This window comes from Hyla sarda, chromosome 5, assembly GCF_029499605.1.
Source record: "Hyla sarda isolate aHylSar1 chromosome 5, aHylSar1.hap1, whole genome shotgun sequence".
NCBI classification, from domain to species: Eukaryota; Metazoa; Chordata; class Amphibia; order Anura; family Hylidae; genus Hyla; species Hyla sarda.
The window spans coordinates 98741767-98813855 of record NC_079193.1 but is presented as its reverse complement, the minus strand read 5'-3'; positions in this window follow the sequence as shown (position 1 = coordinate 98813855).

Below are 72089 nucleotides of genomic sequence, written 5' to 3'. Positions count from 1 at the left end.
AATATTACAACCTAGGTATAAGCATTCTGAAAGAAAACAGAAAGAGGAATTTTAATAATAAAGCAAGAATGGCCCTCTGGGCTAGTTTAATGCTATATTCATTACTGTGTGGGTAGAAAAAAATGTATGTTCTACTTCTACTCAGTGAATAACATTGCAAACCCCTCACTAATATGTACTTTTATTTTCATATTCATATCTGTCAATTAGAATGAAAAAAAAAAAACACCAAAACCATTCGGTGTCACTGAAAACTCTCAGATTTCACACCTGATTTAGAAAAATGCCACAACAAAAACAGTCACTCATAATAATAGCGCACATATCCAAATTTTCTTTTGAATACATATGTTGTACATATATACCGTATTTATCGGCGTATAACACGCACTTTTTAGGCTAAAATTTTTAGCGTAAAGTCTATGTGCGTGTTATACGCCGATTTACCCCCAGGAAAGGCAGGGGGAGAGAGGCCATTGCTGCCGGCTTCTCTCCCCCTGCCTTTCCTGGGGTCTAGAGCCCTGCTGCCGGCCCTTCTCTCCCCCTGGCTATCGGCGCCGCTGCCCGTTCTGTCCCCCTGACTATCGGTGCCGGCGCCCCATTGCCGGCACCGATAGCCAGGGGGAGAGAAGCGGCGCCGACAGCCAGGCGGAGAGAAGGGGCAGCGGCACCCTTTGCCGGCGCCGCTGCCCCGTTGCCTCCCCCCATCCACGGTGGCATAATTACCTGTTGCCGGGGTTGGGTCCGCGCTGCTTCAGGCCTCCGGCGTGCGTCCCCTGCGTCGTTGCTATGTGCCGCGCCGTGCAGTGCATAGCAACGACGCAGGGGATACACGCCGGAGGCCTGAAGCAGCGTGGACCCGACCCCGGCAACAGGTACTTATGCCACCGGGGATGGGGGGAGGCAACGGGGCAGCCGCGCCGGCAATGGGTGCCGCTGCCCCTTCTCTCCCCCTGGCTGTCGGCGTCGCTTCTCTCCCCCTGGCTATCGGCGCCGGCAATGGGGCGCCTGGCACCGATAGTCAGGGGGACAGAACGGGCAGCGGCGCCGATAGTCAGGGGGAGAGAAGGGCCGGCAGCAGGGCTCTAGACCCCAGGAAAGGCAGGGGGAGAGAAGCGGGCAGTGACGGCCTCTCTCCCCCTGCCTTTCCCGGGGATGTATCGGGGTATACACGCGCACACACGCACCCTCATTTTACCATGGATATTTGGGTAAAAAACTTTTTTTACCCAAATATCCTTGGTAAAATGAGGGTGCGTGTTATAGGCCGGTGCGTGGTATACCCCGATAAATACGGTATATAAATATATATATATATATATATATATATATATATGTAATCTGTCTATCTATCTATCTGTTGCTTTTTTCAACAGTTTCCTGTCTGCAGACTCTGCCTATGTACAGAAACTCATCTGTCTGTCTATAGTAGAATAACTAAAGTGAAGCAAAAAAGTATTAAAAATAATTTAGTCAGCCACCAATTGTGCTGGTTTAAGTTCTCCCACTTAAAAAGATGAGAGGCCTGTAATATTCATCATAGGTATATCTCAACTCCGAGAGACATGATGAGAATAAAAATCCATAAAATCCCATTGTCTGATTTTTAAAGAATTTATTTGAAAATTGTGGTGGAAAATAAGTACTGTATTTGGTCACCTACAAACAAGCAAGATTTCTGGCTCTCACAGACATGTAACTTCTTCTGTAAGAGTCTCCTCTGTCCTCCACTCGTTACCTGTATTAATGGAACCTGTTTGAACTTGTTATCAGTTGAAAAGACACCTGTCCACAACCTCAAACAGTCACACTCCAAACTCCACTATGGCCAAGACCAAAGAGCTGTCGAAGGACACCAGAAACAAAATTGTAGACTCGCACGAGGCTGGGAAGACTGAATCTGCAATAGGCAAGCAGCTTGGTGTGAGCTGCTTGCCAACAATTATTAGAAAATTAAAGACAGACAAGACCACTGATAATTTCCCTTGGTCTGGGGCTCTGCGCAAGATCTCACACCGTGGTGCCAAAATGATCACAAGAATGGATCCCAGAACCACACGAGGGGACCTAGCAAAGATCCCAGAACCACACGAGGGGACCTAGTGAATGACCTGCAGAGAGCTGGGACCAAAGTAACAAAGGCTACGATCAGTAATCCACTACACCGCCAGGGACTCAAATCATGCAGTGGCAGATGTAAACCAGTACATGTCTGGGCCTGTCTGAAGTTTGCTAGAGAGCTTTTGGATGATCTAGAAGAGGATTGGGAGAATGTCATATGGTCAGATGAAACCAAAGTAGAACCTTTTGGTAAAAACTCAACTCGTCGTGTTTGGAGGAGAAAGAATGCTGAGTTGCATCCAAAGGACACCATACCTACTGTGAAGCATGGGGGTGGAAACATCATCCTTTGGGGCGGCTTTTCTGCAAAGGGACCAGGACGACTGATCCGTATAAAAGAAAGAATGAATGGGGCCATGTATCGTGAGATTTTGAGTGAAAACCTCCTTCCATCAGCAGGAGCATTGAAGATGAAAAGTGGCTGGGTCTTTCAACATGACAATGATCCCAAACACACCGCCTAGGCAATGAACGAGTGGCTTCGTAAGAAGCATTTCAATGTCCTGGAGTGGCCTAGCCAGTCTCCAGATCTCAACCCCATAGGAAACCTTTGGAGGGAGTGGAAAGTCCATGTTGCCCAGTGCCTCAAAACATCACTGCTCTAGAGGAGATCTGCAAGGAGGAATGGGCCAAAATACCAGCAACAGTGTGTGAAAACCTTCTGAAGACTTACAGAAAACATTTGACCTCTATCATTGCAAACAAAGGGTATATAACAAAGTATAGAGATGAACTTTTGTTATTAACCAAATACTTATTTTCCACCATAATTTGCAAATAAATGCTATAAAAATCATACAATGTGATTTTATGGATTTTTTTTCTCATTATGTCTCTCATAGTTGAGGTATACCTATGAGGAAAATTACAGGCCTCTCTCATCTTTTTAAGTGGGAGAACTTGCACAATTGGTGGATGACTAAATACCTTTTTTCCCCACTGTACATTTCAGTAGCAAAACATTCTCCCAATCAAGCCCAGCAGGGTAGGGAGAGGCCTATCGCAAAGACAGTGCTGCAAAGCTTCCTTTCAGGGCAATTTGTAAACTATAATTTCTCCGAAACACTCTTGCGTTTCCCTGTTTCATGCAGCACATTGGTTAGGCAGAATGAAACCAATGACAGGTTCCTTTAAAGGATATTTTCACACCTGTCATTTTGATGTCATTTTTAGATGCAGGTCTTAAAGCCAAAAATATGAATGGATTAAAATAAAAAAGAGGGTTGGTATCTTGCTTAAATAACTCCCTCCCAAATGGTCTCTAAAAGGACTGCCTTTAAGACTTTAGAGGAGAAATAACGGGGAAAATTTTACAGTCTCAGGCTAGGTTTCCACTTGTTTTTTTTCTGTGTTCCATGTAGGGAGCAGTAGCACATGCACTAGAGGACATATCGCAGCTGGTCTCAATACTGAGGCCCGTTGCGATCATAATTTATAATCAGGAAAATCGGGCGGCCCGCAGCTCCCCTGCACTGTACTGTACTCCGGAACAGTGATGTGAAGAGAACTTCACATCACAGATTCATATTTCCCGCTGAGAGTTGTGATTGGCTAACTGGTGCTGTGCAGACATAACTCTCAGCGAAAAATATGAATCTGTGATGCCAAAGAGGAGTGAAAAGACGCCAAGAAGAAAAACGGCAAGTGGAAATTGTTTCCTATTGCTTTCCTATTGGTTTACAGCTAACCTCTGGCCACGGAGTAAAAAAAAAAAAAAAAAGGAAAACCTAGCCTCAGCGTTGTAATATTTCTTTTGTGGCATCCCTCACTAGTGTTTTCCTTGCAAGGATTAATGTTTTTTTTAAGCCGCCAAAATATTTACAGTTGTGAAAACTAAACTTAAAAATTATTGATGAAAATAGACAAAAGGAAGACTTAGACTTTTCCGCAGCTTTCCCTTGAAATAAGAAGTCATCTAGGAAGCCTGCAGAGAACATTAAGGTTAATTTCCTTCTAATATGTTCCATTTTAGGCTGGAACATGGCCACCAGTCTTTTTAGCAGTGGGCATGGCCGACTAATCGGAACACTGGGTCCCTAGGCCTATCAGAACTTGGTCTCAGCATCCCATGCTCTGTCAGCCTGGGATTTTTAAACAGGCACCTGCTGTGCACAAGTGCCTGTGAATGTATGTTCTTGAGCATCACTTTCATTTTTTTTGTGCTGACCTGCTGTGTATCTGACCTTTTGCTTAGTATCCTAGTTATCCTTCTGTCTTCTGATTTGAACTCTGACGTTACCTCCTTTCTACCTGTCTCTTGACTTGGTTTGGCTACCTGCTGCCTGCCAACTCTGCTGATAAATGACTTTCTGGCTATTAGACCCTTGGACTATCTCTCCTTGGACATTACAAACACAATTTTTTAGATTTCTTTTTTGTATGAGGCAAAATAGGATGAAAGTAAAGGAATTTTTTTTTAATGTTAAGCGTTCTAGTAATGATAGACTGTGACTTTGACTTTTACCCCCGACTGTTCTTTTCTAAAAACTTGTCACAACCACTGACATGATGAATTAGATGAGACACAGCTCTTCCATAAATAGTGCACATGATTTCTTATTATAAAAATAGAAAATGTATCAAAAATAAATAAAGAGTTTGGAGAAATGTGTTCTTATTTTATGATTAAAGAGAGCCTGTCACCATGAAAATGTCTATCTCATCTAATGGCATAATGTTTAAAGCAGATTGATGTAGTAGATATGTGCCAAATAGGTTGCTGTATCAACTAGTAAACTTCCAGGGTTGTCAAGGAGGCCGATCCGACAGTAAGCTTCAGCATTTCCATGGAGCTAAGTTGCAGCAAAGAAACCGCAATATATGTGCCACCGAAGTCCCAGGTTCGGTGGGGAAAAAGAGCATTTTTAGTCAGTAACAGTAAGTTACTAACCTGTGCATAGTTAGCATAGCTGCTTTGCAGCTTAAGGGTACGTTCCCACACGGCGTATTTTGCTGCGTATTTGCTGCGTATTTGGTGCTGCGTATTTTCCTACCCATTGACTTCAACAGAGAAAATAAAATACGCATCAGCAAATACGCAGCAAATACGCCGTGTGGGAACGTACCCTAAAAGGGCTCTTTTTCTAGAACGGCTGTAGTGTGGGTGGGAGGCCGTTCCCATAGTCTGGCCCAGGCTTTACTAGACCTCTTGAGGCTTTACTGTCTGCTGCTCCTAGACCTCAGGTGAGGAGAGTGTGAACCTGAGGAGTTTGCCATTTTCTTCCACATTGTGCTACAAGCTGGAGCACACAAAGCTGCCCTGGGAATCAGGACGGAGATAGATTGGCATCTCTGCACCAGGACTAACCACCACTACATGGTTGTGTAAGGATTTTAAGCTGGAGTCATGTTTTTGTTTGTTCTGAGTTTAACGGCTAATTCCCACATATGGTGGTGGATGCGGGCAGTTGGTTGCTAAGGATTATGGCTGCATACATTTTTGTTTTTTGGGCTGTTTAACCTGCACATGTCCTGGGTAAAGGCTGCTATACCCTTCCCAAGCCAATCTTCTGCTATGGAGGAACTATGCAAGGACAATGTTTTTGATCAGAGGATGGAGGATTAACAGGGGTTATAAACGTGAAAAAGGCGCTGCAAGGTGCCTTGCAAAAGATGACCCCGGATGATGATGTAAAGGTATATCTTGCTGTTTTTCAGACACTTGCTGAAAGATAGAAACTTCCTGGGGCTCTATGGACTGAGGTTCTGGCACCTTATTTGATTGGTGAACGACAAAAAGCCTACTTTGATCTGACCGCAGAGAAAGTCAAGGACTGTGACCTCTTCAAGGCTGAGATTATGGCCTGGCTGGGAGTCACCTTAGCTGTGTGGGCTCGCAGAAGAAAAGCACTTTGAAAAGCAGAAGCCACCACACTCCCAGCTGTTTGACCTGCTACATCTAATGCGCAAGTGGCTACACCCAGAGACTCTGAGTCTGTCTGCCATTGTTGAACGTATGGTCATGGACCGCTATGTGACTGGACTTCCTTGGCATATTCAACGCTGGGTTGCCCAGGGTGACCCCAAAACGCTGGACCAGCTGGAGGCACTAGTGGAGCGGTTTACTACTACCGAGACTTATCTGGATCAGCATACTGTCCTCAGCACAAGGAACCCATGGAGTGTGGGGTCACCAGTCACCTCTCCATGATTGCCTGCCCTGTCTGCAGTGCAACTTCCTTGCAGGAGCAAGGCCCACAAGAGTGCCCACTCCAGGTAAATGGGGTCAGTGTAGTAGCACTGTTGGACTCAGGAAGCCTAGTCGCTCTCTTACGAGCTGCCATTCCCCATGTCCTGGTTACCCCAGAAAAGCGGGTGGAGGTTGTGTGCTTACATGGGGACACTAAACACTACCCACTTGCCAAAGTGACTGTAAAAATTGCCTATGGTCTATGGTGACCCAGTGACCTGGAATATAAGGGGGATCTTGGTTGTCTAAGACACCCACGATCCCCCTGAAGGGATAGAAGTGAGGTGGCAGGGGTGCCACCACTCCTATCCCTGCTATTGGTGGTCTAGACGCGACCACCAATAGCAGATCGGGGACGGGGGGGTTTACTTTTGTTTTCCCTGTCCTGCCCACCCACAATAGGCAGGGCAGAACGGGGAAAGCGAAGAGGACCGGCGCCGAAGATCCACTTACCCGTCCGGAGGCAGCGGAGCGTCGGTGATCGGCGGGCGGTGACGGTGATCGGCGGGCGGCAGAAGAGGACGGCTCCCTGGATTCTGCGGAAGCTGGTAAGTTGCCTAGCAACATCTGGGGGGTTACAGTCTGAGACCATTATACAGTGGTCTCTAACCTGTAGCCCTCCAGATGTTGCAAAACTACAACTCCTAGCATGCCCAAACAGCTCTTTGCTGTCTGGGCATACTGGCATTTGTAGTTTTGCAACATCTGGAGGGTCACAGTTTGGAGATCACTGGGCAGATAACTGCAAATCCCAGCATGCCCAAACAGCAAACAGCTGTCTCGGCATGTTGGGAGTTGTAGTTGCGTACCTCCAGCTATTGCATAACTACATCTCCCAGCATGCCCTTCGGCGATCAGTACATGCTGGGAATTGAAGTTTTGCAACAGCTGGAAGCACACTGGTTGGAAAATACTGAGTTAGGTAACAGAACCGAACTGAAGGTTTTCCAACCAGTGTTCCTCCAGCTGTTGCAAAAGTACAACTCCCAGCATGCACGGTCTGTCAGTACATGCTGGGAGTTGTAGTTTTGCAACAGCTGGAGGCACACTGGTTGGAAAATACTCAGTTAGGTAACAGAACCTAACTGAAGGTTTTCCAACCAGTGTTCCTCCAGCTGTTGCAAAAGTACAACACCTCAGTCAGTACATGCTGGGAGTTGTAGTTTTGAAACAGCTGGAGGTTTGCCCCCCCCCCCCATGTGAACGTACAGGGTACATTCACACAGGCAGGTTTACAGTAAGTTTCCTGCTTCAAGTTTGGGCTGCGGTAAATTTGCGAATGTACCCTAAAAACATTACACTACACTAACACTTAATAACGGATGAAACACTACATATACACCCCCTTACACTGTCCCCGCAAATAAAAATGAAAAACGTATCGTGCGGCAGTGTTTCCAAAACGGAGCCTTCAGCTGTTGCCAAACAACAACTTCCAGCATTTCTGGGCAGCCACTGACTGTCCAGGCATGCTGGGAATTTAGCAACAGCTGGAGGCACCCTGTTTGGGAATCACTGGCGTAGAATACCCCTATGTCCACCCCTATGCAATCCCTAATTTAGTCCTCAAATGTATATGGCGCTCTCTCACTTCAGAGCCCTGTCGTATTTCAAGGGAACAGTTTAGGGCCACATATGGGGTATTTCCGTACTCGGAAGAAATTGCACTTCAAATTTTGGGGGCTTATTCTCCTTTCACCCCTTATGAAAAGGAAAAGTTGGGGGCTACACCAGCCTGTTAGTGTAAATTTTTTTTTTACACTATCATGCTGGTGGTGCCCCATACTTTTTATTTTCACAAGCGGTAAAAGGAAAAAAAGACCCCCAAAATTTGTAACGCAATTTCTCCTGAGTACAGAAATACCCCATATGTGGGCGTAAAATGCTCTGTGGGTGCACAACAAGGCTCAGGAGTGAGAGTGCACCATGTACATTTGAGGCCTAAATTGGTGATTTGCACAGGGGTGGCTGATTTTACAGCGGTTCTGACATAAACGCAAAAACATAAATACCCACATGTGACCCCATTTTGGAAACTAAACCCCTAACAGAATGTGACAAGGGGTATAGTGAGCCTTAACACCCCACAGGTGTTTGCTGAATTTTCATTAAAATTGGATGGGAAAAGGAGAAAAAAAAATTTTTTCACTAAAATGCTGGTGTTACCCTAAATTTAGGCCATGTGTGTTTACAAAGCCCCCATAGTGCCAGAACAATGGAGCCCCCACATGTGACCCCATTTTGGAAACTACACCCCTCATGTAATGAATTAAGGGGTGCAGTGAGCATGTACGCCCCACAGGTGTCTGACAGATTTTTGGAACAGTGGTACGTGAAAATGAAAAATGTAATTTTTCATTTGCACAGCCTACTGTTCCAAAGATCTGTCAAACGCCAGTGGGGAGTGGGGTGTAAATACTCACTGCACCCCTTATTAAATTCTGTGAGGGGTGTAGTTTCCAAAATGGGGTTACAGGTGGTGGGGTCCACTGTTCTGGCACCACGGGGGGCTTTGTAAACACACATGGCCCCTGACTACCATTCCAAACAAATTAGCTTTCCAAAAGCCCAATGGTGCTCCTTCTCTTCTGAGCATTGTAGTGCGCCAGCAGAGCATTTTACGTCCTAACATGGGGTATTTCCATACTCAGAAGAGATGGGGTTACACATTTTGGGCGGCATTTTCTCCCATTACTTTTTGTACAAATGGTAAATTTGGGGGAAAAAACTGCCCTTTAGTGAAAACATTTTTTTTTTTCATTTACACATCCAATTTTAAAGAAAAGTCGTCAAACACCTGTGAGGTGTTAAGGCTCACTGGACCTTGAGGGGTGTAGTTTCCAAAATGGCATGCCATGTGGGGGGTTTTCTGCTGTTCTGGCACCATAGGGGCTTCCTAAAGGTGACCTGCCCCCCCAAAAACCATTTCTGTAAAATTCACTCTCCAAAATCCCATTGTCGCTCCTTCCCTTCTTAGCCCTCTACTGCACCCGCCGAACACTTGACATACACATGTGAGGTATTTCCTTAATCGAGAGAAATTGGGTTACAAATTTTGGGGGTCTTTTTCTCCTATTTCCACTTGTAGAAATTAACAAACTGGGTCTACAAGAACATGCGAGTGTAAAAAATGACGATTTTTAATTTTCTCCTTCACTTTGCTGCTATTCCTGTGAAACACCTAAAGGGTTAACAAACTTACTGAATGTCATTTTCGATACTTTGAGGGGTGGAATTTTTATAATGGGGTCATTTGTGGGGTATTTCTAATTTGAAGGCCCTTCAAATCCACTTCAAAACTGAACTGGTCTGTGAAAAATTCTGATTTAGAAAATTTTGCGAAAAATTAGAAAATTGCTGCTGAACTTTGAAGCCCTCTGATGTCTTCCAAAAGTAAAAACATGTCAACTTTATGATGCAAACATAAAGTAGACATATTGTATTTGTGAATCAATATATAATTTATTTGGAATGTCTATTTTCCTTACAAGCAGAGAGCTTCAAAGTTAGAAAAATGCTAAATTTTTTAATTTTTCATAACATTTTTGAATTTTTCACCAAGAAATTATGGAAGTATCGATGAAAATTTACCACTACCATAAAGTAGAATATGTCACGAAAAAATAATCTCAGAATCAAATTTATTATAAGTAAAAGCATCCCAGAGTTATTAATACTTAAAGTGACAGTGGTTAGATTTGCAAAAAATGCTCCCTTCCTTAGGGTCACAATGGGCTCCGTCAACAAGGGGTTAAAAAGTCGGAAGAAAAGTTTGTGCATACACCTGATTAGCACTTTTTTTTATTTTTTTTTTACTCCTTAAGCCTTTGTGTTGAGTTCAACAAGTGGGAAGAGCTTGGTGTAACATGAATGTAATGTGCAGGGGGTGTGAATTTCAGTGAGGGCTCATTGGCAGCCTCAATTGAGGACAAACCTGTCTGGTTTCCTTATAGTAATAAATAGGAGCTCAGCTATCATTACTTAACAAGCTCCAATTGGTTGTTTATGGCATTTTTTTTTTCATTAAACCTTACAGCAATCTGCTCCTTATGCAATTCAATAACAAAATGTATCAAAATTTGCACAATTGTGTATGTTTTCAAACAGTAACCAACCCCTCAAGACTAGTATCAGTTACCTGATACATAGATGAAAATTAATATAAATAATAATAGTAAAAAGCTGGATCGTGCTTCAATTGTAGAATACAATTTTATTAAAATGTATGTGATATTAATTATTGCAACTTGACCTCATGGCACAGGACCCTTGGGCCGAGGAAAAAGAAATATGTGTTCTTGAAAAGTTGGTATCACTTTTGGTAATCCGGCAACTGATAGTCCAGAAATATGCTAAAGTCCCGTATCTAATATGGGATCCTGATATATTGTGAGAGATGGGTAGATTATAATTACTAGCCTGATAAAGTCCACTGTATCGTCACCTTAGGATAGGTAGTGAGGTCTGCAGGTCTCGGGTGGTGAAAGACGCTGGCATGCGTCACCGCGGCGGTCTGCCTGCCACAGACCAGTTTTGTTGGAAGCCGCTCCCGGACCTCGTGGTATCCTGATGGCGTGTGACGTCACAGGTGCTTGTCAATGCAATGTTTCAGGGCTCTTATAAATAGAACACGGCCCTTTCCTCAGTAGGCAAAGGGAAAGGGCCGTGTTCAATTTATAAGAGCCCTGAAACGTGTCTAGGTGTACGATATCACCGATATTCAAATACTCACCTATTTTGAAGGATTGACTTGGGGTTAAACCAGCAGTACCATCTAAGTCCACTATCCAGGCAGCATTGCCAAGCACCTGTGACGTCACACGCCATCAGGATACCACGAGGTCTGCACACGTTTACCGCTAGATTCCAACTACAGCGAGAGATCCCGGGAGCGACTTCCAACAAAACTGGTCTGTGGCAAGCAGACCGCCGCGGTGACGCATGCCAGCGTCTTTCACCACCCGAGACCTGCGGACCTCACTACCTATCCTAAGGTTACGATACAGTGGACTTTATCAGGCTGGTAATTATAATCTACCCATCTCTCACAATATATCAGGATCCCATATTAGTTACGGGACTTTAGCATATTTCTGGACTATCAGTTGCCGGATTACCAAAAGTGATACCAACTTTTTATTTTATTTTATTATTTTTTTCATCATTTTTTCTATTAATGCTAAATATCGGTGTTTGTTTTTAAATATATCTGTATGTTCAAGATCGCATATTTCTTTTCCTCGGCCCAAGGGCCCTGTGCCATGAGGTCAAGTTGCAATAATTGATATCACATACATTTTAATAACATTGTATTCTACAAGTGAAGCACGATCCAGCTTTTTACTATTATTATTTATATTAAATTTCACCTATGTATCAGGTAACTGATACTAGTCTTGAGGGGTTGGTTACTGTTTGAAAATATTGTTTTAAATTCCCAACACCCGGTATAGGTGTACAACCTCCTTACCTCGACTAGTTAATTGTGAGCTGCACAACCCTCTGTCTTTTATTTATTACAATTGTGTATGTATTTGATGTGTTTTTTTTTTTTCACTATGAGAAATCTACATCCTTTCTGTCCTATGTGACCTACTTTTAAAGTGCAATGTTAAACATTCAGTCACTAATGAAATTTAGCTTATTGTCAGCTGGTAGTCTTTTGTCTCTCAAGGTGAATTCTAATATTATATTGCAGCTTTAGCTTATCTTACATGAATGTATGTGACTTGATCAGCTAAATGTATTAATACATATTTTTTTTGCTTTATAGGTGAGTATGCACTTGGGCATTGTGGGAATAATAAGAATACATATACACTCTCTTTTGATTTGTTTTGTTATTCATATGTTTTGTAAATAATAGAGTATTTAAATATGTCTGTGGCCCGCTTGAATGTTCTCGTTATCTTCTATTGTCCTCTTGAACTATTGGTAAAGATAGCAGACACCTTTCTCAGATAATATTTCAGCTCAGCCTCCAGCTCTTACATCAAACAGATGCAGACGCCAGCCTATTCAGCAGTGCCGCCTCAATCAGCTGCTTTCAAAGCGCAGATGCAATCATTTTTCAAATAATTAATTACATGTACCATGCAGGCGAATGGAGAGAAATCTGAAGAAAATAAACAGCTGTGGATTGACTAAGGGTTTTACATACTGCTTCCTTAGCTAATCTTTCATTGTATTTGTGGTGCATCCATCTTCCCTATAATGATGACTTGGAAAGTCATGTTTGAGTTGGGCAACATTTCCCAACATGCAGGAACAACAATAAAATAGATTATAGGGGTACTCCACCCCTAGACATCTTATTCCCTATCCAAAGGATAGGGGCTAAGATGTCTGAATGCGGGGGTCCCACCCCTGGGGCTCCCCGCGATCTCCCTGCGGCGCCTGGCGTTCGTTTAGAGCATCGGGTGCAGCGCTGGAGGCTTGTGACGACACGGCCACACCTCGTCAATGCAAGTCTATGGGAGGGGGCGTGATGGCCGTCAAACCCCCTTCCATAAACTCGGATTGAGGGGGCATGGCCGTGACGTCATGAGTGGGGCGGGTGGGGGATACATGGTTTTGGCCGCTGGTGTGTGCATGTGGGAAATGCAGGCTTAAAATGTGTATACGCCTGGTTTTTCATGCAAATTTATACATTACCAAACTGATTTATTTTGCTAAAGAAACTTTAATTACCATTAACTTCAGTTTGAGATGTGGCACCCCCTGAAAAAAGAAGTGACATTTCATTTATTTCCACACAGTCCGAGATTTTACAGGCTTTTATATTTTCAATATAATGCCTGACATGACATTTAAAATTGTCCTTCATTTGTTTTAAAGGGGTTCTCTGCCACACACATCTTATCCCCTATCCAAAGGATAGGGGATAAGATGTTAGGTCATGGGGGGTCCCGCCGCTAGGGACCCCGCGATTTCTGGGCTGGCAGCTTCAGCATCCGGAACACGGAAGCTTGCAGCTTCCGTGTTCGGGATGTCATGCCATGCCCCCTCCATTCATGTCTATGGGAGGGAGCATGACGGCTAGTACAGAGCCATCACGTGGCTGCATTTGATTGCAACATCTAAAGGGTTAATGCCGGGAATTGGCCTGATTGGCAATGTCCAGCATTAACTGTGGGTCCTGGCTGCTCATAGCAACGGAGAACCACCGGGTATGAAGTGTGCTCAGTTCGTGAGGATGTTTCAAACTACAGCAACAGAACCAGAATTGGCTTTTCCCGGCCTTAGTTTAGTGTTTTTGCACTGTAGTTCCATTTATTAGGAAAACAATCTAGATGATTAAATTTCCATAAACATGTTCATGTTTCCATGATCAGATGGATCATGGGTATGTCTACCAGGTTTGCCAAGAATGGGGATTCCTTTCCGATCAATGTTTTAATAAAGAGGTCCAGTGATCCAGCATTCTCTGTTACTATTAAGAAATGGATTTGTTAAAATCTTATCTAGGTTTCACATTTTTTCCTGTGTGCATAAATAGTTTTTTCTTTGAATATTGGATGAAATATATATACTCTGCCCCTCAAATTCTTCAGAGGAAGCAGGAGTGAGTAAAATGTACCTTACTCATTTAGTAAAGAATTGATAAAAAAAAATAAAATAAAAAAGGAATCTGTCAGCTGCAATTCACATTCCAAACTTTAGATAGATGTTAGTTCATATATCTGTCTGTGCTTCCATAACAAATCATTCCCTCCCATCCCTGTCCTGGGCTCCATTTCAAAGTCTAATTCCTACATACAAATGGTGCGCAGGTGCAAGATTTGGAATCAAGGTTTCCAGCTGACTGTCAGGTAGGGACAGGGATAGGAAGGGGAGGGTGTTCCAGTCCTCATCACTTCAGGGGCTTGGGAATGTCTCTTTGACACTTTGTATAAGGAAATAAAAGCTATCTTTTTTTATATTATGGAAGCATAGACAGATATATAGAAGATACCACATGTCACCTTACCCTGAGAGCTCAGCAGATTCTAATGTGAATTGCAAATAACAGATTCTCTTTGGATCAAATACCCCTTACGAGCATTTTACATTGTTCGAGAACTTGTCTTCTACCTTTGTTTTCCCAGATAACCATTGTTTTTTAACTTCAGACACATCAGTGTGATATATCAGCAGTTCTGATCGGTGGGGATCTGGGGTGCTGGGACCCCCTTGACCACTAAAATGAAGTGGCCGAAGAGATCAGCAGAACACTTGTTTGTGATAATCCATGCTTGGCTCTCCTTGGAGGGCAGCAGGGTTCCAAACCCTTATTTTTTGTTTCAGGACAAAGAAGCTAAATAACTGCACCAATAAATATTATGTTACATATGTCTATATCTCAAATATTATAATAAACACATATACTGTGAATTTTTAAAATGACAATTTTAATGAGAATATTCTACAACCGCTCTTCTAGCTACAAAAATAATAACAGAAGCCTCTATTTTATGTATCACTTGTCCCAATTCAGAAATGTATTATTTTTTTTGCATTATTGGAGGGTAAACTGGGGTACAGTGTCTAAATGAAACTGATATTGTACCCTTGACAACTATTCTTCATGACAACATCATAAACAACTAAAATTCAACATAATCACAAAAATAGCACCAACAACAAGCATACATATAAAATCTATCTTTTTTGAAAGCCATAGATTAAAAACACATCTAAAAAAAAAATCTATGAAAAATATATACAGGGTACATGATACACTCATGGAAAAAATGCTGGGGTTATAAAATATATGCAATGGAAAGGATTGTGTGATAAGTTAATCAAATGAGATAGCTAGAAAAATGTATAGCAAACAACAACAATAGTCCTACAAGAAAAAATAAGGCCAGCATACAAAAGTCATTAGAAAAACTGACCACAAATAATAAGAACAATAGACAAAGTAATAAAAGATTCATCACATGCCAGCCATGTATAGGACCACACACTCACGGCGTAAGTACCCCAACGTACTTTTCTTTGCCAAGTTGCTTCATCAGGGTGCATAAAAAAATCCAACTTCTTTCCACTGACAACTTCCATTGTAGCAGAGCTGTGAGACTCATATACACATTCCATATTTGCCCATTTGACAAATGCACCAGGCAAGGACCACTTTTATATAATATGTATTATCAGCTTTTCTGTGACAAAGAGATTATTTTGCTGAACCATTGTTCAGAGCGGGGAGATCAGAGTTAGTCTATAGCTAATGCAGGTAGTGAAGGTCATAACTCTGGTTGTTCCCTTTGTTAAACACAGGGAAGCTGATGAATGACCAGAAACAAAGTCATGGTTAGCCATGAATTGAAACCAGTAAAATGGATCAGTATGTTAGAAGGACACAAATGGGGTACATGACTGTAGAACACGGAAATGTCCAAAATTAGAGCTCTGCTTTTATACTGAATTGTTATAGCCAGAAAAGACTATGAAAAAACAGTGAAGGTCAAGCAAGGAATGTGCAAAACAATGATGTATGGCATAATATCATATGGCCAGCCCTTTAGAGTTATGAAAATCATATTTAAAAGATTGAAGAGGACCTTCACAGACTATTCTGTACACTGCCTTATTTATATGCACTAGTTCATTTATAGCTGTAAGGTTACAATTCATACTTCATCAAAGCTGGCAATGTATGTAGAGCCTGGTATTCAGATTGTTGTGGCTTTTCCTCATTCCTCAGCCTGTTCTCAGCATGCCATTCATCACCCCTGAAGAGAAATCTCCATCTTTCATTATACATACATGCTACTGCGATTTATCTCCTCCTGAAATGTAAATGTCTCAGAAAGGGTTTTTATTACTTACGTATTCTGAACTCAATTTCATGTAAAAGTGTCTAACAGCAACCAGAATTAACTGAGCCTAGTTACTACATGCCAGACATCTGATGGAGACGTCATGGTACTGCAGTCACTGCAGGTATAAACATGTCCAACCCAAATGAAGTTCTCTTTTATTGATCACAGTCTTTATTATAAAGTCCAGGGAAATTCTCGTTTGGGTAATATTAGTGTGAGGTCATGATAGTCAAAGGGGTCTGTTGGGAGCCTTTGTTTTTCAGCAGGAGTAGCGCTTCAGTAGGAGATGGTGCTTGCAGTAATTTTTCTCCTGCTATTCTCCGCTGATCTTCGGATGTGCGCTGCACTGCAGTATGAAAGTAGCCTAACACCCCTGTTTGTATTGTATAATTCATGTCTTGTAGCATCACTAAGTAGATTAGTAGAAATTAGCGAATCGAATCTGACGAATCCAAATTTGTTTGCGAATATCGCTGCGATTCTAGGCTTCAGGGCATCTAAAATGGCGGATCCACATGTGAGGACATGGGACAAGGAATCCTGGGAAGGTGGGAACAAGGGTATGTGGGATAACCCTGAATCACATGCAGGATGCAGCCTATCAACAGCCAGTAACCCCTGTGATGTCACAGCCCTATATAAATCGGCAGCCATATTCCGGCTAGTCACTTCATCCTATCACTGCAGAGGGATAGGACAGACAGCGCTTTGTGTGTTACACAGAAAAGCTTTTTCCAGCAGCATTTCCCCTCCTAGTCACATTAGCGTTCTGGTGGACAGAGAGCAGTGCTTTTTTCACAGAAAATAATTTTTGCTGCAGCGATTAACCTCCCAGTCACTTTCTACAGCATTGTATTACAGAGAGGGGCAGAGAGATGTGTGTTGTCTCATACATTGGAACAAGCTGGCTCAGCTTGAGAAACCTTAGAGGATGGAGGAATAATTTTTCAGCACAACTCAGCAGAACAAATGGTCTACCGTCTATAGACGGTATAATACCCAGCAGTCCATCCCTAATAGTCTTTGAGAGAGTGCAATTTTGGGTTTAGTATACAGTGACTGTGTGCTGCAGCACTGTTGAGTTCTGCTGGTGTTGTGCACAAATAAGTTTTTTAAGCATACTGTAGCACATTTTTCTGATCTCATAAGTGCATACCACATACCCAGGGCCAGCCTTTGGGGTGTGCGAGCTGTGCGGCTGCACAGGGCGCCATAGCAACAGAAGCGCCAGGCGGCCGACACAGCTCGCATGCCACTAACATACTTGTCACTACTGCAGTGGCGGATCCGTGGGGGGAGGGTCAACGGGGCAATTGCCCCCCCCCCCCCCGAGATTGCCACCCATCCCCCACTCGGAACTCTATCATGGTGGAGCGGGAGCTGTCAGCTCAGCCGCTCCACCATTCATTCACCTTTCTCACACGCTGCTCCTTGCTTGCAGCATGTGAGCCGCGGGGACGCGATCTACGGCTGGCCAGAGAGATGACGTCACATCATTGCGCCGGCGCCCGGAAACACGTCCCCACAGCTGGCATACTGGGAGCAAGCAGTAAGCTTTGTAACCAGTAAGTAAAACTTTGGGGGCACATAAACGGGGGAAATTTAATGTGAAGGGCAACTCACAGGAGGAATTATAAGTGAAGAGCACATCACAGGGGGAATTCTAAGTGAGGGGCACATGACAGGGGCATTATAATTGAGGGGCACATGATAGGGGGGCATTATAATTGAGAGGCACATGACACGGGCCCCCTGTCATGTGCCTCTTACATGTAATGACCCTGTGCTGTGCCCCTCACATATAATGACCCCATCATGTGCCCCTAATATAATACCCCCTTTCCTGTGCCCCACACTTATTATGCCCCCTGTCAAGTGCCCCACACTTATAATGCCCCCTGTCCTGTCCCCACACTTATAATGCCCACTGTCATGTGCCCCTCACATATAATACCCCCTGTCCTGTGCCCCTCACATATAATACCCCTGTCCTGTGCCCCTCACATATAATGCCCCCCTGTCATGTGCCCCTCACATAATGCCCCCTGAGGGGGCAGGACAAGTGGCATTATATGTGAGGGTCACAGGACAAAGGACATTATTATGTGGGAGGAACAGGACAGATAATGTTACTATGTGGGGGCACAGGATGGGTCATAATTATTATATGTGGGGCACAGAATGGGGCATTATTACTGTATGTGAGGGGCACATAATGTTTTGCATTTCAAAGGTATAGCATATATTATTTCTGGGATTTCTGGGGGGGGTACGGTTTTTATAGGCCACAATACGTTATGGTATTGTATTAAGAGGGTGCACTGAACTGTAAGGTTATATTCAGAGGATACAGTGTGTGGTAGTATATTCAGAGGGTACAGTGTGTGGTAGTATTATATTCAGAGGATACAGTGTGTGGTAGTATATTCAGAGGGTACAGTGTGTAGCAGTGTTATATTCAGAGGGTACAGTGTGTGGTAGTATTATATTCAGAGGGTACAGTGTGTGTAGTATTATATGCAGAGGGTACAGTGTGTGGTAGTATTATATTCAGAGGATACAGTGTGTGGTAGTATATTCAGAGGATACAGTGTGTGGTAGTATTATATTCAGAGGGTAAAGTGTGTGGTAGTATATTCAGAGGATACAGTGTGTGGTAGTATATTCAGAGGATACAGTGTGTGGTAGTATATTCAGAGGATACAGTGTGTGGTAGTATTATATTCAGAGGGTACAGTGTGTGGTAGTATTATATTCAGAGGATACAGTGTGTGGTAGTATTATATTCAGAGGGTACAGTGTGGTAGTATATTCAGAGGGCACAGTGTGTGGTAGTATTATATTCAGAGGATACAGTGTGTGGTAGTATTATATTCAGAGGATACAGTGTGTGGTAGTATATTCAGAGGATACAGTGTGTGGTAGTATTATATTCAGAGGATACAGTGTGTGGTAGTATTATATTCAGAGGATACAGTGTGTGGTAGTATTATATTCAGAGGATACAGTGTGTGGTAGTATTATATTCAGAGGATACAGTGTGTGGTAGTATTATATTCAGAGGATACAGTGTGGTAGTATATTCAGAGGGTACAGTGTGGTAGTATATTCAGAGGGTACAGTGTGTGGTAGTATTATATTTAGAGGATACAGTGTGTGGTAGTATTATATTTAGAGGATACAGTGTGTGGTAGTATATTCAGAGGGTACAGTGTGTGGCAGTATTATATTCAGAGGATACAGTGTGTGGTAATATATTCAGAGGATACAGTGTGTGGCAGTATTATATTCAGAGGATACAGTGTGTGGTAGTATTATATTCAGAGGATACAGTGTGTGGTAGTATATTCAGAGGGTACAGTGTGTGGTAGTATTATATTCAGAGGGTACAGTGTGTGGTAGTATAATATTCAGAGGGTACAGTGTGTGGTAGTATTATATTTAGAGGATACAGTGTGTAGTAGTATTATATTCAGAGGTACGGTGTGTGCCAGAATTATATTCAGGGGATACAGTGTTTGGCAGTATTATAATAATTATTGTTTTCATATAGAGGATCAGACTCCGCTGACATAGTGAGGAGCCATCTGGGCGTCAAGTTCTGCAGAGAGAAGATTTAGCTGGACCCGGTGGTATGTACCATCTGAATTAGATAAGTAAAGACTATAGAGAAGACATCACCTGTAATCACTGGGGGGGGGGGGGGCACAAGGTTGGCTCGCACAGGGCGCCCGAACACCTAAGGCCGGCCCTGCACATACCTACATCTAAGTAGTTTACTATTTTGTACCTGTTAAACTGTCAAGGACCTAGATACTGTGAAAGGCCAGGCAAAAGTAATCACCGGCTGGTGTTTTACTCCAATACTTTTTTTAAGCATACTGTAGCGCATTGTCCTCCCCTCATAAGTACATACCCCATACCTACATCTAAGTAGTGTACTCTTTTGTACCTGTTAATCTGTCAAGGGCCTAGATACTGTGAAAGGACAGCCAAGAGTACACATCTGCTGCTGTTCTAGACAAATACTGTTTTAAGCGTAGTGAAGCGTTTTATACTCCACTCATATACGCACTAAGTATGTCAAGCAGAGAAGTGCCAGGGCATGCACAGAGGAGTGTCAGAGGCCTAAATTCATCAGGCGCAGGCAGAGGTCGAAGCAGACTAGGGGTGAGAGGGAGCAGGAGTTGCAGCGAGAGGCCTGATCTCCTGGTATCAGCTAGCGATCGTGTCTCGACCAGCAACCCATCTGCCATCATTGATTGGTTAACACGGTCATCCACATCATCACAAGTGACATCTGATACCCCCCAGTCAACAGTCGGTGGGTTCCTCAGACACAACCCTCAGTTGGCATGGCCCAGGAGCAGTCCCTATCCTTCCATTTACTCTGTCCTATGCTGTTCCCTCCCCTAAAGAAGTATCTTTGCTGTGGGTTCAGCTCCACTATTCAGTGAGAATGATCTAATAGAGGACAGTCAGTAGCTACTGGCCAGCCAAGAAGTGGAGACATCCGCCGCTTCCTCCGCTAGGTGGGCAAGTAGTGATGAGGAGAGTGACGTGGGAGGTGGTGTTGCCAGCGTTCAGAGTCTTGAAGCAGTCACTGTTGAGGAACCTGAGAAGGACATCGGTGACGTGCAGACACTTGATGATGATGAAGCCGATCACAATTGGGATCCAGGTGCAGAAAGGGCTTCATTATCATCAGCAGAAGAGGGTTGCAGGTTGCCCATGAGGCAGCAGATGACCAAGCAAGGTGATAGCATGGTTGGCAGTAAGCATGGTGGCAGAAGTGGAAATTCTGGAGCCAAAACGTGCCCAGGGGAGACCACCTGCTTCACGGCAGCCTACCTTCCCGGGAGGTAGTGGAACAGGGGTTCCTGGAGACTGCGGCAGTAGCAGTCAATTAGTGTGGACTGTTGGTGGGAAAATCAGCTACTTGGTGGTGTGGCAGTTTTTCATCAAGCATCTGGAGGAGGTTAACATAGCCACATGCAAGATGTTTCGGAAGATGGTGAAGCGTGGCCAGGGTCCCAATGTTAGCACCACAGCCCTGCGTCAACATATGCTGCGCCACCTTAAAGCGGCCTTGGAGAATCGTGGCTCTGATGTAGTGGTCCAGCCTGCTGCAACACCCAGTAGCACGCCGCTCCCTCCTTCATCCAGCCAAGGCTCCACCACCTCAGCCGAAGGGAGCTGTGTGTCATACCCTCCTTCTGTTGCTCCAGATGCTCCTGCTCCTCCTACTTTTAGTCAGTCATTCCGCCATGTCCAAGAGACAACAGTATCCGCCCACTCATCCAATGGCGCAGAAGCTGAATGTGCTCCTATCCAAGTTGCTGGTGCTGCAGTCCCTCCCTTTTCAAGTGGTGGACTCTGCACCTTTCAGAGAACTGATGGCTTGTGCCGAGCCATGGAGGAGAGTCCCAAGCTGTCATTTTTTAGTGAGGAAGGCAGTACCAGCCTTGCACAATTTTGTGGAAGAGAAGGTGGGCCAGTCCTTGACACTGTCGGTGTGTACCAAAGTGCACGGCAGCGCAGACATCTGGAGCTGTAACTATGGTCAGGGACAATGCATGTCCTTTATGGCCCACTGGGTGAATGTGATTCCGGCAGAGCCACAACACCAACTTGGACAGGTCACGCTGATTCATCCTCCACACTCTCAGGCCATTGGTCCTGTGACAGTGTGCTCATCCTCCTCATCCTCCGCCGTGTCCTCAGCCTCCACTGCCCAGACAAATCTCAGTTACCCTTCAGCATACCATGTGTGCAGGATACAGCGGTGACCGGCAGTTCTTCACATGGTTTGCCTTGGGGAACGGAGTCTCACAGGGGAGGGACTGCTAAAATTCATTCATAAAGAAATCGGAGCATGGCTTACTCAACGAAAACTGAAAATGGGAACCATGGTTACTGACAACGGAAAGAACATCTGGTCTGCGCTGCAACAAAGAGGGCTGAGCTATGCACCCTGCATAGCACGTGTTCAATCTGGTTGTCAAGCGGTTCCTGAAGTGTTCCCCCCATTTGCAAGACATCCTAACAATGGGAAGAAAACTTTGCATGCACTACAGCAACTCGTACACCGCAAAGCACACCCTCCTTGAGCAGCAGCGGCAGAACGGTATCCCCCAACATAATCTGATTTGCAACAATGCCACATGTTGGAATTCCACCCTCCATATGTTTGACCGACTATACAAACAGTGAAAAGCCATCAACGATTTATTGATGATCCAAGCGGATAGGGGTACCCCCTGTGTAACTTCAATGTGAACCAGTGGCAGCTCATACGTCACACCTGCCGTTTGCTCAGGCCCTTTGAGGAAGCCACATTATTAGTCAGTCGCCAGGATTATGGGATGAACGACATCATTCCACTGTTTCATTTCCTACAACACGTGTTGGAAACCATGGCTGGTCAGGGCACTGGGGACGTGGCGCCTACATCTCATGGCCACATGAGCCATGTGGGGGATGAACTGGAGGAGGAGGAGGAGGAGGGGGAGGGGCCATTTTCTCTCACCTTCCACTGCCATGGCTGCTGGGGAGGGGTGGGGTGGCAGAAGCAGAACCAGCTCCATCAGCAGCAGCCTGAGTCTACAGTCGCTGATGGAGCAGCTTTCTTCACCCGCATAGTGAAGCAACTCATCAGTAGCAGGTAGACTTGGAGCAGGACCTGAACCAGCAGGTGGTGGCACACCTTGACATGCCCATGCCAACACACCTTGAAGATCCACTGGACTTCTGTGCAGCCAAACTTGATTTGTGGCCGCAACTAGCAGAGTTTGCCCTGAAAAAGCTGTCCTGCCCAGCCAGTAGTGTGCCATCAGAGTAGGTGTTTAATGCGGCGGGGGCCATAATCACCCCAAGGAGAACTCGTCTGTCCACAAAAAATGTGGAGAGACAGACCTTTGTGAAGATGAATCCGGCATGGATCAGCCAGGATTTCCACCCACCAATGCCTGAAGCATCAGAGTAGATTGACCATGGTGCCACATCAACACTTTGCAAATATGTAAAGTGCCAAACAGATTTAAGGCACTGCTCCCTGGTTACAAACCTTCCTCCGCATCAGACCTTTTTACACCCACTTTCGTCACTGGGTATTGGTATTGCCACCCACCGCACCACTCTGTCACCGGGTCACTTTCAGGACTCCTGATACTGCTGCTGCCACCTCCAGGCTGTCTCATTCTGCCACCATATGGTCTCCTCATGCTTCTGCCAACTCCAGGCTGTGTTATTCAGCCACTATATGTTCTCCTCATGCTGCCGCCGCCGCCTCCACGCTTTGTCATTCAGCCACTATATGGTCTCCTCATGCTGCCACCACCTCCAAGCTGTGCCATTCAGCCACTATATGTTCTACTTATGGTGCCAACTCCAGGCTGTGCCATTCAGCCACTATCTGGTCTCCTCATGCTTCTGCCACCTCCAGGCTGTGTCATTCAGCCACTATATGGTCTCCTTATCTGCCGCCAACTCCAGGCTGTGCCAATCAGCCACTATATGTTCTACTCATGGTGCCGCCAACTCCAGGCTGTGCCATTCAGCCACTATATGGTCTCCTTGTGGTTCTGCCACCTCCATGCTGTGTCATTCAGCCACTATATGTTCTCCTCATGTTGCCGCCACCTCTACACTGTGTCATTCAGCCACCATATGTTCTCCTCATGCTGCCACAAACTCCAGTCTGTTTCATTTAGCTACTATATGATCTCCTCATACTGATGCCACCTCCAGGCTCTGTCATTGGGCCTCCAGTGACTCCTTGTTAGATTTGGCCTTTTGAAACCACACTAAGTAAATGCCGGTGTCAGAACCTATAGGATTAAAAGGTTCTGACATGTTCTTTGTTGGTTTTTTGTTGCTGGGTTACACCCGGCTGTCTGGACTGGTCAGCTGACCTTGATTGGGGCACCTGTTCTTGCTCCATATAAGCTGGCAGTCTACTCCCAGTCAGTGCTTGCTATAGAGCTCAGTTTGTACTCTAGCTGGCTGTCTTCTTTGTTTGTTATATCTGGCTTTTTGAACCTTTGGCTCCTCTCTGACTATTCTCTCTGGTATTAGCAATTTTGTACTGTGGCATCTCCTGGCTTCAGACACGAATAGCTGACATTGGACTTATTGTGTGAGTTTTTAGTCTTTCTTTGTTAGTCTGTCTGTTATCCTACTGTCCCCAGACCTAGTCTGTGTCATTGTAGTTTATTGTTTTGACAATTACGCCCCTCACGTTTATAGGAAGGGACTGTCTTTGTGGTTACGGACCTGTCGTTTAGGACAGGTACGTAAGTGGACAGGGGAGCGGGCGAGAATAGAGTTCACTCCTTCCCTGCCCATATGTGAAATTATATCTGTTCCTGCATTATGGAAGCAATGTCTGCTTTGGTGGAGCAAATGCAGGGCTTGACTCAGTTTGTCCAGGATTAAGCTGAGAAAGTACAGCAGCAAGAATTGTCTCAATCTCACTCTAAAATGAACCAGGACTTGACTGAGAGACTTGAACATCAGGAGCAGCTGAATCAGAGGTGGTTTTCCAGAATCTTGGAGTTTGAGTCTTCTCAGCCTCAGTCAGTATTAGTTCAGACCTTGACTCAGAGACTGCAAGATCAGGAGCACTTAGATCAGAGCTTGTTAGCCAGAATTCGGGAGCTGGAGTCTGCCAGAACTCAGGTGTCATTTGTTCCTGCTTCCGCTCCTGTGGAGCCACAAGTTAGTCTCCCTGACCGATATTCGGGTAACCGCAAAATGTTCAAAACCTTTTGTGCGAGCTGCAAATTGTACTTCTGGTTAAGGCCTTACACATTTGGTACTGAGGCCCAATAGTTGACATCATTATGTCTCTTTTGCAAGGGACTCAGGAATGGGTATTTTCCCTTGGTCCTGATGCTCCGGAGTTGTCCCCAGTGGATGCCTTATTTGCGGGATTGGGTCTTTTGTACGCTGACCCGGACCGCGCTGCATACGCTGAGAATCAATTGCGTACATTAAAGCATGGTCGCAGACCAGTAGAGGAGTACTGTGCAGATTTTAAAAAGTGGTGTGTGGCCTGCAACTGGAATGCTCCAGCCTTGATTTGTCAGTTCAGAGTAGGGTTATCTGACACCTTAAAGGACATGCTTGTCACATATCCCTCTCTTGACACCCTTGTCCAAGCCATGACTGTAGCTGTACGTTTGGCTAGACGTTTGCGAGAATGCAAATGGGAGTTTTCTTCATCCTCTGTCTCTCCTGTCCTCCTTGATTCCTCTCCTATTTCCAAATCTATCCCTGACTATGAACCTATGCAGATAGGGTCCATTTGTACCCCGGAAGAACTCAAGAGGTTTTGTCAACTCTATGGCCTGTGTTTCTATTGTGAAGAGGACACCCATTTCATCACCTCATGTGTCAAGCGTCAGCATCCAAGTTGCAATCGTGGTGGCCACTTGGGACAAAAGTTCTCCCAGGGGGCATTGTTCCTACTAATGTAAAATCTGATTTTACTTCTATGAGTATTATTTAGCCTGTTTTGCATCCGCCTCTGGTTAAATCGGCATCTTGTGACATCATTGGCAATAAGAGTGTGAAGAGCACTGCAGTTGATTTGCAGTCAGAGGGTAGTAATTAGGATCTGGAGAATGACTGTAAGGACACCAATGAGTGGTATGATTTGGAGGATGAGGTTACAGATGAAGACATTGATGGTCCATCTGTATCCAAGTCAAGACCTCTTTACTCTCAGGTTGTGAAGGGTCCGGTGGCCCCTCCTAAAAGGGGGTTACTGTCAGAACCTATAGGGTTAAAAGGTTCTGACAGGTTCTTTGTTGTATTTTGTTGTTGGGTTATGCCTGGCTGTCTGGACTGGTCAGCTGATCTTGATTGGAGCACCTATTCTGGCTCCACATAAGCTGGCAGTCTACTTCCAGTCAGTGCTTGCTATAGAGCTCAATTTGTACTCTAGCTAGCTGTCTTCTGTATTTGTTATATCTGGCTTTTTGAAGCTTTGGCTTCTCTCTCTGACTATTCTCTCTGGTATTGGCCATTTTGTACTGTGACATCTCCTGGCTTCAGACGCGGATAGCTGACATTGGACTTATTGTGTGATTGTTTAGTCTTTCTTTGTTAGTCTGTCTGTTATCCTACTGTCCCCAGACCTAGTCTTTGTCATTGTAGTTTATTATTTTGACAATTATGCCCCTCATGTATATAGGAAGGGACTGTCTTCATGGTTATGAACCTGTCGTTTAGGGCAGGTACGTAAGTAGGCAGGAACAGGGGAGCAGGCGAGAATAGAGTGCACTTCTTCCCTGCCCATACGTGACAGCCGGGGCCCAGGACATTAAAACTTTGGAGTGTGATATAAAATTTTGAGCTGAGAGGCACCAGCTGGAACAGGTGGTTGCTCACCTCGTGGTGGACAGCCAGCTCGATGCTCACCAGAATGGGTACTTAAAAAATTTAAATAAATTCAAATAAAATAAAAATTACATAAAAATCTATTTATTTTCTTAAGTTTTTACGCTATATGGTCTCCCTGCTGCCACATCCAGAGGCTCTGCGGCAGTGATTCTAATAGCGATGCCTGTAATCTGCATGTCATACTGAATAACAGTATTATTTCATTAACACAGCACACTCCCTATGCGTGTTAGGACAAAGCAAAGTGTTGTACACCCCTATTGTGGCTCTCTGTAGGCCAGAAATGGCCATTTTAAATAGCAATTCACCGCAAATAAATTTGTCCCAAACCAAACTTTTTCGGAAAATTCAGTGAATTGGCTGAATTGAATTCTTCAAAAATTTGCTCATCTTTATAGATTAGCCTCATACATCAATGTGTGTATTGTGTCAGTACATTGTGATCTCCCTGTTTGCACTAATCTTATACTTTGATCATAATTGCCACCATATTACTGTGCACATTATGAAATTATTGCATCAACAACTACCTTATACATTAACTGAGCAGTGGAGAACCCCTTTAAGCGTGTTCATTGCACTATTAAGAGATTTGTGGCGCATTTAGAGCACAGACTGGTTTGTGCAGATAAAGGCACATAGAGGAAGATTTCTGCCAGATCCATGCATTGTATCAAGAGAGCAGCTTCTAAAATACCATTACATAGCAGCAAACAGATATTTGAAGCTGCTGGTGCCTCTGGAGTCCAATGGTCATCAAGGCATAGAGTCCTCCAGAGTCTTGCAACTGTGCATAAACCTTCTATTTGGCCACCAATAACCAATGCTCACAAGCAGAAACAGCTGCATTGGGCAGAAAAATACATGAAGACTAATTTTCTAACAGTCTTGTTCACTGATGAGTGCTGTGCAACCCTGGACAGTCCAGATGGATGGAGTAGTGGATGGTTGTTGGACAGCCAACCTGTTCCAATAAGGCTGCTATGTCAGCAAGGCAGTGGTGGAGTCATGTTTTGGGCCGGAGTCATGGGAAGAGAGCTGGGCGGCCTCTTTAGGTTCCCCGAAGGTGTAAAGATGACCTCTGCAAAGTATGTGGAGTTTCTGACTGACCACTTTCTTCACTATTACAGAAGGAAGAACTATGCTTTCCGTAATAAAAGCATCTTCATGCATGACAGTGCACCATCTCATGCTGCAAAGAATACCTCTGCATCAATGCCTGCTATGGGGATAAAAGGAGAAAAAGTCATGGTGTGGCCTCCATCCTCCCCTGACCTCAAGCTTTGGGAGACTATTTTGACATGACTGCAAGCATTGGAGCAGTTTTCGCATCATACACTGCAGATCCCAGCTGCTATCAGCAGCTGGGGACCCACCGGTAATGGCCGACATCCACAATCACAGCACTGCCACAGGGATCACCGCGTGCATAAATGTCTGAACTATCAAAATATAATGTTAATGATCCTGTACAGTGAACGGCATGAACATAAAAAAAAGTACAAATATGCTTCTTTTTTGTCACATTTTATTCCCAAAAATTTTTTATAAAAAAGGGATCTAAAAGTTTTATATATGCAAATGTGGTATCAATAAAAACTACAGACACAGCACAAAAAAAGGAGCCCTAATATCACCCCATAAATGGAAAAATGAAAAAGCTATAGGTGGTCAAATGAGGGTGCTTTTATATTACTGATTTTATACAACAAATTTGAGATTTTTTTAAGCGGTACAAAAATAGAAAAGTATCTAGCCATGGGTATCATTTTAATTATATTGACCCACAGAATAAAGAACACATGTAATTTTTACCGTACAGTGTACAGTGGGAAAACAAAACCCTCCAAAATGTGCAAAATTGTGGTTTTCATAAAAATTTCCTCCCTAAAAGAAATAATTCTTTGGGTTCGCCATACATTTTTTGGGTAAAATGAGAGGTTTCATTACAAAGTACGATTGGTCACGCAAAAAACAAGCCTTTATATGGGTCTGTAGTTGGAAATATAAGAGTTATGGATTTTAGAAGGCGAGGAGGAAGAAACAAAAATGCAAAAATAAAATTGCCCTGGTCTTTAACCTGTTCAGGACCCATGACGTATGCATACGTCTTCACACCCTGGGTCTTAAGGACCCATGACGTATGCATACGTCATGGCGTTTTCTGGTCTCTGCCGCTCGCCGGGCAGAGATCGGAACTGGATGCCTGCTGAAATCCTTCAGCAGGCATCCAGGGCAAACGCCGAGGGGGGCCATGAAGGCCCCCCATGTCGGCGATCGCCGCAAATCGCAAGGGAAATCGCCCTTGCGATCTGCGGCGATACCGGGCTGATCGGGTCTCTGGGACCCGACCGCCCGGTAATTTCGCATGATCCCGGCTGTCGCAGACAGCCAGGACCATGCTGGAGTATCGGAGCGAGGTGGCAAGCCGGCCACCTCCTCCGATCCCCTGCGATCTGTCGGTTAGTTAACCGACCAATCGCAGGAGGGGGGGCGGTTACTTCCTCCCGTCCTGCCCGGCCCCTGAAAGTCCGGAGAGGACGGGAGGAAGACCGGAGGACGCGGCGGGGGACGGGGGAGTGCTGGGGACCGGCCCCGGTACTTACCTCGTCCCTGAAGACCCGGATCCAGACGATGAAGACGGCGGCGGCGGTGACAGGTGAGTAGATCTTCAGCCGCGGTCAGGCCCTTTACAGCAATGCACGTCGCCGTAAAGCGACATGCATTGCTGTAATAGGACCCTGTAAACTACAACTCCCAGCATGCCCAGACAGCCCTTGGCGTCTGGGCATGCTGGGAGTTGCAGTTTTGCAACATCTGGAGGTACACAGTTTGGAGACCACTGTGCCCTTCCAGATGTTGCAAAACTACACATCCTCAGCATGCCCTTACTGTCCAGGCATGCTGGGAGTTGTAGTTCTGTAACATCTGGCCCTTCAGATGTTGCAGAACTACAACTCCCAGCATACCTGGACAGTTTTGGCATACTGGGAGTTGTAGTTTTGCAACATCTGGAAGGGCACAGATTGGGAACCACTGTATTAGTGGTCTGCAAACTGTAGTCCTCCAGATGTTGCAAAACTCCAACTCCAAGCATGCTGGGAGTTGTAGTTCGGCAACATCTGGCTCTAAAGATGTTGCCGAACTACTACTCCCAGCATGCCTGAGAATGTTTGGGAGTTGTGGTTTTGCAACAGCTGGAGGCACACTGGTTGGGAAACATTGTTTCCTATCTCAGTGTTTCCCAACCCGTGTGCCTCCAGCTGTTGCAAAACCACAACTCCCAAACATTCTCAGGCATGCTGGGAGTTGTAGTTTTGCAACAGCTGGAGGTCCCCCCCCTGTGAATGTACAGGGTACATTCACATGGGCAGGGGGCTTACAGTGAGTATCGGGCTGCAAGTTTGCGATGCAGCTAATTTTGCGCGGCAGCTCAAACTCGCTGTAATCCCCCCGCCCGTGTGACTGTACCCTAAAAACACTACACTACACTAACACAAAATAAAATAAAAAGTAAAAAACACTACATATACACATACCCCTATACAGCCCCCCTCCCTCCCCAATAAAAATGAAAAACGTCTGGTACGCCACTCTTTCCAAAATGGAGCCCCCAGCTGTTGCAAAACAACAACTCCCAGTATTGCCAGACAGCCGTTGACTGTTCAGGCATGCTGGGAGTTTTACAACAGCTGGAGGCACCCTGTTTGGGAATCACTGGCGTAGAATACCCCTATGTCCACCCCTATGCAAATCCCTAATTCAGGCCTCAAATGCACATGGCGCTCTCACTTTGGAGCCCTGTCGTATTTCAGGGCAACAGTTTAGGGCCACATATGGGGTATCGCCGTACTCGGGAGAAATTGCCTTACAAATCTTGGGGGTCTTTTTCTCCTTTCACCCCTTATGAAAAGGTGAAGTTGGGGTCTACACCAGCATGTTAGTGTAAAAAAAATAAACTTTTTACACTAACATGCTGGTGTTGCCCTATACTTTTCATTTTGACAAGAGGTAAAGGGGAAAAAAGCCCCACAAAATTTGTAACACAATTTCTCCCGACTACGGAGATACCCCATATGTGGGCACAAAGTGCTCTGGGGGCGCACAACAAGGCCCAGAAGAGAGAGTGCACCATGTACATTTGAGGTGATTTGCACAGGGGTGGCTGATTGTTACAGCGGTTTTGACAAACGCAAAAAAAAAAAAACCCCACATGTGACCCCATTTCGGAAACTAGACCCCTCACGGAATGTAATGAGGGGTGCAGTGAGAATTTACACCCCACTGGTGTCTGACAGATCTTTGGAACAGTGGGCTGTGCAAATTAAAAATGTTGTACAGCCCACTGTTCCAAAGATTTGACAGACACCAGTGGGGGGTAAATGCTCATTTTATGCCTTGTTACGTTCCTCAAGGGGTCTAGTTTCCAAAATGGTATGCCATGTGGGGGTTATTTTGCTGTCCTGGCACCATATGGGCTTCCTAAATGCGACATGCCCCCCGAGCAAAATTTGCTCTCAAAAAGCCAAATATGACTCCTTCTCTTCTGAGCATTGTAGTTCGCCCGTAGTGCACTTCAGGTCAATTAATGGGGTACCTCCATACTCAGAAGAGATGTGGTTACAAATTTTGGGGGGTATTTTCTGCTATTAACCCTTGTAAAAATGTGAAATTTGGGGGGAAACACACATTTTAGTGATTTTTTTTATTTTTTTTTTACGTATGCAAAAGTCGTGAAACCCCTGTGGGGTATTAAGGCTCACTTTATTTCTTGTTACGTTCCACAAGGGGTCTAGTTTCCAAAATGGTATGCCATGTGTTTTTTTTTTTTGCTGTCCTGGCACCATAGGGGCTTCCTAAATGCGACATGCCCCCGAGCAAAATTTGCTCTCAAAAAGCCAAATATGACTCCTTCTCTTCTGAGCATTGTAGTTCACTCATAGTACACCTCAGGTCAACTTATGGGATACCTCCATACTCAGAAGAGATGGGGTTACAATGTTTGGGGGGTATTTTCTGCTATTAACCCTTGCAAAAATGTGAAATTTGGGGGGAAACACACATTTTAGTGAAATTTTATTTTTATTTTTTTACATATGCAAAAGTCGTGAAACCCCTGTGGGGTATTAAGGCTCACTTTATTCCTTGTTACGTACCTCAAGGGGTCTAGTTTCCAAAATGGTATGCCATGTGGGGGATTTTTGCTGTTCTGGCACCATAGGGGCTTCCTAAATGCAACATGCCTCCCAAAAACCATTTAAAAAAAACGTACTCTCCAAAATCCCCTTGTCGCTCCTTCGCTTCTGAGCCCTCTACTGCGCCCGCCGAACACTTTACATAGACATATGAGGTATGTGCTTACTCGAGAGAAATTGGGCTACAAATATAAGTATACATTTTCTCCTTTTTCCCCTTGTAAAAATTCAAAAATTGGGTCTACAAGAACATGCGAGTGTAAAAAATGGAGATTGTGAATTTTCTCCTTCACTTTGCTGTTATTCCTGTGAAACACCTAAAGGGTTAAAACGCGGACTGAATGTCATTTTGAATACTCTGGGGGTGCAGTTTTTATAATGGGGTAATTTGTGGGGTATTTCTAATATGAAGACCCTTCAAATCCACTTCAAACCTGAACTGGTCCATGAAAAATTGTGAGTTTGGAAATTTTGTGAAAAATTGGAAAATTGCTGCTGAACTTTGAAGCCCTCTGGTGACTTCCAAAAGTAAAAACACGTCAATTTTATGATGCAAACATAAAATAGACATATTGTATATGTGAATAAAAAAAAATTATTTGGAATATCCATTTTCCTTACAAGCAGAGAGCTTCAAAGTAAAAAAAAATGCAAAATTTTCAAATTTTTCATAAAATGTTGGGATTTTTCACCAAGAAAGGATGCAAGTTACCACAAAATTTTACCACTATGTTTAAGTAGAATAGGTCACGAAAAAACAATCTCGGAATCAGAATGATAACTAAAAGCATTCCAGAGTTATTAATGTTTAAAGTGACAGTGGTCAGAATTGCAAAAAATGGCCGGGTCCTGAGGTGTAAAATGGCTGGGTCCTTAAGGGGTTAAATGGGTATTCCAGGAATTTTTTTTATTTGACTGTGCTACAGGGGCTGTAAAGTTAGTGTAGTTCATAATATAGTGTCTGTACCTGTGTGTGACGGTTTTCTCAAAATTCCTTTGTGATTTTCACCCCAATATTTATTTTTAACAGCATACAAAATGACTGTTGTCTCAGATTTTTCCCTGGTTGCAATTCGGCTGAGACCTGACTCATTAGTCAGCTGATGACAGGGAGCCTGTCTGCCTCATTGGGTGGAGGGATCGTTTGGTGGGAGAGAGATCAATCTGCAACTAATGCAACAGCTGTAGGCACCCTGATTGAAAACCACAGGTCTTCGAATGGATGCAGCTCATTTATGTTTAAATCATTCTAATGTTTACTGAAAACAGAATGAGGCCTACAAAGAAAAGAACACAGTACCTACAGTGAAATATGGTGGAGGTTCAATGATGTTTTGGGGTTGTTATACTGCCTCTGGCACTGGGTGCCTTGAATGTGAGCAAGGCATCATGAAATCTGAGGATTGCCAACAGATTTTGGGTTGCGCTGCACAGCCCAGTGTCAGAAAGCTAAGTTTGCGTCCGAGATCTTGGTAGGACAAAGTAAGAGTAGGACAAAGACCCCAAACATATGTCAAAAAGCACCCAGAAATAGATGGCAACAAAGCTCTGGAGAGTTCTGAAGTGGCCAGAAATGAGTCCAGATCTAAATCCCATTGAACACGTGTAGAGAGATCTTAAAGTTGCTGTTGGGATAAGGCGCCCTTCCAATAAGAGAGACCTGGAGCAGTGTGCAAAAAGAAGAGTGGTTATGATTATAGGAAGCCACTGACTTCAGTTATTTTTTCCAAAAGGTGTGCAACCAAGTATTAAGTTATGGGTGGCAATAATTTTGTCCAGACCATTTTTGGAGTTTAGTGTGACATTATGTCCTATTTGCTTTTTTTCTTCCCTTTTTGGTTTAGTTCCAATACACACAAACGAAATAAACGTGTACAGCAAAACGTGTTACTGCAATACTTTTCTGTGAGAAATGCTTCATTTTCTTGAAAAATTTCAGGGATGCCAAATTTACGGCCATGACTGTATGAATATATATATTGTAAGGGATTAGGTAACTGGGATGTCGTCTCCTGGGTAGACAAGCACAGTTTAGCACATCCTCCATTTTCCCAGAGGCAGAAAAACAGTCTTTGGTGCCCTGCACACAAAAAAAAGATTCTGGGCCTTTAAATGTTCAGTTTTTGGCTTTCTTATACCAGAATTTCTGTTGTCCGCCACTTGTAAGGGATTAGGTAATGGGGATGTCGTCTCCTGGGTAGACGGGCACAGTTTAGCAGGCAAACTGTAGAAATTGCAGTCCAAAGAGCAGGGAATTCGTTTAACTGACCTCAGCCAGTTTTATTGTCAGGTTGAGGTACAGCACATAAAATATAAAAAACTAAATCCTAAGCCTGTCCTGCTCTAACTAAACACTAACCAAGTGCTGGCCTAATACTGGGCACCAAACAGAATAGCGAAGTCCATACCACTTGAAGTGCTCTCACAGGCTCCATGCAGATAACCTGTTCCCAGGATGAAAGAGCTGTCTGCATTCCCAGCCTTATTTCAGGCTAGCACACCTGAGGAGTGATTACCTGACAGCCCAAAACCCGGACTGTCCATATGGGGTGGGGGCCCCCCACCCTTCTCTCCCCACTCCAGCAACACAGGCCCTAAAAAAAAAAAAAACAGTTTTTTTACAAACCCAAATTGCAGAGACGTCTGCGTAGACCTCTGATTAACATTTCCCTGGTTGCTTTAAATGACAGAAGTGAGGAACCTAGGGCACACACACTCTGTCACATATCCTCCCCCCCTGTTTCAGACCCGGGGCTGGAAAACATCTGGACGTCAGACAATGTCCACGTGAAAAGGCATCTGCATTTCCCATTTCGGTCCCTGGCCTGTGCTTTACTTTAAACTGGTACTCTTGTAGGGCTAAGAACCATCCTGTTACCCTCCTACTTTTTTCCTTATTCTCACACATCCATTTTAATGGAGCATGATCCATGACCAATTCAATGTGACGGCCCAGCAAATAGTAGAGGAGTGCTTCCAGGGCCCGTTTAATAGCGAGGCACTCTTTTTCCACAATTGCATATTTTTGCTCGTGGTCATTAAGTTTTCTGCTCGGATACAGTACAGGGTGCTCTTCTCCATCCTGTACCTGTTACAGTACTGCCCCTAGTCCCACCTCAGACGCATCCGGCTGTAGGACAAACCCTTTTTTAAAGTCTGGGGTTATCAGCACCGGCTGAGCGCACAGGAGAGTTTTTAGAGTCTGAAATGATTTTTCAGCCTCTTGTGACCACTTGATCATGACAGAGTCTTTTCCTTTTGTCAGGTCTGTTAATGGGGCTGCAAGGGAAGCAAAGTTAGTTATGAATTTCCGGTAATAGCCTGTAATCCCCAAGAAGGCACGGACTTGCTTCTTGTTTACCGGTTGAGGCCATCTTTGTATGGCTTCAATTTTGTTCAGCTGGGGCTTAACTAGGCCTCGGCCTATGGTGTAACCTAGATACTTAGCATCTTCAAGACCAATGGCACATTTTTTTGGATTGGCTGTGAAGCCTGCCTCACACAGTGAATTGATAACCGCCTAGGTAGATGGGATTCCCGGTCTGGACTTTGGAGGATGATGATGTCATCCAGATATGCTGCTACGTACCGTCTGTGGGGTCTAAATATCTTATCCATTACCCTCTGGAAGGTTGCAGGGGCTCCATGCAAACCAAACGGAAAGACAACATAATGGAACAACCAGTCAGGAGTGGCAAAAGTTTTCTCTTTGGCCTCATTTGTCAGGGGAATTTGCCAGTATCACTTGGTTAGGTCTAGAGTGGTTATATACCTGACATTTCCAAGCCTGTCAATGAGCTCGTCAACACGTGGCATTGGGTAAGTATCAAACTTAGATATTGCGTTCTACTTCCAGAAGTCATTGCAAAACCGCCAGCTGCCATCTGGTTTGGGGATCAGAACTATGGGACTGGACCACTGGCTATGGGACTCTTCAATTACCCCAAGTTCCAACATTTTCCTCACCTCTTCAGAGAGAACCCCTCTCTTGGCCTCTGGTATTCTGTAGGGTTGCAGTTTAAAGGGGTATTCCAGGATTTATTTTTTATTTGACTATGCTACAGGGGCTGTAAAGTTAGTGTAGTTCATAATATAGTGTATGTACCTGTGTGTGACGATTTTCTCACAATTGTTCTGTGATTTTCACTTCAATTTTTATAAGCATACAAAATGACAGTTGTCTCAGATTTTTCCCAGCTTGCAATGTGGCTGAAACCTGACTCACTATTCAGCTGATGACAGGGAGCCTGTCTGCTTCAGGGGGTGGAGGGATCGCTTGGTGGAAGAGAGATCAATCTGCAACTAATGGAACAGCTGTAGGCACCCTGATTGAAAACCACAGGTCTTTTGATGGATGCAGCTCATTTATGTTTCAATGGGTGGGGTGGCTGATGTGTGGGAGGAAAATGGAATTGTGGGATTTGTAGTAAAAAAAAAGAAAAGTCAAACAGGAAATACTAGTTCACAAAAAGCTAGCCACAGTGTTATGGCAATCTCACAACATAGCCATTTAGCCCCAAGACAAGAGCAGATCCTTCCTAAGCATGTCCATTACTGCCTGCAAGGTACGTACAAAAATCACCTTATGGTGGATAACCCCTTTAACCTTTTTCCCTGGTTCTGTAATGACGTCATGTTATGTTATGGCAGACGTGCGACCTGGGATCTCTGAGAAAAAAATCCCTATTTTTAAAGAGGAACCTCTGAACTTCTACCTTTTGTGTCTTTGACAGGGAGTCCAGCACTGTTACCATTGGCAACAGGGAATTCCCAGAGCACTGCTGCTCTAGTGGGAAGGTGGTTTCGGGAGCAAGTGATAGTTCATCTTTCCATGGTTTTATGAGATTGATGTGGTATACTTGCTCAGGCTTCTTCTTACTTGGCTGACGGATTCTATAGTTTACCTTGCCACTTAGCTAGGAATTTACTCTCTACTGTAGGGACTAGTACCAGAACCCGGTCACCTGGCGCAAAGGTACGTACTCGGGCACTTCATTTACACACCGTTTGTTGTGCCCCCTGAGCCTGGGCCATATGTTCACGTACAATAGGCATCACCGCAGATATAAGGTCCTACATTTGGGCCACATGTTCAATGACACTTTTATAGGGGGTAGCTTCCCAAGTTTCTTTTGCTATATCTAGCAGAGCCCTAGGGTGGCAACCATATAGAAACTCAAATGGGGAGTATCCCATGGATTACTGAGGGACTTCATGGATGGCAAACATGAGATAGGGGAGAAGGAAATACCAGTTTTTCCCATCTTTGTTCACCACTTTCTTAAGTATGGCTTTTAGGGTTTTATTAAATCTCTCTACCAGTCCATCAGTCTGTGGATGGTAGACAGAGGTACACAGCTGTTTCACTTTGAACAGTTTACATAACTCCTTCATGATGCATGACATAAAGGGGGTACCCTGATCTGTTAGGATCTCTTTTGGTAGTCCCAGGTGACTAAACACCTCTACCAACTCTTTTTAGCTGTGGCCTTGGATGACGTATTATGCAAGGGTATAGCTTCAGTGTAACGAGTAGCGTAGCCCATGATTACGAGAACATGTTGGTGGCCTTGAGCAGATCTTACAATAGGCCCCACCAGATCCATGGCTATTCTCTCAAATGGTATCTCAATGATTGGTAGAGGTACCAGGGACTACGATAGTGTGGCCTATGAGCCGAAATTTGGCACTCTGGGCAGGTGTCACAATAATTAACATCTTTATGGACCCCAGGCCAAAAGAACCTTTGAAGGACTCTGTCTGTAGACTTTTCAGCTCCCAAATGCCCCCCCCCCCCCCCCAAAAAAAAGGTGACCATGAGCCATATACAGTACTGTTTGTCTGTACACTTTAGGAACCAATAGTTGTTCCACCAGATCCTGTCCCCTTTTTACCACCTGGTACAATGAGTCATGTTTCACAGCCATATGCAGGTAGCAAAGTCTGCTGTCAGGTTCCACCAGTTTACCATGAATAGACTTCATATTTTCCCTGGCTCTAATAAGGGTGGGATCTTTTAACTGCTCAACACCAAATAGCTTTTTCCTCTGCAAAGTTTTGCAGAGTATTCTCTCTTTGGACTGCTCTGACTCTCTTCTAACCAATCACTATGGTCAGAGACCTCAGGCTTCCCCATCATGACAGACAAGGTAAGTGATTCATCATCAACAGAAGTCCCTCCTAAAAACACACTCCCTTTGGTACCCGGTGGTAGGTCATCCCCTTCCTGACGGGCATTTGAAATTTTATGTTCCTATAGCTGCCAGAAATGTGGGAAATCCCACCCTATGATGACATCCTGCATTAACGTGGTGTAACGATCCGTCTTGGGGATTAGCTCGGGGATCGTCCTGGACCACGCCACAGGATGCGTTTCTTCTCAATAAACCAGCAAGCAAACGGTTCTAATGCAAATCTGGCACCTTGCCAGTTTTATTACACAGGTTGCAGGGAAAGAAATAAACAAAAAGCAGGAACAAACAAAATCCTAGACCGTCTGGTCACTGACTACACAGATCAGCTTGTCCTGACTAACAACCGCTGAGCTACCCTCAGTCGGTTAAACATATGTCCCCTGCAACCTTTTACTCACAATTCATGTCACTCTCTTTGAGCCACTCAGCTCGGGCTGTGTACTCCTCAGCAGCCTCTGTCTCTTCCCTACAGCCCACATGCTGTCTCCTAGGAAGAGCCCCAACTATTCTGTTCCTTTAGCTTTTAAACACACACTTTCCCTTCCTGATACCTCATTAATCAGGCCACAGGTGGAGCATTCTGCAGAGATAGCAAGGGAAATACACCCTTTCCTTGCCACACTGCCACAGTGGGTACTAAACCAACCCTAAATTTTTTTGCCCCCAACCGGGTATTTACATCTACTACAGCAGTGTGATTTTGGGTGTCTCCATGTATGCAGGTTATCATAATGGTTTTCGCTTGCCATTTCCTGGGATTTACCAAGTCCTTTTTTTACTAGGTTCATCAGACTGCCTGAGTCTAACAATGCGCTCACAGCTTTACCTTCCACAGTAATAACACACATTTGCTTATCACCCGCACTATTTGAATATGCCACACACGAAAGCTGAGCATACAGTGATAAACGGGGGTTTATATAGGAGGCATCACATTGCATTGGTTCATCATACATTGGGCAATTGGCAACAACATGACCTTGCATTTGACATCTGAAACATTTTATTAAGTCTCTTATAGGCCACAGACCTCCCTGGCACAGCTGGCCAGCTTCTAGAGCTTGGGCCTCCAATCTCTCCACTTGCACCCACAGATATTTCACCTCTGCCAGATCCCTTTTGCCTTAGAACAGTCTTACCAGGTAGTCCTGGAGATCTTCACTGGGGGGGGGGGGGGGGCGTTGTGGCAGTGTCAGTAGCTCCTCCGCAGCTGTGTACCTCTCCACCATCTGGTCAGCATTCTTGGGGTCACAATGGCTCACCCACTTATGCAAGGTAACGGGGAGGGCCCTTAAGTACTGGTCCCTCACAACCCGCCCCATCATCTGGGGGCCTGTCAGGATCTCTGGCTGCAATCACTTCTTGGTCAGGTGTATGAGGTCGTGCATTTGGGAATGTGGAGGTTTATCCATGCTGTAATCCCAGTTGAGCACATGCTGTGCGCAGAACGAAAGAGTAACTCCCAGATGTGTAAGGATCTCCTTTTTAGCTTATCATAGTCCATAGCATCACAATTCTCCAGGTCAAAATATGCCTTTTGGGGTTCCCCTGAAAGGAAGGGTGCCAATAGTCCTGCCCATTGTACCTTTGGCCAACCCTCTCGACAGTTCTTTCGAAGGTGGTTAGGTAGGCTTCCACGTCATCTGTGGTTGTCATGTTTTGCTAAAAATTACTAGCCCTTATGGAGGAATGAGTAGCTTCCGCCATACCGGAGGCCCTTTCAAACTTTTTTAAGTCTGTCCGGCTCTAACTAAACAGCAGGAATCCTCACTAACCAAGTGCAACAAACAAAATAGCAAAGTCCATACCACTTGAAGTGCTCTCACAGGCTCCATGCAAATAACCTGTTCCCAGGATGAGAGAGCTGTGTCTGCATTCACACACCTGAAGAGTGATTACCTGACAGCCCAAAACCCGGACTGTCTGGATGGAGTGGGGGCCCACCCTTCTCTCTCCACTCCAGCAACACAGGCCCTAAAAAAACAGTTTTTATACAAACCCAAATTGCAGAGACATCTGCATAGACCTCTGCTGAACATTTCCCTGGTTGCTTTAAATGACAGTAGTGAGGAACCTAGGGCACACATAGAACCCATCCACTACTTCTCCAGACACTCTGTCACAATATATAAATATATATATATACATATATACAGTATATACTTGTGTGTGTATACATATACATATATAAATATATATATATATATATATATATATATATATATATATATATATATATATTTAAATTTATTTATTTTTTACTTATGTACAACAGCTCCCCCTAGTGTCTAGTGCACAAAAGAGGCAGTAACAGGTTTAGGACACTAGGGGGAGCTGTTGTACAACTAAATAGCTCCTTTATGGAAGTGAAGCATGTAGGTGGGCACAGCGTCAGCAGCTCGGTATGGGTAAGGGACACTGGAGACTCCTAGCAGAGCATTGTGTGTGTCACCGAGCTGCTCAGGATTTTTATGTGTGAAACGCTACTATCAGCTAGTCAAATTTGATTAGCTGAAGGAGCGATTGCTGTGGGGGGAGGGGGGGGAACCCCCCTAGGTCCCGAGGCAAGATGGCTGGCTATTAGTGATAGCCACCATCTTACCGGGTGCGGTGGGATGCCGCGAGTAGTGGCCAGTACCTGCATGACGTACATGTACATCATAGGTCGGGAAAACCTTCTCGGTCATGACATACATGTATGTCATGGGTCGGGAAGGGGTTAATTGATCAGATAGTCTTGGTACATTTCTTTAAAAAAATGTTTTTAGCTGGATAACCCCTTAAAGGGGTATTCTAGGATTTTTTTTTTATTTGACTATGCTACAGGGGCTGTAAAGTTAGTGTAGTTCATAATATAGTTTCTGTACCTGTGTGTGACGGTTTTCTCACAATTCTGTGATTTTCACTCCAATATTTATTTTTACCAGCATACAAAATGACTGTTGTCTCAGATTTTTCCCAGGTTGCAATGCGGCCGAGACCTAACTCACTAGTCAGCTGATGACAGGGAGCCTGTCTGCTTCAATGGGTGGAGCGATCACTTGGTGGGAGAGAGAACAATCTGCAACTAATGCAACAGCTGTAGCCACCCTGATTGAAAACCACACTGATTTGAATGGATGCAGCTCATTTATGTTTCAATGGGTGGGGTGGCTGATGTGTGGGAGGGAGGAAGATGGAACTGTGGGATTTGTAGTAAAAAAAGAAAAGTCAAACAGGAAATACAAGTTCACAAAAAGCTAGCCACAGTATTATGGTAATCTCACAACATAGCCATTTAGCCCCAAGACAAGTGCAGATCCTTCCTAAGCATGTCCATTACTGCCTGCAAGGTAAATACAATAATCACCTTATGGTGGATAACCCCTTTAAGGGAAGAAGCAGTATTTCTACTTTTAGTCTACCAGTCATATTCAGATATAAAGGGAGCTGTTAAAGAGTTAAAAGGGGTTAGTATTCTAGAGCGTATATTGTATCTATTTAGGTTTCATGGTGGTTTGCAGTTATTCTGTGATTTTTGCCCCAATGTTTAGTTTTAACTGTCTTCTGTGGTTTTTCCAGGTTGCAGTGTGGTTTGAGACATTACATCACTAGTCAGGTGATGAGAGGGAGCCTGTCTTTGCTTCATTGGGTGGAGCGATCGCTGGGTGGGAGATAGATCATTTTGTTTTTGCAACATTTGGAGGCACCCTGGTCAGAAAATGCTGGTCTATTACATTGAAGAGATCACAGGTGTGTTTCAATTGGGGGAGTGGCTGATGTGTGGGAGGGAGAAAAGTGACCTCACACTTACAAACAAGGAATGATGGGATTTGTAGTTTAAGGAAACAAACTCCAACTGGAAATAGCCAGTTCACAAAAAGGAAGTCTCAGCTTCATGGTAATCTCACAACAAAGATATTTAGCCCCAGGACAAGCACAGATCCTTCCTAAGCATGCCATTACTGTCTGTCAGGTATCTACTAAAATCACCTTATGGTGGATAACCCCTTTAATTACTTTATTTCGTTAGGTCCAAGATGTTTGACATTTCGATTAATGTATAGTTTTTACATCATGGGAAATACACAAACTCCTGTGTGGCTTTTCTTTTCAATATTTTTGCAACTGTTTTTGTTATAGATTTTCCATATTTGTTTCATTTTTGAGTTATTAGATAATTAACTAGTTTTTGGCTACTTGGGGTTTGTTATACTGTGAATGGTCTGATCCTCGATTAATGTGTTAAGGCCCATCTCATAACAAAAGTGGTAAGTCTAATGATCGCCAGTAGCTTAAAGTAGCCTGTATTTTTCTTTTATACCAATATGATACAATATATCAACACATATTAATTCCACAAATAAAATCCCCCTCTCCTTCCTCATATGCCTGCGTGGGAGAAAAGAAAAAGTAAGATTAAACTGTTTTCTTCTTTTCTTGGAGCATCCAATTCTCGCCCTTTCAAACTTTTTTATTTTGTTAATTAACTCTTTCCATTCCTTAATGGGGTACTCCGGCCAGAGATGTCAGCAGCGAGTACTGTTCTCATGATTCAAAAAGAAAAGAACTTCCTCTGTAGTATTCAATAGCTAATAAGTACTGGAAGGATTTAGATTTTTTAATAGAAGTAATTTACAAATCTGTTTAATTTTCTGGCACCAGTTGATAAAAAAAAAAAATAAAAAAAAGTTTTCCAATGGAGTACCCCTTTAATATTGGGTACCATTGGCGTAAACCATGTACAGACAATAAGATATTTACCCAGGATGGTCAGTTTTGGTAGCAAGTTCTTCAGTATGCCCATCTCCGAACCCTCCCCTAACACCACAGATTTAAAGGGGTATTCCAGGAAAAAACTTTTTTTTTTATATTGTGGTGTCCCGGTACCGCATCCTATATGGTACCTGTATAGAGGTCCCCATAGCCAGAGACCCTAGGACGTCGGGGTCCTTCTTATCTAGTCCGCCCCTTGTCTTTAAGTAAAGTTTATCCAAATTCAAGTTCAGCTACCTTGTGGACCTTCAGTCATTTTATGCATGCACCTATCGTTACTGGGAAGGGCGGTGATAGGCCGGAGAATTACCTCAGCATACTAGCCCTCAGCCTGGTGTCACGAACAATAAGGTTAACCTTAACCCCTGATATACTGAAGCAAAACCCTGACTACACTACCCCTACCCCAGAGGCCTACCACAATATCAACTGGCTCCAGAATGTTAAACAGATTTGTAAATTACTTCTATTAAAAAATCTTAATCTTTTCAATAATTATCAGCTGGTGAAGTTGAGTTGTTGTTTTCTGTCTGGCAACAGTGCTCTCTGCTGACATCTCTGCTTGTCTCGGGAACTGGACAGAGTAGAAGAGGTTTGCTATGGGGATTTTCTTCTAAATTGGGCGGTTCCCGAGACACGTGTCATCAGAGAGCACTTAGACAGAAAAGAACAACTCAACTTCAGCAGATCATAAGTACTGAAAGGATTAAGATTTTTTAATAGAAGTCATTTACAAATATGTTTAACTTTCTGGAGCCAGTTGATCTGTAAAAAAAATGTTTTCCTGGATAACCCCTTAAATTTCCCATATACCCTCATAATTGAATTTATTTTCAAGGTGTTCTCTAATATGTCCCCAAAATATGGCCACTTTCGGGCACATATTCTGTCCCCATTTTGGGCACCTATGATCGTTTCTACATTTCATCTTCCACAGAGACAAAGGGTAGTAGTACATTTGGTATAAAATCCTTAATTGTAAAAATTCAAACTTTCATAGCATTTGCCCAGATATTTTCCCAGAGTCGCTCCTCCAATCTCACATTTACTTTTGCCCATTTCATTCATTTTAACCATATCTTGAACAGCGGCAGTCGATTCCTTAATTAAACCTCTATATACCCTTCTTAGTGATTTTGATCGCCCACAAGAGGCCTCTATAAAGGAAGTTAACTCGTGTGAGGTGATCCAAAGTGCATCTTTATTACCCGTGTTCCTAAAGGCTTCTCTTAATTGTAAGTACCAGAACATTTTCCCGGTTTCTATTTGATATTCGTTCCTAAGTGAATCAAACGTGATTAAAGGGGTACTCTTTAAGATTTTTGGCTATATTGCATCTTCTTTTAATGTTCATGTTTTTTGCAATTGACATGTCTTATATTTTTGTGCAGCATGTATCTTTTTTTCTTACCTGTTTGTGGGCCAGGAAGTTCTGTAGCTCTGTGTTGGATCTCTTACTGTCATCCACAGTATTGGCCATGTTAGGATTAGGCTGTGGACAACGCGTCAGGGCTTTTTTTTCTCTGTTCTTTCAGAGCCCGGAGGACGCAGATCTGCATGAGAGAAAGAAGCCACACATCCTCATCTCCCCTCCTGGAGGACGCAGGTTTGCATGAGAAAAAGAAGCCTTGCCCCCTCATCTCCCCCTCCCAGAGGACACAGGTCTGCATGATAGAAAGAAGCCACGCCCCCTTATCTCCCCATTTTGGAGTCTTTTGGATAGGGGATAAGATTCTAGAGGCAGAATACCCCTTTAAGCAAGAAGTTTAACCCCTTAAGGACGCAGGACGTAAATGTACGTCCTGGTGCAGTGGTACTTAACGCACCAGGACGTACATTTACGTCCTAAGCATAACCGCGGGCATCGGAGCGATGCCCGTGTCATGCGCGGCTGATCCCGGCTGCTGATCGCAGCCAGGGACCCGCCGGCAATGGCCGACGCCCGCGATCTTGCGGGCGTCCGCCATTAACCCCTCACGTGCCGGGATCAATACAGATCCCGGCATCTGCGGCAGTGCGCGATTTGAATGAATGATCGGATCGCCCGCAGCGCTGCTGCGGGGATCCAATCATTCATAACGCCGCACGGAGGTCCCCTCTCCTGCCTCCGTCCGGCTCCCGGCGTCTCCTGCTCTGGTCTGTGATCAAGCAGACCAGAGCAGAAGATCACCGAAAACACTGATCTGTTCTATGTCCTATACATAGAACAGATCAGTATTAGCAATCATGGTATTGCTATGAATAGTCCCCTATGGGGACTATTCAAGTGTAAAAAAAAATGTAAAAAAATGTAAAAGTAAAAGTAAAAAAAAAGTGAAAAATCCCCTCCCCCAATAAAAAAGTAAAACGTCCGTTTTTTCCTATTTTACCCCCAAAAAGCGTAAAAAAATAATTTTATAGACATATTTGGTATCGCCGCGTGCATAAATGTCCGAACTATTAAAATAAAATGTTAATGATCCCGTACGGTGAACGGCGTGAACGAAAAAAAAAAAAGTCCAAAATTGCTACTTTTTTAATACATTTTATAAAAAAAAAATTCTAAAAAATTTATTAAAAGTTTTTTATATGCAAATGTGGTATCAAAAAAAGTACAGATCATGGCGCAAAAAATGAGCCCCCATACCGCCGCTTATACGGAAAAATAAAAAAGTTAGAGGTCATCAAAATAAAAGGATTAAAAACTTATTAATTTGGTTCAAAAGTTTGTGATTTTTTTTAAGCGCAATAATAATAGAAAAGTATGTAATAATGGGTATCATTTTAATCATATTGACCCTCAGAATAAAGAACACACGTCATTTTTACCATAAATTGTACGGCGTGAAAACGAAACCTTCCAAAACTAGCAAAATTGCGTTTTTCGTTTTAATTTCCCCACAAAAATAGTGTTTTTTGGTTGCGCCATACATTTTATGTATAAAAGAGTTATGATTTTTAGAAGGCGAGGAGGAAAAAATGAAAACGCAAAAATTTAATTGTCTGAGTCCTTAAGGCCAAAATGGGCTGAGTCCTTAAGGGGTTAATATGGGGTTGTCTTTCCTATTCTTAATATCTTGTGTCTTTGTGGGCAAAAAATAGTTATGAAAATGCGGCAACCCCCATCCTCCTTCACCTTTTTAAAAGGGTCATATTTCTGTATTTTAGATGTAATTTCCCTCACCCCATATTAATTTGTTAAACAGAGCTTCCAGCCCCTTAAACCATGTAGTTGATGACATACAATATCTGTGGCAAGAGGACCATTTTTAATACTGCCACTCTTTCTGTTTGGTTCATTAAAATCTTACCCAATATATCAATTTTCATTTTAATCTTGGATAACAAATGCATTAAATTAGTCTTAACAATTGAGTTTTTCTTAGCAGATATTTCAATCCCAAGATATTTCAAAGTAGCCCCCTCCTTAAGAATAGTTATATTAGAGACTCTAGGCACAGTCCCCTCTATCACCGGGAGCAGTGAGGATTTCGCCCAATTTACTTTAAAGCCTGCCACTTCACCGAACTCATTAACTATATCTATGGTTTTAGTTAGTATCGTTTCCGGATTATCCAAAAAAAGTAAAAGATCATCCGCCTATAACTGTACTTTATTTTCTGCTCCCTCTAACCCAAATCCATAAATTTCCCATGATCTTCCTCAGTATTTCTGTCAGGGGCTCTATGTATAAAACAAACAAATTAGGAGATAGGGGACACCCTTGGCGTGTACCCCTGGACAGTAGGAAGGGGTCTGATAGCCTACCATTAATTATAATACTGGCTCGTGGGTCCCTGTATAAAAGTTGAATCCAGTGAATCATTCTTCTTCCTATATTATATTCCTCAAGGAGTTTCCATAGGAACCTCCATTCCACCCTGTGAAAGGCTTTTATTGCGTCCAATGACAGGATGGAACAGAGGGGCCAACCATCTACCTCCAAATTCGCCTAAACTCTTGCTATGTTTTCTTGAATTAAACTACCGGGGATGAACCCCATTTGATTTGGGTGGATCAGTTCCAGTATAACTATCATTAACTGCCCCTCTAGGATTTTCCCCAGTAACTTAACATCAATATTTAAAAGAGATTGGGGTCTAAACGCGGCAGGATCACCAATATTGTCCCCTGTCTCTTTAGGTATAAGAATGATATTTGCCTCCAACATTGAGGGGGGGGGGGGTGGAATGCTCCCTGTTGCCAGGATTCATTAAATACAAGTAAAAGTTTATTTAGAAGCACCTACTCCCATTCTTTGTAGATAGCCAAGGACAACCCATCCGGAGCCTGGGGCAGACTACTCAGAGTCCTCCTTTACTGCTCTCTTTAATTCCTCCACTGTTATGGGACTATCCAATAGTTCCCTTTGTGCTTGGGATATCTTAGGGAGCTGCACTCTTCCCATGAACGCCTCATATTTACTCTCAAGAAACTTTACTTCTGATTTATATAAATTTGCATAGAAGGAAACGAAGCCCTCCCATATTTCAGTAGGAGAAGATGATGTTTCTCCATTTAGTTTGGCAATATTTGATATTTCAGCTGGTCTATTTATATTTTTTATAATTTTTGCCAGCACACTGGTTTATTCCCTTCAATATATTTTTTTTGTGGTTGATTTTTTTCCACTTCATATGCTAAATATGTCTCTTGACTTTCCTTAAGGGCGTCAAAATTTACCTGGGATGGGTCCTGCGCAAACTGAATTTCCTTCTGATCCACCCCCTCTAACAACTCCTTTTCTTTATTCCTAAATTGCCTTTTCTTAACATTAATTTCTCGAAATAAAACGCCTTCAAGCTATCCCATACCATTGATATATTGGCAGAGGCATAGTTCAAATCCCAAAATTCTTGCAATTGAGTGTTAATTAGATCTTTCCGATCAAATAATGATAACCAATGGGGGTTAACTAAAAAATGACAGTGTCTGCCCATCTCAGATCCTCCCACCTCAATTTCAGTGGACACTAAAATGGTCCGAAACTGTTTTAGGGTGATATTAAATTTTTGTCACCATCCTCATTCCTTCTCTATTCCCCAATACCAGATCTATCTTTGAGATGGTCTGATATGATGCAGAGTAACAAGAATCCATAGAGGGGTTAAGCTGCCGCCAGATATCATGCCATCCCAATTCCTCTACCATCTTCCCCAAAAACGTATTTGAAGCCCTACCTGTAAGAATTACATCTCCCACCCTTTTCCTATCTCTTACTTCATTAAGAACATAGTTGAAATCTTCCCATATGAGAATGGGTACGTATTCTCTCTTCAGTAAACAACAATAATGGTTGTATTGAAAATGGGGGAGGGATATAAAAAAAAGGCCATAACAAATTCCTGATTTTTTATTTTACAGTGAATAAAGATGAACCAACCCCTTTGATAGATCTTTTTCCCCAAGACAGTGAATGCTATTAAGTTATGCACATACAGGGAAACACCGGAAGAGAAGCTCGAGGTGTGAATGCAAAGTGACCTTTGCCCATCTTCTCTGTAATTTATATTGATTCTCTACTGTTACATGTGATTCCTATATGCATATAATTGCTAGAAGAAAATGTGGAATACGATTAAAGATGGACATTCTCTTTCCTCCATCCCCCATTCCCCTCACATTCCAAAATATCCTCTATAAATGCAACTTTATCTCCCTTCTATCTGATCACACTTTTTTTTTTTTAAACTACAGACAATAGTAGTGGGGCAAATGGTAGAGAGTCATGGCATAACTGCAGGATCAGACTACACAGAAGGCTTATTTGTTGTTTGTAGCCATAGAGACATAGATTCATTTGTCTGAATAGAAGCGATATGCACAAAAAAGGTAGACTATTTAGATTTGACTTTTTGAATTTTGGGTTGATACAAAGAATTGTTGTAAAAGTATAGTATTCTTAAGGAATAGTTAACAATAATATTAATTACATTTCTACAAGTCCTTTTTATTGTAGTCAATTGTGCAGAAACAAAGGCAATCAGGCACTGCTGCGCTCCGCTAGGGTGCAGACCAGATATGGATAAGCAGAACAACTTCAAAGTGAAAAAGACGCAAGTCGCACTCACCCGATTGTAGTGAAGTTCAGATTCATTGCTTTATTCAAAGCGTACGTGCAGATGTACAATATAGCACAAGCGGGGAGGGAGAGGAGGGAATAAGCGTCTCTATGATGTGAAACTAGTAGCCTTCTGTGGTATACCCGTGTCCGTGAGTGCCTCCTTCTCCCTCCCTGCATGTGCTATATTGTACATCTGCACGTACACTTTGAATAAAGCAATGAATCTGAACTTCACTACAATCGGGTGAGTGCGACTTGCTTCTTTTTCACTTTGAAGTTGTTTTCTTTTTATTGTAGTCTCTAAGGTGGTCCAATAAATCAAAGACCTTCCTTACAATTTACTGCAAATTACCTCTGTTTTTACCCATTAACTCTTACCATCTTTACTAAATCAGTCATGAAATAATGCTATAAGTGGCTATCCAGGCCACTTAGAACAGTTTTGTGGTTTTATGTTGCTTTACTACTCTTGTGAACATGTAGAGGTCTAGTAAGACACATATTGAATAAATTAGATCTTAAAACATAACATTAGGACCACAGCAAATTATTTAAGTGAAAACAGTTCCTAAGGATAAACTCAACAGCAGTGTTCAATAACGTAAATGTTTTGTGAAATAACTCTCCTCCTTCATCAGAAGCCGCATGCTTCAACATTATAAGAGTGATTATTTTCATATCTGTTTTTATGAGCTTCTGAGTGATTCCATTTCCACACATTCCAAGAAGTGTATCAAAGGTTCTCATCAAAGAACGAGCACATCACATTCATTTAAAATATATTTGACTTTTTCAATTATAGTAGTTGCTAGATCAACTTTTTTACAATGGCTGAAAGGGACATTGTCTGAATTAATATTTGTTCTACCTAGAGTTTAATATTATGCCCCTAATCATATTGTCATCTATGTTCTCATGCATATTATAGAAGACTGCCAATGAAATGCAGTATTGAAGACTACATGAATGAAAAGCTCTACACCCTGTTCCAAATTATTATGCAAATTCTATTTAAGTGTCACAAAGATTAAATATTTTGTTTTTCAGTTTAACTCATGGATGGCATTGTGTCTCAGGGCTCTTTTGATCACTGAAAACAATGTCAAACACCTATGATAATTAGATTGTCAAGTGAGCCCAATTTAAGGAAAAAATACTAAAGGTGGGTGTACCACATTACTAAGCAAAGCTCCATTTTCTAGCAATATGGGAAAAAAAAATGTATCTCTTCGCTGCCGAAAAGAATGAAATAGTTCAATGCCTTGGACGAGGTATGAAAACATTAGATATTTCACGAAACTGTAAGTGCGATCATCACACTATTATGCGATTTGTGGCAGATTCTGAGCACAGACGGGTTCGTTCAGATAAAGGCACATTGAGGAACATTTCTGCCAGATCCATGCATCGTATCAAGAGAGCAGCTGCTAGAATACCATTACATAGCAGCAGACATATATTTGAAGCTGCTGGTGCCTCTGGAGTCCCACAGACATCAAGGTGTAGAGTCCTCCAGAGTCTTGCAACTGTGCATAAATCTTCTATTCGGCCATCACTAACCAATGCTCACAAGCAGAAATGGGCAGAAAAATACAAAATTTTCAAACAGTTTAGTTCACTGATGAGTGCCGTGCAACCTTGGATGGTCCAGATGGATGGAGTAGTGGATGGTTGGTGGACGGCCACCCTGTTCCAACAAGGCTGTGACGTCAGCAAAGCGGTGGTGGAGTCATGTTTTTGGCCAAAATCATGGGAAGAGAGTTAGTCGGCCCCTTTAGGGTCCCCGAAGGTGTAAAGATGACCTCTGCAAAGTATGTGGAGTTTCTGACTGACCACTTTCTTCCCTTGTACAGAAGGAAGAACTATGTTTTCTGTAATAAAATCATCTTCATGCATTACAATGTATCATCTCATGCTGCAAAGAATACTTCTGCATCAATGGCTGCTATGGGGATAAAAGGAGAGAAAGTCATGGTGTTGCCTCCATCCTCCCCTGACCTCAATCCTATTGAGAACCTTTGGAGCATCCTCAAGCAAAAGATCTATGAGGGTGGGAGGCAGTTTACATCCAAACAGCAGCTCTGGGATGCTATTCTGATATCTTGCGAACAAATTCAAGAAGAAACTGTCTTAAAACTCACAAGTTCAATGGATGCAAGACTTGTGAAGCTGCTAACAAATAAGGAGTCATATGTTAAAATGTAACGTGACCTGTTACAATTTTGAAAATATTAAAATGTTGTTAAAAGTTTGATTGAAATAGATTTTGTTTTCAGTAAATATGCTGCCAACACAACAAATGTCAATTTTCAGTTCTTTACAACCTATAAAGTGTTTTAAAACTTACTGTGCGTAATAATTTGGAACAGTGCATTGTAAGTTTAAAAAAATTACTGTTATTAGGAGGTTTGTTCAATAAAATTTGAATTGTACTCTTAATAGTTGATTTCATGAGAATTATGCTGACTGTTATTTACATCAATTATTAAGGTAAATGAGGAAAATATAATTTGCATAATAATTTGGACCAGGGTGTAGATTGACATGAGCTCTTGGGTGAAATGCTTTACATTAGCACACCTGTCACTTCAGGTGACTGAAGCTGCCATTCATTTACATGAAGAGTAGCATTATTTCTGGGCATAATATAACTTCTATATGGAATTTTTCAGCAGATTTCTGTTCTGTAGGCTTCATCTGCAATTCTCAGTTCTCACTGAGATGGTGGGCCTAATGCCTATGGCGTCTGCTATATGCTTCACACACAGAATAGGGTTCTTCTATGTCTCTATACACTATTTGAAAAACAGCAGAAGCATGGAAGGCAGTAGTAAACAGTCGGAACTGTCAATACAACCCTGAGATGAGATCTTATGGCTTAATCAGTCATGCTGCCAGGCCGCGTAAGCAATCGCTGGATCATTGATGCAGCCCTTTTCTGCAATCAGCATTTGCCTACACATCCCCTATTACACAGTCAACAGTGTGATGATTTTTCAGCACATCAAAACAACCTAATCTGCTTACGAATGTGCATTAGGTCATTTGTCAGCTGATCACTAGCCCTATTACTGTACACAGGGTGATATTGGCCTAGTTGACTAATAATTGCCCTGTGTAATTGTTCCCTTACTTACAGCTTTCTTTTTGTTGTCTCTCTGCAGATTCTGTGTCTCACCGGGCACTCCCCTTCCCATCTCCCTCCAACCCCTCCATAGACTTGTAAGAGTAGCTGTTATTTGATCTCAGAGTTAACTGTTAGTCTGTCTTGTAAACACAGGACAGAACTGAGCAGTTAAGTAAGGGGGAAGAAGCTTGATAAGGAATAAGAATCTGATGAGAAATATTACAAAGTTTCTTCTATTCTCTTGTACTATTGATCTATGCAAAGTTTGTTGAATCAGAAGTGCCTATTCAATGGCAAGATGGAACTATGTCCTGCTGTAGGTTACTTCTAAAAGTCTATAATATAACAGACAGTTCATAACACTCAGTCGGGTTCCAACCGCTAATGATGGCTCAAAGAAGTTCCAATACATTACTGTAGTCACCAGCTGGGTCTGTTAAACACATTTAACATTTCTACTCTTCATCCTATTCAAAGCAAAATTGAGCAGGTATATTGTTTATTGTGATGCTTATATTCTATGGATGAATAAATTAACCCTGCGTTTGCACCATGGCTTCTTCTTCTCTTTGAATAGAAAGATGAAAAATCTGGAGACTTTTTGAGACATCACCTATGGTAAAGCATTTGTACCATGTTGAGCAGCTGGAGTAGAGGGGAAGGGGCATCAGTAGAACATAGAAGAGAGATCTGAACTACTGAAGTAAAGAGCCACAACTGTTTTTATTAAGGCACCTTATGATGCACATAGAGTTCCTATGGATACATACAGCTGACCTGAAGTGTAGTCTGTCCACCAATCTTGCCCAGTACCATATTATATGCAGAAGGCCTAAGAGGTTGTAAAACATTCTATGTACCCACCTCTATACAATGGAAACTATGGGGGAGATTTATCAAAACCTGTCCAGAGGAAAAGTTGCCCAGTTGTCCACAGCAACCAATTAGATTGCCTCTTTCATTTTTAACAAGGCCTCTGCAAAATGAAAGGAGCCCCCTGATTGGTTGCTATGGGCAACTTTTTCTCTGGACAGGTTTTGATAAATCTCCACCTATATGTAAAACCACCTCTTTTAGAAGACTTTCATTTTATAAAATTTTCAGTCTTCCTATACCCTTGTGTATTGGCTTCTTTTTCAGACCAACTCTCTATAAAACTATTTTCACTACAAAATAGGTGAAAATGGTTAAATAGGTTTCCCTGTATCTGTTATTACAAACAAAATAAAACCTACGATTGCAATTTTAGCTGCCATTTATTTTGCATTGCTTAACCATACAATGAGACATCTCTGTCTACAAAGGACCATAAAAAGTTGCATAAAATGCAATGCTCTGTACCCACTCTGCATCTGTTGAGCATCAGCTGATAGAAATATTTGCTCTTTACAGAGGGTGTTTGGTTAATAGCGTTTTTTTCGGAGAACACTTAGCTTCTAGACAGATCTGTGAATGAAATGCTGACACTGTCTTAGTTTTAGGAAGCTGCAATGCAGTTCATTACTACTGCTTATCTAGGAAAAAATCAATAAATGTATTATAGGGAACATTCTCTACCTTATCTTAAAGGGGTTTTGTAGGCCTTTAATGTTGATGGTCTGTTCTTAGCATAGGCCATCAATATCAGATTAGTCCAATGTCATGACCGAGGGTGGACAGGGAGAGTGAGCCCTAAACTGTCCCTAATAATAACCTCAATGATAGAGTGAAAGGAAAATTGGAGCACACACCTGAAGATCCTGCTGAAGCACTTCTTCTTTCATAATGAGAACATGAATCTTGCTGTATACAGTGTCACGAGCAGAGCTAAGATGGCAGGAGCGTACACCCATACACCCGTACAACCGTATATGCTCCTGCCATCTTACCTCTGCTGGTGACACGGGGTACAGAAAGATTCATGTTCTCATTATGAATAGAATAAAGTGCTTCAGCAGGATCTTCAGGTGTGCTCTGACTTTCCTTTCACGCTATCATTGAGTTTATTGTTGAGCTGCTATTTTTCTGTAGCACCACACATGTTCCTGGACTCTACCTTGATGTGCATCCGTTTGTAGCCCTTGCTAATTCACCTACCTCCTACATTGTCCACTCAGGCAGTGCCCAGCTATATCTCTAGTTGGATTTATTTTTTGTCCCTAATAATACTCTCCCTGCCTACTTGTCCATCCGCCCTAAATGGCGGATTGACAACCACGTGCTGGTCCCTTCCTGCGCTAAAGTGCAATGGGCATGAAAACAAATAATACTCTTACATAGATGGTCACAGGTCAAAAACATTATGGGGAAACCAACCAAACAACCAGATAAACCAGACAAGATATAAATATACAAACAAAGCAGGATATAGTGTACTAACATACAGTTAGTTACATGGGCGTTATGTGTCACCAAGGCTCCTGGCTTTGGTGAAGTAAGAGCCGGTATTTATTCATTGTCTGTGCTGCGATGCAGTCTGACACTGTGGCCATAGTATGGCTGGAAGGCCAATCCGGGACGGCTCTTACTGGGAATGATCAAGTGCAGGGTGGGGGTCATTCCCCACAATCCAGGCTGCCTTTTGTTGGCCTTAAAGGCAACCTGTTTCGCCAGCTGAAGGAGATTTGCTAGTTGCAGCTCACACTGCCAGTGAGAGCTGCATGTGGAGTTCGTCCCTGCGTTTGCTCTAAGGTTGGAAGCTGGTGAACAGCTTGCCTGGAGGCCTGGAAAAGACTTGCTTGATGCTATTGGCGTGGATTCAGGTGTGAACAAACACCTAAGGAAATAACAGGTGGGCATTCACACAGAAGGCATCAAATCTATGAATTAACATATGTAGCATTATATACATAACAAAAAAGTGTGAAACAACTGAAAATATGTCATATTCTAGGTTCTTCAAAGTAGCCACCTTTTACTTTGATTACTGCTTTTTACACTCTTGGCATTCTCTTGTTGAGCTTCAAGAGGTAGTCACCTGATATGGTTTTCACTTCACAGGTGTGCTGGTGTGGAGGAGGAGGTGAAATGGTGTGGGGGTGCTTTGCTGGTGACACTGTTGGGGATTCTTTCAAAATTGAAGGCATATTGAACCAGCATGGCTACCACAGCATCTTGCAGCGGCATGCTATTCCATCCGGTTTGCGTTTAGTTGGACCATCTTTTATTTTTCAACAGGACAATGACCCCAAACACACCTCCAGGCTGTGTAAGGGCTATTTGACCAAGAAGGAGAGTGATGGGGTGCTGTGCCAGATGACCTGGCCTCCACAGTCACCGGACCTGAACCCAATCGAGATGGTTTGGGGTGAGCTGGACCGCAGAGTGAAGGCAAAAGGGCCAACAAGTGATAAGCATCTCTGGGAACTCCTTCAAGACTGTTGGAAGACCATTTCAGGTGACTACCTCTTGAAGAGAATGTAGAATTTATGTAGAATGTAGAATATAGAATCAAGAGAATGAATGTGCAAAGCAGTAATCAAAGCAAAAGGTAGCTACTTTGAAGAACCTAGAATATGACATATTTTCAGTTGTTTCACAATTTTTTGTTATGTATATAATTCCACATGTGTTAATTCATAGTTTTGATGCCTTCAGTGGGAATATACAATTTTCATAGTCATGAAAATAAAGAAAACTCTGAATGAGAAGGTGTCTCCAAACTTTTGGTCTGTACTGTATAAATACAGTGCACACACACACTCATGAATATATGCATCATTCATGTAATTAAAATGAAATATAACTTAAGCTGGCATACAAAAACAAGAAAGTGCATATAGGAAATTCCAAAATAGTATGAATGACATATAGCACATGAGGGCAAATCCCGATCCTCACCTCATGTTCCCCCACCTCACCCTCTGAGGCATTTCACCACTGCTCCCTCCAGGCTGCTCCTATCATAATATTCTAAAAAGTATATAAAAAAATTGGATTAGAAAAATAGAACATATTTCTGCATCTGGTTTTAATAAGAAAAATCTAGGTGACATTCACAATTCAATGGCAAGAGATTTAAAAGAGCTAAACTTAAAGGGGTACTCTGGCCCTAAGACATCTTATCCCCTATCCATAGCATAGGGGATAAGATGTCTGACCACGGGGGTCCTGCCGCTGGGGACCCCGGCAATTTTGCATTCAGCACCCACCTCGGGGAGTAGCAAGCCGCACTGCCAGCTCAGAATCTGCCGTGTGACGACCAAGGGGCTGGAATATTGTGACGTCACGCCCCCGCCCCGTGTGACGTCACGCCCTGCCCCCGCTATGCAAGTTTATGGGAGCGGGCCATCACGCCCACAAGTGTAGGATCCTATCTGCACTCACCCATTGTGGTGTCTGTGTTGCCTGCGAACCCCTATAACCACTGATTTGTATCTTCCTCAGGGGGCTTGCTTTTACTTGTCCTCTCTCACCTTATATACAGTCTGTGTTCCCATGAGTTCCGGGACGCTGGTGTCGTAACTGGACTTCCAGTGACGTCAGTGCCCTCACTCTGCATGGCCCGGGAGTTACATTGCCCTTACCCGGCATCATCACGTCAGAGTGCGCGTCCCACTTCCTTCATAGATGGGGAAGTGGGACGCGCACTCTGACATGATGAAGCCGGGTAAGGGCAACGTAACTCCCGGGCAATGCAGAGTGAGGGCACTGATGTCACCGGAAGTCCGGTTACGACACTAGCATCCCGGAACTCGTGGGAAAAGAGACTGTATATAAGGTGAGAGAGGACAAGTAAAAGCAAGTCCCCTGAGGAAGATACAAAACAGTGGCTGTAGGGGTTCGGTGGCAATACAGACACCACAATGGGTGAGTGCAGATAGGATCCTACACTTGTGGGAGGGAACCGACAGGTTCGCATACCAGTCAGTAGCGTAATAGGAGATTAGCCAAGACCAGCATAATAATAAATGGGTTCATTATTGTCAGTACACGCAAATGGTGCTTATCTACCTTAAACTGGTTTTGCATTTAATGCTATGCACTATTGCTTATGTACTGTAGCATTGGGTACTATATTTTCTGTCTGATATTGCATCCAGTTGTGTATTGGTGTGTTATTGTCTGTCAATACCTCATTTTTCATTTTAATATGTTGAAATAAAATTTTGTAATTTTTTACATTTTGGAGTTTTTTAGCTCTATTTTTTCTCTGGTGTACATGTTACACAGCTAGCATAACATGTTAAACACCTGAGTAATATTCCTACATTGGTTTTGTATTTGTGTTGTGTTCAAAGGTGACCTTTCACGTGTGATACCAACAAGATAAAGCTTAATGTAGAAAGCAATGGTGTCCGTGTGAAACTGGTATGGAGTATGGACTAGGGACAGTTTAAAAAAGAATTCCAGTGGTAGTCAACTTATCCCCTGTCCGCAGGATAGGGGGAAAGTGTCTGATTGCAGGGGGCTGACTTCTGAGCCCCCCCACGATCTCCCGTACGGGACCTCAGCTCGGCCCCCTCTTTGCTTCCGGAAGTGACGTTTCATACCCAACACTGAAGTTGGTCGAAACACAATTTCCTCTGTAGCATACAACAGCTCATAAGTACTGGAAGGATTAAGATTTTTTATTTGAAGTAATCTACAAATCTGTTTAACTTTCTGGAGCCAGTTGATTTCCAACGGAGTACCCCTTTAAGGTCTAACAATCATGGTGTATACAATGTATAGTGGCCATGTGGGGATACTGCAGTTCTGATTCACGTCAGACGTTGAAGGTCTATCCTGAGGTTAATAGAATACGGGGAAAGAACAAAAACATTCATCCTCATGGGCAGTAGATATGGTTAGGGTAGTAGTTATACTGTACATTTGCTATTCGATCCCAGTGAGGGGTACACTTACCTTATGTTATGTTGAAGACCCAACAACTTATAATAGCATGTAGAAAGAGGCAGCCTTCACAGGGACATCAGTAGCATCTCTAATGTCCAGATTGTAGCACAGCATGCTAGAAATAAGGTCAGCCCTAAAAGACTTGGGTCAAACTCTAAAGGATTTATTAGATTTATTATAAAGTTTGAAGCAAAACACATTTTTAGTAAAAGGAGACAAAATTGTAAATAGATAAACAAATATGTGAATATATAAATACATAATAAATACAGTAATTACATAATGAACATCCCGGGGGTGGGCCATCAGTGAAAATATCCATGAAAAAACCCTTTATACCTGAAGCTAGTAGTTGAACCCTTGGCAGTTAAAATCAGAGAAGATCAGCAAATAAAAGGATTTGGAGTGGAGGTGGATGGGGATAAAATATCACTATACGCAGACAACATATTATTATATTTTGACATATATTGACATATTTTTAAGACCTTTGCTTGCAATCATTTAGTTGGGGAATAAAAATTGGTCTTGTTTGAATGATGATCACCCAGATGCATCTTTTATTACAAGACAGAGATGTCATCACAAACCAAATAAAATGTCCAGCTCACCTCGACTATTTCTTTCCTTCTCTTGGCATCCCAGTGCTCCGATAGAAACTCACAACCATGTGCGAACTTGAACAATAGCTTCCAGCACAACAGGCTAAAACCAATCCCTTTTTCTATTCTTTAAGCATTAAAACTTGTTCCAAACATGGCATAGTTTTGGCGTATTGTGCTGAAAGCTTTTGTTCAATTTTCCATAGAGCTGTGATACCCATTCAGTAATGAGCCATACCATGATCAGAGGAGCTTTTAGAATCAATGAAGGTTCTTTGTGTTGCCTGTGAGCAGAGATCTCAAAACCCAGAAAGAATTGATACAGAAAATACACTGGGACATTCTAAATGTTTCATAATATGATGGATATACTTTTTTGTCAAAACAATGAAACTGTGAGTGATATTGTCCAATTCTGGTGCCAGGTTTCACTAATGCTGTTACATTCTTAGTGCCAGTAATGTACAATAATATTTGCTGCTGACAACTTTTAGGGATCTATATAAAAGTGTCCATAGTAGACAATATCTTAATTCCTAGTGACTACATTACAGTAATGCTAAGGCAGACTTGTCTGGAGAATAGAATCTATTTTTTCTTTTCCAGCAAAGTTGTTATCTGACATGGTTGTGCTGGATCAAAAAACATTTCATGAAGCATCTTTGATCTGGCGAAACACCACCAGAAAGGCAACTACGGTCCATAGTTCTGGTGACTTGCCCCATTTTAGCCACAGATGGGATGCCAGGTGCTATGGAACCATGCAAGGATGATCCTTCTGCTCTGTACACAGCCACTCTGTTGGGTTCCTAGTGTGAATCTCAGGCATCAAATCATATTGCTATTCAGTTTCAAAAACAAAAAAGTGTTAAAGAATCAAATTGCTCTACCCTTTTCACTCCAAAAAAACACACTGTTAGGTTGACCGTCTTCCTATTAAATTAGCCCAAGTGTGCATGTGTTGAGAAAGCAAAAAAGCAGCCAGAAATAAATAGGATAGTAGGTATGTAGCTAAATAAAGACTACTGTAATATCCCCTATGTAGCTAAAGCCTGTTAGTAAGAAATAGACTCCGGGATGAAGGTCAGCGTGCCGAAACGCGCATTGGAGTGGCGTCATACCACTGTATAAGTACCGTATATACCTGAGTATAAGCCAAGTTTTTCAGCACGATTTCTGCTGGAGAGCAGCAGCAGAGCGCCGATAACATTGATCAATGATATGCTATGGCATAGCATTGAACAGTGTATGCAATAAGATTACATATTATAGTCCCCAATGGGGACTAAAAAATAATGTAAAAATAAATAAATGTGATTTAACCACTTACTTAATAAAAGTTTAAAATAACCCCCTTTTCCCATTTAAAAAAAATGTAGATACGTGAAAAAGTTATAATTTTTTTTTGTGGTGAAATGATTATTACAAAGTACAATTAGTGGCACAAAAAACAAGCCTTCATATGAGTGTGTAGGTGCAAAATTAAAAGCATTATGTTTTTACAAGGGGAGGAGGAAAAAAAAGGGCAAAAACTAAAAAAACCTGTGTACTTAAAGGGGTACTCCGCTGCTCAGCTTTTGAAACAAACTGTTTCGAACGCTGGAGCCGGCACCGGGAGCTCGTGATGTCACAGCCCCACCCCCCTCAGGATGTCCCGCCCCGCCCTCTCAATGCAAGTCTATGGGAGGGGGTGTGGTGGCTGTCACGCCCCCTCCCATAGACTTGCATTGAGGGGGCGGGGCTATGACATCACAAGCTCACAGCTCCGCGGCTCCAGCACTCGGAACAGTTTGTTCCAAACGATGAGCAGCGGAGTACCCCTTTCAGGGGTTAATGCCAGATTGGTGGGTTACTGCAGTTCAGGTTCCACTGAAGTGAATGAGAGCTGGGCTGCAGTATGAATTCGTCCACATATGTACGGCATCCATTATCTATTCCCTCCTTTGTTTGCTAAAAAGTGATAGAGGGAAACTGATGCTAGAACTCAACCTATTACTCGGAATGGGACAGTTCACATTTATCCGGCATCTCAAGTTGGACATTGGATGGATTGATACGCAGAACGAGGGAACTTAGCAAGATCATCAGTTGTAGCATCAGTTGTGTTGAGTTTTATGCTGGGTTCACATCAGACATGTGTGAACCCAACCTAACCCAGCAATTCCACTAGATGCTACACATGGCAGAGTTCCTGCCATATCATCATCCGCTAACATGGAACCAGTATGTGGCAGCAGTTGTTTGTTTTGGTTGTTGTTTCAATGCCTGGTTTTTCCGTTGGTTTCTCACTCAGGTGTTGCTCCTGTTCCTCAAGCTATTTAAAGGGGTTGTCTGGGAAGAAAAAAACACAACCACTGGCACGCACTGTAATAAATTAGATGTGCAGTTAGGCAAAGCTCTTTTACAACAAACCATGCCCACTTTTTAAAACCAGGCGCATCTGGCATAAAAGGGAATAAAGTTGCAAATTTTTGCACAAACAAGGGCATGTGCAAAAACAAGTGACTTTTCTACACCTAAAAAAACAGACATAGAGGCTTAATAAATCATCTCCAATGTTTTCTATTAAAGTTCATATTATAAAAAAAATGGCCCTAATACCTAATGAGCATTTTCACTGTTTGCCACCATTAATGAGAAATAATGGTCATAGTACCATTGTAGGGGCATCAATTTCTATACATTTTATCATAAAAAAATGAATTGCAAAAGTGATTGATGTATAGATGTTTTACCTTGTTTTTCAAAACCATAAATACTATCTCTTATATAACAATACGTGAATGAAAATAATAATAGAAGAAATATCAATACAGATTATATGATGAAAGATTATGATTATAATGAGTGACAAAATACAGATATTATTGCTGACAGGAATGAGATGAATAAATATGTGACAATTAACTGCAGGGAAAATTGAGTAGACGAAATTGTGATGACTGTGTTCATATTATGTGCCGTGTCCTCCAGCTCCTGCCGATAAGGATCATCCTCTGCTTCACTCAAGTATATAAACAGAATAGATTTTCAAGCTATTAAATCAGTGTCCTAGTTGTATGATCACAATACAATTACATGGCCATACTTGTGTATCACATTTGTTCAATCCATATTGAGGGATTACCTTAAATTACACACACGGATAGGTTTATTTTATAACTCTCTGCATCTAAAGCCAACCAGGCATCAGATTTATTATTCATCCATATGAAACCCGGAGCCTTACATTTCACACCAGCCTCTATGGCTGTGCAAAACTTTAATCGTAAAATAGTCTTTATTATGTGATGAAAATTATATTTGACATAATCTAATGTAAATGAAACAATGTTTTTGTTCCCCTCATATAAAGATTAAGAAGGAAAATATTATTGCTATCCATTATAAAACCTGCGTTTTTTTGTTTTTGTTTTTTTACAGCTATCAGTTGGGAACAGATCTCAGTGTCTGGCACTAAGCAAGAAACAGTGAATTAGATGACTATTCAGAAACAATACTTTAGACAGTGCATTTATACACATTGTTCATAAGGTTTAAAAAGACATGAGTCAGCTTATTATCTTACAGTAGGAATCCAGAGAGCTGAAACCTCCCCCCATGAATTACCGTATTTTTCGCCATATAAGACGCTCCGGCATATAAGACGCACCCAATTTTAAAGGATGAAAATCTAGAAAAAAAGATTCTGAACCTTCAACCTGCGGACCTCCAGATGTTGCAAAACTACAACTCCCGGCATGCCCGGACAGCCGTTGGCTGTCCGGGCATGCCAGGAGTTGTAGTTTTGCAACATCTGGAGGTCCGCAGGTTGAAGACCACTGGTATAGGAGGTAATACTCACGTGTCCCCGCCACTCCGGACCCATCACCGCTGCCCTGGATGTCGCCCTCCATCTCTGTCACTGCGTCCCCGGGGTGTCCCCGTTGCTCCAGAATGTCTCTGCTGGCCAGTATCCTCGCTCTCCATCGCCGTCATCACACCGCTACGCACGCCGCTCCTATTGGATGACGGGATGGCATGCGCGACGACGTGATGACATCGAAGGAGAGCGCCAGCCATGCAGGGGATCCCGGCACGGAGCAGACACCGAGGAGTCAGGTAAAGTCCCTCCCAGTGTCCTGTAAGCTCTTCATGACGCTGCGATTTCACCCCGGCGGTCCTGAACAGCCTGACTGAGCAGCCGGGTTAGTGTCACTTTCGCTTCAGACGCGGTGGTCAGCTTTGATCGCCGCGTCTGAAGGGTTAATACAGGGCATCACCGCGATCGGTGATATCCTGTATTAGCCGCTGGTCCTGGCCGTTGATGGCCACAGGGACCGCCGCGATAGGACAGGTTTTAATGTGTATTTGCCGTATAAGACACACCAAAGTGCGTCTTATACGGCGACAAATACGGTAATTTTCTTCTTACTTTTTTCTTTGTTTTCATCCAAAAGCCATAACTTTTCTATTTTTCCGTCAACATACCCTTGTTTCTTGTAGGACAAGCACGTCTTTACAATGGCACCTTTTTGGGTTTCATATGACTTTTTTGATTATTTCGTTTTTTAGTTTTTCTTTTCAGAGGCAAATTAACAAAACACAATTATGGTATAGTTTTTATTTTTTACAACATTCACCATGTGGGATTAACAATGAGATAGGTTTATATTTCAGGTCATTAAGGATGTGGTGATGCCTATTATGTCTATTTTTTATGAGGGGGGGGGGGTAAGGATTTTTCTCTCAACCCTCAGGTTAATTTCTCCCTTTTAACATCTATTGATATTCTATCTCCTCCCCAGGATGATCATCTCCCCCCCCCCCACATATATTACATCACACCCATGGTATCTCTCCTACTTAGGTTTAAAACCCTCAAGATATCTCTCACCAGGTCCTATCTACTCTCCTTCATAGATATAATATCTTTCCCCCTATAAATCCTTTCATTTCCATCCCCTGGTGTCACTACTCTGTCCTATTCCAGGTATCATCTCTCCTGCCTCTACTCCCCTAGCACAGGTAGTATCTGCCCCAGTAACTTAAAGGACATCTGTAGTACAATATAACTTAAAAAATCATAATTCTTTCAATTTTGCACCTAAAAATCCATATGATGGCTTATTTTTTGCACCACCAATTCTACTTTGTAATGACATCAGTCATTGTACCCAAAAATCTAAAGCAAAACGGAAAAAAAATCTGCAACAAATACGCCATTTTGTAACTTCTGGGGGCTTCTGTTTCTACACATTACATTTTTTGGTAAACATGACACCTTCTCTTTATTCTGTAGGTCCATACGATTAAAATGATACTCTACTTAGAAAGTAAATATTTCCCTTTTAGGGCAGATGAGGATGCCTTATGTTTTCTCCTTCCTCTGGATTAATAGTAGTAAGTAGAGCCGTGTGGGGCTGTTTATTAATCCCGCTTCAATCTGCTCACTAGGAATTTCTTACCTTTATCGCCCGCTCCCGCAAATTGTGTATTCCACTCCCACTGGCTCCTGCAAAATGTATGGCTAGCAATGGTGGCCATGTGTTGCTGTACTAAGCAGATGTGCCAGTGAGGAGCCTGAAAAAGCTGGGATAAATTTTCACCTAGCTTTTCTATGCTCCTGATTGGCATATCTGCACCCTCAGGTACTATATATGTGTGTACAGGGCACTGTTGGGCATTACATGGACTCTTATCCCCCTGTAGTCAGAGCCTCACACTCTGTACTCTGACCATCATACACCATGTTTTAGTGACCTGCCTTGTTGGAGTTGATGATTTTTGAGCTAGCGGTGTGCTCAGGGCTGTTGAGTCATTCTATGCTCGGGTTCTCTAGGTGCCTGTCTTCCCTTCTGCTCTCACTGAGGATGGTCATCATGGCTGTCCAGGGCTTGGCATGGGTGATGTTCGGCGCACATCTGTAGCTGGGTTAGAAAGTGTCCACAGTTTTCAACAAGTCTTGCTCCAGTCTGGCTGGTCCTCCAGGGGTTTCAGCCCGCACAATTCACAGGTGTCCAGGGAGGAGGCAGGAGCATTGGGGCTGCTTAGGGGTTTCTGGCAGTGTACATGACCAGAAGGGTGAGGAATAGTCTTGTGTCCGAATATTTGCAATGCAAATCTTTATCGCGAATATTGCAAGTATAGCGCCATGTATTCGCAATTATGAACATTGAAATTTTTTTTTCACATCACACATCACAGTGATCATTCCTCCCTGATTCCAGCTTGTGGTCTAAAGAAGGCTCCAATACTATTTACTGTGTGAGACTGGCACGTGAATATTGATCCCACCCTACTTTTAGCTTGTGGCCCAATGAGAATGATGCAAATACAGTTGTCAGAGGTTAGCAACATCCCTAGCAACCAATAGGAAAGTGTCCCACCCCTTCACTATAGAAGCTTCCTCCCAGCAGCAGCTCTCTGCAGTTTCTTGTGGTGGATATTGTGAGAGGAGCTTGAATACTGTCCGTGTGCTTTCAAGTGCTTTTTTAAAAGCAAATTATCCAACAAATTAGATAGTGTTAGAGCAGGTTAGCTTAGCAGATATGTACTAGTGTAGGGTATAGAGTTGGAGTTTTGCTTTTTTTAAAGCAAAGCAAATCATCTAGGGAATTTATAGTGTTAGATAGAGTAGGTTAGCTTAGCAGATAGTTTCTAGGGTAGGGTATAGAGTCAGTGCTTTGCTTTTTTAAAAGCAAAGCAAATCATCTAGAGTAGGTTAGTTTCGCAGATAGGTTTTAGTGTAGGGTATAGAGTTAGTTTAGGTATAGTGTAGGATTTAGGTGTGTTTTAGTTTAGTGTGTGTGTGTGCAAAAAAAAGTTTATTAGCTTAAGTTTTTAGTTAGTTTTTTTTATTGTTTAGTTGGTGTAGTTAGTAGTGTCTGTGTTCGTGTCTGCGTAATTGTTTTTGGTGTGTAAAAAAAAAAGTTTATTAGCTTTAGTTTTTAGTTAGTTTTTTGTTGTTTAGTCGGTGTAGTTAGTCGTGTCGGCGTCCGTGTCTACGTGATTGTCTTTGTCTTTGGTGTGTAAAGAAAACAAAAAAAAAAAAGTTAATTAGCGTTAGGTTTAAGTGTTAGTCTCTTTGTCAGAATCTGTGTCTTTTGTTAGGTAAGGTAATTTTTGCCCCAGAATCCCCATCCCAATAAAGTTTTCCCCTCCACTACAATGAGTAGTTCTCGTGGCCATTCAGGCAGCAGGGGTAGGGGAGTAGGTTCCAGTGCTGGACCGGGGCAGCTTCTCTAGAAGGTCAGGCATAGGTGGCAGGGGCGTCCATCCATCTCATTAGGGACTTTTTTGGTGGTGGCAGCCACCCCATTACCTCACAGGATGCCGAGGAAGTAGTGGCTCTCGTGGCACAAGCCAGTGCCACGGATTCTTCTGCCCCGGCTCCGAGCAGCAGTAGCACTCCGGTTCCTGTAGGACCAGCCCCCAAGAATTAAGCCTTCTGCTGTTTGACAGCAACAGTGAGAGGGACCTCTTGGGGGAGGTCATGCATCAGGCTGATCTCCATTTAAGTGCTGATGCACAGGATCTTTTGGAAGGGATAATGGAGGAGGAGGGGGTAACAGCTGTCAGTACCCCAGTGACATCCCTTCCTACTGGTGCGGGTGGTTTTAGCCAACGAACCCCCGCAACTAGTCAAACCCAGGCGTCCGTGAGGGGACAGCAGAGCCAGGTCATGGGCTCCACTTCTGCTGTTCCCCTCAGTCTACCACAGTTTGGCCCTGGGTGTGACATATCAGGGGCGAAGAGGAGGGTGTCCCAGAATAAGTGCCACCTCCCTTGTCAGTTCACAGCAGCAGTGAAGAGGAAGGTAGGCACCCTAGGGAAACGGTGAGCCAGATCACCAGGGAGACCAGCATCAGGGGCTCCACTGGTAATGGCAGCAGGAGGAGGCAGCAGCAGCCAGCTCCACCTTTGCGCACTGAGCCTGAACATCTGAGTTTGTGGTGCCGCATCGGAGTGTCCATGGGAGAACTGCTGCTCTCCCACAAGCAACTGTCTCCACAGCTGCTGAGCCTCCCAGCAAGTGTCCACGTAGCTACGCAAGTGTGGGGCGCCTGCGCTGCCAGGCCGTGCTCCAGCTTGTGAGTCTAGGGGAACGGAGACACACTGGACCTGGTGTTCTGGCCGCACTACAGGCTCAGGTCCAGAAGTGGATGACACCCTGCAGGCTAGAAACAGGTATGGTTGTCTGTGACAATGGCAGCACCCTCCATGCTGGCAGTCCCACGTGCCCTGCCTGCCACATGTCCTCAACCTTGTGGTACAGAAGTTCCTTCGCACATATCCAAGGTTAAGTGACATGGTGCAAAGGGTATGGAGGATTGCCAGGATTGCCAGCCACTTCTGACGCTCCCCAAAAGCTGCCACCGCGTTCCTGTCCAGACTGCAGTGGAACAACAACCTGCCCCCTCAAAGGTTGATTGTGGACAGGGTGCTGCGGTGGAACTCCACCCTGCTGAACAAGGCACTAGATCGCCTGCTCAAGACTGGGGAGAGTGCCTTGGTGGAGCAAGAGGAGGCAACACTGCTCCACCAAGACCGGGCCCAGGACGAGGAGGAGGAGGAAGAGTCTGTTGACATCAAGAAGTCTGGGCCTGGTCCGGAGGGAGAGCCGGTGTTGGGGGCACCGTTAGTCTGGAGGTGGAGCAGCTCCCACTGGGAGCAGCAGCGGCAGCAGCAGAAGGACCAAGAGGTCATGGTCCTGGGCAGTCATGAAGAGTCACAGCGGGCTGTCCTCTTCCCATGGCTGCCCACATGCTGCAATGCCTCAGGAGGGACCTCCGGATCATTGACATTAAGGAGAGGGATGAGTATTGGTTGGCCACCCTTTTAGACCCCCACTGCAAGGGGAAACTGGAGCAGTTAATCCCAGCCAGCTGGAGGCAGGACCGGATGCATGAACTGCAGTTCTGTCTCATCATCCGATTGAAGCAGGCAACTCCCCGGCCTCCAGTTCTCCCCACCGTTCTCACCCAGCAGGTAGCAGCACCAGCCGAGCAGGTGACCTTTTGGGTGAGATGAGGCTGTTCTACCAGCCTGCGCCACCCAGTAGCAGCAGCAGTCGCCACCAGCGGCTTGACCGCATGGTGGTAAACTACATGGAGTCCATTGGTGCTTCCGACAGCATGAGCACCGATGACCCCATGGAGTACTGGGTTGCCAGACTGGACACCTGCCACAAGCTCACTTAGTATGTGCTGGAGTTACTGTCCTGCCCCCTCTCCAGCGTACTGTCTGAGCGGACATTCAGCGTGGCAGGTGGGGTGCTCACATACAAGCGGACCCGTCTGTCCACAGACTCCGTGAATAGACTCACATTCATTAAAATGAATAAGTCCTGGATCGTCGGCGACTTCTTGGCCCCCACCGTCTGTTCTGGGCGCTGAAGGGTCCCTTGTCAATCCCTCTCCTTGGCTCTCCCTCCAATAAAACCGTTGTTTTTTTAACTATTTATTTAATTAATTTATTTTTTATGTATAAATATATATATATAATATTTATTTGCATATATCTATGAATTTATTTATTTTTTGTAATCAGGGATGAATGTCTTTATTATTACATTTGTTGATGAATTTATTTCTGTTTTTAATCATTGATGAATTTATTTGTTTATTGATGAATTTATTTATTAGTTTATTGATCAATTTATTTAAATATATCTGTATATATGATTTTATTTATTTCTTTATGTATCTATCGTTGAATTTATTTTAATTTTTCTCAATCAATGAGTTTATCGATTTTTCCAATAATTGAACATTTTTCCAATAATTGAACATCTTATTTAATTATTTGGTCAACACGCGGCTAACACCGACACTGTCATACAGCATAGTGGAGTTTGTAGTCTGTTCAGAAGGCACAATGTGTTCAACAAGACACCCAGACCGGATTGCTGTACGTTTTTTATGAACCTAATGGATCTCATTTTAGACAGAGATGAAACAGAGCTGCATTCATTTTGTGGATTATGTTTACCTGTAGTTCTATGTAATGGTGAAAAACATAACAATATCAAAAAAGAAAGCACACGTTTTAACCAAAATGAATATTTATAACAAATATATAATAAAAAAATAAAAAACTTTTTTTACCCAAATATCCTTGGTAAAATGAGGGTGCGTGTTATAGGCCGGTGCGTGGTATACCCCGATAAATACGGTAATTACTGCATTGTGTAGTGTATTTGTTAAAGTAATGACAATTTACATAATAATTCATTTTTTCTATCCTAAGTGTAATATACACAGTAAAGACAAAAAACTGTGTTCAGCTCCCAGCTACAAAGCTCAGAAGCTAGATCGTGTGTTCACCTATTCCTAGGTGCTATTAAAAAGATTAGATAAATAAAACCGAAATCAAAAACCTCCAGGACCTGACCAGAGATACTGGTGCATGATTGTGGCATTATAATAAAATACATAGCATATATAGAAATATGAGGAAGGGGTCGTGTATTAGTACCCTGAAAAGCATTAAGATTGTAGACTTTTGTATACGCACTACTACTGCAAGAATTTTGCCATTTTGGAAAAGTTATTCATCTGTTGCACAGAAAAAATAGCAGTATCCCGTTCATGCACTTTCAATCAAACAGCCGGCCTTTGCTCTCAACATCTCCCCCCACCCCACGTGGACCTTCTCCTGACGTCAGACACCACTCTGCTGGAGCTCCGGTCTTGCCGATCGGAGCAACAAGTGTCTACTATCTGCTAACCAAAATGGTGTGCGGCAGTGGTGCAGTGTAGACGATGTGTTATAATCCATCGTACGGCCCGTCGCAGAACGGTGCCAGCCGTCCTCCCACTGTCAAATCTGACCTTATACAGGACGTCCACAATGTATCTGTTGAGATTATCAATAAGTACAGGGTGGGCCATTTATATGGATACACCTTAACAAAATGGGAATGGTTGGTGATATTAATTTCCTGTTTGTGGCACATTAGTACATGTGAGGGGGCAAACTTTTCAAGATGGGTGGTGACCATGGCGGCCATTTTGAAGTCGGACATTTTGAATCCAACTTTTGTTTTTTCAATAGGAACAGGGTCATGTGACACATCAAACTCATTGGGAATTTCACAAGAAAAACAATGATGTGCTTGGTTTTAACATAACTTAATTCTTTCATGAGTTCTTTACAAGTTTCTGACCACTTATAAAATGTGTTCAATGTGCTGCCCATTGTGTTGGATTGTCAATGCAACCCACTTCTCCCACTCTTCACACACTGATAGCAACTCCGCAGGAGAAATGCTAGCACAGGCTTCCAGGATCCATAGTTTCAGGTGCTGCAGAATGGGCAAAACAAAAATTGGAACAGGACCCTCAGTTTACGCAGAAGATTTTTTTCAGTGATGAGGCAAACTTTTATGTGAATGGTGAAGCTAAAGGAGAACGCCGGAATATAAAAATTGTCCCCCGTACTGCCGGCAGTAAAAAAATAAAGATGTACATGCCTTCCTCCACTCCCCCGGGCCTCAGATAACCGGCTCCGGTCTCCGCCGTGATCCTCTTCCTGGTTGCCGGTGGTCGGAGAATCATACTGCGCTCAGCCAATCACCAACCAACCACCAGCAAAGTCCGACTCGGCCGGCGATAGGCTGAGCGGCTGTGTGAGAACGCTTCAGGACACAAACTTCTTCACTACACTGGCACCTGCTGACGGGGCCGAAAACTTCACACTGCCACTCAGCCTATCGCCGGCCGAGTCGGGACTTCACTGCGGCCGGTGATTGGCTGAGCGCAGTAAGACTCTCCGACCACCGGCAACCAGGAAGAGGATTGTGGCGGAGACCAGAGCCGGTTACCGGAGGCCCAGGGGGAGCGGAGGAAGGTATGTACATCTTTATTTTTTTTACTGCCGGCAGTATGGGGGACAATTTTTATATTCCAGAGTTCTCCTTTAACAAACAAAACCACCACTTTTGGTCTGACACTAACCCACATTGGATAGATCCCTCCAAGACTGTTGGAACACAAAAAATGATGGTATGGTGTGGAATATGGGGTACAAAGATAGTGGTGCCATTCTTCATCAATGGAAACCTCAAGGCCACTGGATATGGGAAATTTCTAAATGATTATGTATTTCCCTAATTATGCCCTGAAGCTGGCACGTTCCCTGAGTTTTTCCAGCAAGATGATGCACCACCACATTATGGGTGTCAGGTCCGAGCATTCCTAGATGAAAAGTTTCCTGGAAAGTGGATTGGTCATCGTGGGCCAGTTGAATGGCCCCCAAGGTCTCCCGATCTGACCCCCTTAGACTTTTATCTTTGGGGTAATCTGAAGGCAATTGTCTATGCTGTGAAGATACAAGATGTGCAGCACCTGAAACTACGGATACTGGAAGCCTGTGCTAGCATTTCTCCTGCGGTGTTACTATCAGCGTGTGAAGAGTGGGAGAAGAGGGTTGCATTGACAATCCAACACAATGGGCAGCACATTGAACACATTTTATAAGTGGTCAGAAACTTGTAAATAACTCATGAAAGAATAAAGTTATGTTAAAACCAAGCACATCATTGTTTTTATTGTGAAATTCCCAATAAGTTTGATGTGTCACATGACCCTCTTCCTTGAAAAAACTAAAGTTGGATTTAAAATGGCCGACTTCAAAATGGCCTCCATGGTCACCACCCATCTTGAAAAGTTTCCCCCCTCACATATACTAATGTGCCACAAACAGGAAGTTAATATCACCAACCATTCCCATTTTATTAAGGTGTATCCATATAAATGGCCCACCCTGTACTTCTATATACTATTATTTAGACACTTTTCTTGTGTCAGTGACTGTGAAGCATTTAGGCCAAGCATTTAGCCACGGACTTTTAACCATCTCCTGCCACCTGTGCCGGAGTAGTTGATGCCAGATTAACTGATATTCATTGGGAAGTTTAATCTCCCCCCTTGATCCAGCATATATATTTTATGCCTATAATATACATTATAATTGCAGTAATAGTGTGTATCTACAGTTTTTACTTTGTTATTATAAATAAATGCTATTCAAAATTTGAAACATGGTCTCCTCATATTTGTATACTAGCTGGGGGGTACCTGGCATTGCCCGGTTTTTCTTTCCTAATCCTTGTTGGGGAGGAAAATCAACAAAGGAGGAAGCTTTTGACTTCATATCCCGTCCTCACATATTGGTGTCATATCCCAACCCTATATCCCGTCCCCATATCCCGTCCTCATTTCTCAACCTCATATCCTATCCTCATATCCTGACTTTATATCCCTTCCTCATATCTCGACCTCCTATCCCGACCTCCTATCCCGTCCTTCTATCATGACCTCCTATCCCGTCGTCCTATCTCGACCTCATATCCTGTCCTCATATCCCATCCTCATATCCCGTCCTCCTATCCCGACCTCCTATCTCGACCTCCTATCCTGTCCTCATATCACAACTTCCTATCCCGTCCTCCTATCTCGACCTCATATCCCATCCTCATATCCCGTCCTCATATCTCATATCTCGTCCCCATATCCCATCCCCATATCCCGACCTCATATCCCGCCCTCATATCTCAATCTCCTATCCCTTCCTCATATCCCGACTTCATATCCTATCCTCATATTCCGACCTCCTATCCCGACCTCCTATCTTGACCTCATATCCCATCCTCCTATCCCGTCCTTAAATCTCAACCTCCTATCCCGTCCTCCTATCCCGACCTTCTATCTCAACCTCCTATCCCGACCTCCTATCTCGCCCTCCTATCTCGACCTCCTATCCTGTCCTCATATCCCTTCCTCATATCCCGACCTCATATCCCGTCCTCGTATCCAGACCTCGTATCCTGCCCTCATATCCTGTCCT